This window comes from Triticum urartu, chromosome 5A (genome assembly GCF_056163025.1).
Source record: "Triticum urartu cultivar PI428250 chromosome 5A, HENAU_Tu73, whole genome shotgun sequence".
NCBI classification, from domain to species: Eukaryota; Viridiplantae; Streptophyta; class Magnoliopsida; order Poales; family Poaceae; genus Triticum; species Triticum urartu.
This window is the reverse complement of record NC_141877.1, coordinates 220,714,758-220,786,846: the sequence shown is the minus strand read 5'-3', so window position 1 is coordinate 220,786,846 and position 72,089 is coordinate 220,714,758. Positions and strand designations below refer to the sequence as shown.

At 45.5% G+C, this 72,089-nt stretch overlaps 1 pseudogene; it reads left to right on the top strand.

Annotated features, from left to right (window-relative positions):
- Nucleotides 1-30,441: 30,441 nt before the first annotated feature.
- LOC125506868 (zinc finger protein 36 pseudogene) lies at nt 30,442-62,055 on the top strand (annotated as a pseudogene).
- Nucleotides 62,056-72,089: the final 10,034 nt, after the last annotated feature.

Here is a 72,089-nt window from a genome sequence, read left to right as displayed (position 1 = left end):
CAGTGAAGACATGAAGGCCGAAGACTGTACCTGTGTCCGGATTGGACTCTCCATGGCGTGGAAGGCAAGCTTGGCAACCGACTATGAAGATTCCTTGTTATGTAACCGACTCTATGTAACCCTAGATTCCCCATTTCTAGGGTTTAGCCAATACGATCTCGTGGTAGATCAACACTTGTAACACCCATATTCATCAAGATCAATCAAGCAGGACATAGGATATTACCTCCATAGAGAGGGCCCGAACCTGGGTAAACATCGTGTCCCCCGTCTCTTGTTACCATCAATCCTAGACGCACAGTTCGGGACCCCCTACCCGAGATCCGCCGGTTTTGACACCGACAGAGGCCCAAGCCCAGAGGCGGCTTAAGGACCGTAAGTATAAACCGCCATGTATGAATAGACTTATAATGTAAGGCATGTAAGATTCGTCACCGAGCCGGACACGTTGTATGAGCTGAGCGGGACTATATAGGCCGCAGGGTGTCAACCCGTGTATATAAGGGGACGACCCGGCAGCGGCTTAGGGAAAGAAACAACAGATCGAGAACCAGGTTAAGCATATTCGCTCCCTGGTCATCGATACCCTAGCAATATCACCTCAAACTGGATTAGGCCTTTACCTTCACCGCAAGGGGCTGAACCAGTATAAACTCCTTGCGTCCTTTGTCCCGTTTAACCCCTTTAAGGTTCCTAGTTGCGATGGCTCCACGATTAAGTCCTTTCACTAGGACATCTGCCGTGACAATTCCACGACAGTTGGCGCCCACCGTGGGCCCTGCGCATGGTGGATTTGAGTTCTTGAAGGGCAACTTCAAAGGGCTCAAGGGATACGTTGTGGGCCGGATGTCAGGACCCTGATTCCAAGTCACATCGATCTAGCCGGTAACACCTCATATCACTTTGCGGCCTCACGCACGGTATTCCACGGGTGTCGCCTTACCATGGCTCGGGACCGTTTGCGCCTTTTGGCTCACGTATATGATAGTGTCGCTAGCATCCATATGACAGAGAACCCGGGCCGACATGGCTAGTCGTGAACCCAAAGCGGCACTAACCTATGGGGACAGGCATACATGAATCACATCGAGCATGTCGGTCAGCAGCGTGTGAATCCGGGCTGTAGCACTGGGCTAACAGGACTCCGGGAACCCGGGCTGTAGCAGGCTAGGCAGGACTCCGGATGTCACTGCGTGACATTTCCCCGAAGGGACAGACACAGGAACGAAGTGAAACACATGCCGGCCAGTCAAGTGTCCTGAGCAGTAGTGCTGGGCTAACAGGACTCCGGTGAACCGGGCTGTAGCGGACTACTATGGATCATGGAAGCACTAGACTACATTTCCCCATAAGAGAGGCTGCCAAGGATAAACAACTAGATTGTCAGATCCCACACATACCAAGCATTTCAATCATACACACAATATGCAAGATATGTGTAAATACAACATGCCATCACAACATAACTCTACGACTCAAGTATTTATTCATTAGGCTCTGAGGAGCGAGGTATTACACACATGGGTCTCATGACCCATCATTTAGAGCATACAATCAAAGCACATGCGGAAGCTTAACATGTCTGAGTACAGACATCTACAAATAAAAAAGGCTAAGAAGCCTGACTATCTACCAGATCATGCCGAGGGCACAAGATCGTAGCTGAGGTATCAAGAAAAACGTCGAAGTCCACACGGAACTACTAGCGAGACTGACGTCTCTCTGCAAAACATAAAATAGGCAAACGTGAGTACAAATGTACCCAACAAGACTTACATCAGAACTATCTACATATGCATCGGTATCAATAAAGGGGGTGGTGGAGTTTAACTGCAGCAAGCCAGCTTTGACTCAGTGGCTAACCTGAACTACGACTGCAAGCAACTCTTTTGAGGTGGCGCACACGAGTCCACATATTCACCATTCAATACACCACTATGGATCCGCTCCCGTCTCCCTACGAGAAGGCCATCCATAGCACTCACACTTATCTTGCGAGTTTTAGAGTATCCACTTTCACTTGTCTATGAACTATGCAAGGGGTCCAAGTTTCCATATCCGAGGAATCCGGCTATTCGAATAGATAATGATAACCCTGCAGGGGTGTAATTCTTCACACACGCTCCCACCACTTACCATCGTTTACACGACATGTACTTGGCAACCTTGAAGCGGAAGCCCAACGAGGGTGTCGGCCACGGCCTACCTAAACACTCAAGTCTCTAGTCCAGGTTTATCGCCTGTCTAGGTTCCATCCGCAGGGAGTCCGGCCGAGGTTTCCACATACGGCCCCGAACGATGTGAACAGGGTTCTCGAGACACCAAACGGGCGCCCGGTACACCGTGCCATGGTGTATCTACCGCATCATAGCCCACCCCTAGGGTCAGCGCTACGCACGGCCGCCAACACATAACCTACAAACACCAGAAACTAGTTGCAACTCCTTGACAGAGTACTAGGGTGATTAAGAAGCCGAGAGGGTCAATTAAGGATCCCAATGAGTGGTAGTAGTTGTTCATGGATCACAGACACATAACTCAGTTCCTAAGAACGGTTTCAATGAGACAACCCACCATGTACTCCTACATGGCCTCTCACCGCTACCTTTACCAAATCGTGTTCACACACTTAGCTCACACATAGTAGGACATGTTCATCACCATTCCAATTCATTCCCGATGAATCAGACCCGACACAACTCTATGCAATAGCAGGCATGACAAACAAGCGTGAATGAGTAGGCACATCAGGGCTCAAACAACTCCTACTCATGCTAGTGGGTTTCATCTATTTACTGTGGCAATGACAAGTCATGCAGAGGAAAGGGGTTCAACTACTGCAGCATGTAATAGTTGAATCGTTGTTGTCCTAATGCAGTAAAAGAGAGTAGGAGCGGGAGAGTGGGATTGTATCGGAATGAACAAGGGGGTTTTGCTTGCCTGGCACTTCCGAAGATAGTATATCTCTTCGTCAGTGTCATCGAACTCATCATCGGAACCACGTCCATCAAGAGGGGACAAATACCGGTAACAGAGAAGGAAAACACAATCAATGCAATGCACAATATGATGCATGATCATGGCATGTCAATAAGCTATGTTTTGAGCTAATGCAACTAGCAACATGTTAAATGGAGTTGGTTTGAACCTTAGGTTCAAATTCAAACTCCATATGTGAGGGTTTAAATGCCATTTATATGATTTGGCCTAAACAGCAGCCATAAGTTGTTCTAACATGCATGAAAATGGTAGAGATGGATAGATTGGATTTTTCTGATAATTTTTCATATATAATTTATTTCATTCTGAGTTATAGATTATTTTCTATGATTTTTCAATGTTTTGGATATTTTCTAGAATTTACTGATTATTAATAAATCCAGAAAATGTATTACTGCGTCAGCATTGGGTCATGCTGACGTCAGCAGGTCAATAGGAGCCGTCCAGGTCAAACCTGACTAGTGGGGCCCACTGGTCAGTGACCCAGTGCTGCCTAGGTCACAGACAAGTGGGGTCGGGTCAACGGCCACGTCAGCAAGTCAACACTGACGTGTGGGGCCACTATTGTTAGTTTAAGCTAAACAGAGAAATAAACTACGGTTAACTAAAACGTGGGGCCCAGGTGTCAGTGACTCAGGGGGCGTTAATCAGCAGGGTCATTAATAGCTAATGACGGGCCACGTCTTCTCACCGGAGTTCAACGCCGACGAGCACACAGACGCGGCGGCGACGATCGGAATGGCTGCTCCGGCGACCAAAACGATGGCCGAGCCCACCTACGAGGAGCTGGGGCTCGTGCGCATCCAACTGTGGCAGGGGGAGGGCGCAAGGTGACCGGAGTTGGGCACGGCGTCAACCTCGGCGGCGGCCGGAGCTACGGCATCGAGCGGAACAGGGCTGCGGAGCACGACAGGAGGAGTTGGGTGATGTGTTTGGCTCCTGGGAGCTCGGTGAGCACGACGACACGCTCAGGCGCGAGCTATGTCATCAGTAGCCGCGGTGGCGACGAAGCGCAAGGGCGGCGAGCTTCGGTGACGGTGGGGAATGGCTCTACGTCATGCAAACGAGACGGAGAAGAGGGGGGTTCGGGGAAGGAGCTCACGGTGGTTGCAGTACGCGTCTCAGCGGGCTCGGGGAAGGGTTGGTGACGGCGTGCGGTTGTCGGCGATCTCGGCGGCCGAGAGGTTGAAGACGACGCCATGGTCGTGGTGCGGTGCATCTGGCATCCTGCGGGTCGTCCAGGAGGCGTAGGCGACGGTGGCGGAGCTTCCACGCAACACGGGAAGGCGAGAGGGGGTCGGGGAGCGCGGTGGTTCGCGGCGGTGCTTCCATGCCCGCGTCGGCCGTCATGGGGGAGAGCGAGGGAGAGGAGGGGATGGACGCGAGAGAGAGGGAGGGGCCCGGGGAAGTGCGTGGCGTCTCCTGGGCGTTGAGGAGGAGCTAGGCAGGCTGGGAGGGAGAGGTGGCCGGGGCGCGTGCCCACGCGCGGCGACCACACGCCCTCCTGCCTATTGGCAGGAGGTTGAAGACGGTGGGGGCGCCTGCTGGGCTGGGCCAACAGTGCGGGGCCGCAGCTGGGCCGCCAGGTAGGTTAGGTAGGTGGCCTAGTGGCCTTCTCTCCCTCTCTTTTATTATTTGTTTCAGTTTTTCTAATTTCTGCTACTGTTTTGCAAATAAAATACTAACCAAAACACTTTGGTTAATTCTGTAAATTTTTGTGAGGAATATTTGAATTATTTCCAAACCACACAACAAATTTCAGAATATTTGGAGCAACCAATATTTAATGGTAAATTTTAAACTCCAACTCAAATACCATAATGATTTAATTCAATGACCAAAATGTCCTGGAAAAATATGCATCATCTCTGGTAGAGGCTTTCACCTTTTTCCATAAATCATGAACATTTTAAAAGGATATTTTTGAGGTCATTGAAAATATTTTGGTTGAACCTATTTCAATTGCATTTGTGCTAGGGTTTATCAATCCCTAATTCAAATTTCTGAAATTTAAACATGATGACATGAATGCTTTCATGCAACTAGTTACAAGCAAATCTAGGGCCGTGACACCAGATGACCAAGAGTCATCGCGGCAAGCTCTACATCGACGATGCTGGCTGGGGCCCCGACGCCGGCTCAATTGAGTATGGGTACCGGGTCCCCTTCAGCGGAATACACGTCTTCATCGGCCAGATCAGTGAGCCGGGCCCTGAGCCGGACATCTGCACCGACATCATCAAAATGGCTCTGCGCGCGAGACCCGCCCGGACTCAGCCCACCATGAAGCGTGCCTTCGTGGGATGCATCCATGGAGGAGAATTTTCTGAAGGATCTGTGTCTGGCAGTGAGACGGCCATATGCTCTGACGGTGGATCGTCCACAGGTGAGACGGTTTCATTATTTCAATTGCAAGACTGTGGCCTTGGGGGCTGTTCCGATGGCAGCAGTATTCTGGACCCCTTTGAGCCGCCAAGCAGGCAGGGATCTTCATGACTGGCACGCAGTGATAACCCACAAGTATAGGGGATCACAACCGTTTTTGAGGGTAAAGTATTCAACCCAAATTTATTGATTCGACACAAGGGGAGCCAAAGAATACTCTCAAGTATTAGCAACTGAGTTGTCAATTCAACCACACCTGAAAACTTAATATCTGCAGCAAAGTATTTAGTAGCAAAGTAATATGATAGTAGTGGTAACGGTAGCAAAAGGTAACAGTAGTAAAAGTGATGTTTTTGGTATTTTGTAGTGATGATAGCAATAGCAACAGGAAAATAAATAAGCAAAGAACAATATGAGGAAAGCTCGTAGGCAATGGATCGGTGATGGAGAATTATGCCGGATGCGGTTCATCATGTAACAGTCATAACCTAGGGTGACACGGAACTAGCTCCAGTTCATCAATGTAATGTAGGCATGTATTTTGAATATAGTCATACGTGCTTATGGAGCATGACATCTTTTGTCCTACCCTCCCGTGGCAGCGGGGTCCTTATGGAAACAAAGGGATATTAAGGCCTCCTTTTAATAGAGCACCAGAACAAAGCATTAGCACATAGTGAATACATGAACTCCTCAAACTACGGTCATCACCGGTAAGTATCCCGATTATTGTCACTTCGGGGTTAACGGATCATAACACATAATAGGTGACTATAGACTTGCAAGATAGGATCAAGAACACTCATATATTGATGAAAACATAATAGGTTCAGATCTGAAATCATGGCACTCGGGCCCTAGTGACAAGCATTAAGCATAGCAAAGTCATAGCAACATCAATCTCAGAACATAGTGGATACTAGGGATCAAACCCTAACAAAACTAACTCGATTACATGATAGATCCCATCCAACCCATCACCGTCCAGCAAGCCTACAATGGAATTACTCACGCACGGCGGTGAGCATCATGAAATTGGTGATGGAGGATGGTTGATGATGACGATGGTGACGGATTCCCCTCTCCGGAGCCCCGAACGGACTCCAGATCAGCCCTCCCGAGAGGTTTTAGGGCTTGGCGGCGGCTCCATATCGTAAAACGCGATGAATTCTTCTCTCTGATTTTTTCTCTCCCCGAAACACAATATATAGAGTTGGAGTTGGAGTCGGAGGAGCTCCAGGGGGCCCATGGGGTAGGGGGCGCCCTAGGGGGGCAGGCGCGCCCCCACCCTCGTGGACAGGTGGTGGGCCCCCTGGCCTTCATCTTTTGCAGGTATTTTTTATATTTTCCAAAAAGTTGCTCCGTGAAGTTTCAGGTCATTCCGAGAACGTTTGTTTCTGCACATAAATAACACCATGGTAATTCTACTGAAAACAGCGTCAGTCCGGGTTAGTTCCATTCAAATCATGCAAGTTAGAGTCCAAAACAAGGGAAAAAGTGTTTGTAAAAGTAGATATGACGGACACGTATCAACTCCCCCAAGATTAAACCTTTGCTTGTCCTCAAGCAATTCAGTTGACAAACTGAAAGTGATAAAGAAAAACTTTTACAAACTCTGTTTGCTCTTGTTGTTGTAAATATGTAAAGCGAGCATTCAAGTTTTTAGCAAAGATTATAACTACCACATTCGCAATAACTCTTAGGTCTCAAGTTTACTCATATCAATAGCATAATCAACTAGCAAGCAATAATAATAAATCTCGGATGATAGCAGTTTCTCAAAACAATCGTAATATGATATAACAAGATTATATCTCGCTACGCCTTTCTGAGACCGCAAAACATAAATGCAGAGCACCTTTAAAGACCAAGGACTGACTAGACATTGTAATTCATGGTAAAAGAGATCCAGTCAAGTCATACCCAATGTAACTAAATATAATGAATGCAAATGATAGCAGTGCTCTCCAACTGGTGCTTTTTAATAAGAGGATGATGACTCAGCATAAAAGTAAATAGACATGCCATTCGCAGAGGGAAGCAGGGATTTGTAGAGGTGCCAGAGCTTGGTTTTGAAACAGAGGTGAATAATATTTTGAGCGGTATACTTTCATTGTCAACATAATAACCAAGAGATGGCGATATCTTCCATGCTACACACATTATAGGCGGTTCCCAAACAGAATGGTAAAGTTTATACTCCCCCTTCCACCAACAAGCATCAATCCATGGCTTGCTCGAAACAACGAGTGCCTCCAACTAACAAGAGTGCTAGGGGTAGTTTTGTTTGCAATTATTTTGATTTAGTTTGCTTAAAGCATGGGACTGGGCATCCCGGTGACTAGCCACTTTCTCGTGAGTGAGGAGCGGACTCCACTCCTCTTGAGAATAACCCGCCTAACATGGAAGATATAGACAGCCCTAGTTGATACATGAGCTATTCGAGCATACAAAACATGATATTTATTTGAAGGTTTAGAGTTTGGCACATACAAATTTACTTGGAACGGCAGGTAGATACCATATATAGGTAGGTATAGTGGACTCATGTGGAATAACTTTGGGGTTTAAAGGGATTGGATGCACAAGCAGTATTCACACTTAGTACAGGTGAAGGCTAACAAAAGACTGGGAAGCGACTAGCTAGAGAGCGACAACAATCATGAACATGCATTAAAATTAATCAACACCGAATGCAAGCATGAGTAGGATATAATCCACCATGAACATAAATATCATGAAGGATATGTTGATTTTGTTTCAACTACATGCGTGAACATGCGCCAAGTCAAGTCACTTAAATCATTCAGAGGAGGATACCACCCTATAATACCACATCACAACCATTTTAATAGCATGTTGGCACGCAAGGTAAACCATTATAACCCATAGCTAATCAAGCATGGCACAAGAAACTATGATCTCTAGTTGTCATTGCAAACATGTTTATTCATAATAGGATGAATCAGGAACGATGAACTAATCATATTTACAAAAACAAAAGAGGTCGAGTTCATACCAGATTTTCTCATCTCAGCCAGTCCATCATATATCATCATAATTGCCTTTCACTTGCACGACTGAACGATGTGAATATTAATAATAGTGCATGTGCATTGGACTAAGCTGGAATCTACAAGCATTCAATAAAGAGGAGAAGACAAGGCAATATGGGCTCTTTTGTCAGATCAACAATTATGCATACAAGAGCCACTTCAACAATTTAATTAAGGTCTTCTCCTATCGACCCCCAAGGAAAAGAAAAGAAATAAAACTATTTACATGGGAGAGCTCCCACAAGTAAAAGAAGAACAGGAAATATTTTTGGATTTTCTTTTTAATTACTACTACAAGCATGGAAAGTAAACTAATTAAAAGCTACAACTAATTTTTTTGGGTTTTTCTTAAGGTTTATTAAACACACAAGAAGAAAGCATAAAAAGGGAAATAAACTAGCATGGATGATACAATGAAAAACTATGAGCACCAACATCTGGCAATGAGTGTGTGAACATGAATATAATGTGGGTGAGAAATACGTACTCCCCCAAGCTTAGGCTTTTGGCCTAAGTTGGTCTATGGCCACGGCTGGCCTGGCGGATATCCATAATAATAGTTGGGGTCGTACTGAGATGCAGCGGCTATCGCCTCCTGAGCTGCAGCGTCGCGACGAGCGGCCTCCGCCCTCCTCTCGTACTCATCTACCTCCTCTCTGGTAATAACATATCCTCCTTTTGCGTGAATATGAAAATTCAAACCTCCTCACAAAGGAACTAGTGAGCTGGTGATACTGGATGCACTTCTCTTCCTCGAAGCTCACAAGATCAGTGTTATGCAAATATGCGTTAAATTCTTCCTTAATTCCCGCTCGATCCATAAAGTTCTCAGAAGGCCATTCACAAGGATGCACTGGAGCGTCTCTTGGTGGCTCATCATCAGCATCACACATTGCAAGCATGGGTCCTTGCTTCCTTGAAGAACCACCTTGGAACATTTTCCTAAGCATATTTCTTCCTCTGAAAAATTCTGAAATTTTTTAGTAACTTCAAAATAAAGGTAAACCAAACTCAATAATATTGATAGCAACTACTCCTACAAGTGCCTAGGGCCTATATCATGCATTAAAACTACTTTTGACCATATAAATTTGACATGCAAGCTCAAGAACAGGGTCACCTAAGCAGCAAAAATTTGCAATGAATAAAGCACTATAACAAAAACTAATTGGACCAATGGAGGAGTCACATACCAAGGAACAATCTCCCCAAGCAGTTTTGTGAGAGGTGCTTTGAGCAAGGAGATCGAAAATGGCAGCAAAACGAGCTTGGACTCGGGTTTGAGCTGGTTATTCGTGTTTGGGGGAGGAAGAAGGAATGTGTGGGTGAAAGGATAAGTGGAGGAGGGCCACCATGGGCCCACGAGGCAGGGGGCGTGCCCAAGGGGGTAGGGTGAGCCCTCCACCCTCGTGGGCAGGTGGGTGACCCCCCTGCTGTGTTCTCAGTGCCAAATATTCTCAAATATTCTAGAAAAAATCATATTTAAATTTCAGGGCATTTGGAGAACTTTTATTTTCAGGGTATTTTTATATTGCATGGATAATTAGATAACAGACAGAAAATACTATTTTTATTTTATTTAAAATAAATAACAGAAAGTAAAAGTGGGATACAGAAGGTTGTGCCTTCTAGTTTCATCCATCTCATTCTCATCAAAAGGAATCCACTAACAAGGTTGATCAGGTCTTGTTAACAAACTCATTCCGAATAACATGGAACCGGAGAAATTTCGAATAACACTATGTTACCTCAACAGGGATATGCACATCCCGTATAATAAGAATATCATATTTCTTCTTGACAGTAGGAAGAGGAAATTCAAACCAAATATAATTGATGGAATTTTTCCAATAGAATTGATACTGTGGACTTGGGATTGTTTCCTCGGAAAGTGTACCGACATGAAAAGTGACATTTCCTTTAGTGCAATCAATAACAGCCCCTGCAGTGTTCAAAAAAGGTCTTCCAAGAATAATAGACATACTATCGTCCTCGGGAATATCAAGAATAACAAAGTCTATTAAAATAGTAACGTTTGCAACTACAACAGGCACATCTTCACAAATGCCGACAGGTATAGCAGTTGATTTATCAGCCATTTGCAAAGATATTTCAGTAGGTGTCAACTTATTCAAATCAAGTGTACGATATAAAGAGAGAGGCATAACACTAACACTGGCTCCAAGATCACATAAAGCAGTTTTAACATAGTTTCTTTTAATGGAGCATGGTATAGTTGCTACACCGGGATCTCCAAGTTTCTCTGGTATTCCACCCTTAAAAGTATAATTAGCAAGCATGGTGGAAATTTTAGCTTCCGGTATCTTTCTTTATTTGTAACAATTTCTTTCATATACTTAGCATAAGGATTCATTTTGAGCATATCAGTTAATCGCATACGCAAAAAGATAGGTCTAATCATTTCAGCAAAGCGCTCAAAATCCTCATCATCCTTTTTCTTAGATGGTTTGGGAGGAAAAGGCATGGGTTTCTGAACCCAAGGCTCTCTTTCTTTACCATGTTTCCTAGCAACAAAGTCTTTCTAATCATAACGTTGATTCTTTGATTGTGGGTTGTCAAGATCAACAGCAGGTTCAATTTCTACATCATTATCATTACTAGGTTGAGCATCATCACGAACATTATCATTAACATTATCAATAGTTTCAGGTTCATTAGCAGATTGTGTTTCAGCATCAGAGATAGAAATATCATTTAGATTCTCAGGTGTTTCAGTAATAGTTTTACTAGAAGCATGCAAAGTCCTATCACTTTTCATTTTCTTCCTTTTAGAAGGACTAGGTGCATCTACATTATTTCTCTGAGAATCTTGCTCAATTCTCTTAGGGTGGCCTTCAGGATACAAAGGTTCCTGAGTCATTTTACCAGTTCTAGTAGCCACTCTAACAGCATTATCATTATTCTTACTATTAAATTCATTGAGCAAATCATTTTGAGCTTTAAGTACTTGTTCTACTTGAGTGGTAACCATAGAAGCATGTTTACTAATAAGTTTAAGTTCACGTTTGACATTAGCCATATAATCACCCAAGTGTTCAAGCATATTTGAATTGTATTTTAATTGTCTACCAAAATAAGCATTAAAGTGTTCTTGCTTAGCCATAAATTTATCAAACTCATCTAAGCATGGGCTAGCAAACTTAGTAAATGGGATTTCAGCTTTATCATATCTATAGAGAGAATTTACCTTTACTACCTGTGTCGGGTTATCAAGACCATGAGTTTCTTCAATAGGTAATGGATTAAGATCATATGTTTCTTCAGCATGCGGTAAATTAAGACCATGTATTTCTTCAATAGGAGGTAAATTCTTAACATCTTCAGCTTTAATACCTTTTTCTTTCATAGATTTTTTGCCTCTTGCATATCTTCAGGACTGAGAAATAGAATACCGTTCTTCTTCGGAGTTGGTTTAGGAATAGGCTCAGGAATTGGCTCCGGAGGTGACCAATTATTTTCATTTGTCAACATATTATTCAATAGAATTTCAGCTTCATCTGGTGTTCTTTCCGTGAAAACAGAACCAGCACAACTATCCAGGTAACCTCTGAAGGCATCGGTTAGTCCATTATAAAAGATATCAAGTATTTCATTTTTCTTAAGAGGATGATCAGGCAAAGCATTAAGTAATTGGAGATGCCTCCCCCAAGCTTGTGGGAGACTCTCTTCTTCAATTTGCACAAAATTGTATATATCCCTTAAAGCAGCTTGTTGTAACGCCCGGATAATCAAGCTACAGTAACCTCTGCTAATGATGCCTCGTCACCACTCTTACTGTTGTAAACCTCGCGATGATTCAATCCCATTCGAATTCAAATTTCAAAATCAAAGCAAACAATAAAAGTTTTTCAAAATTTAAAACAAAAGTGTTCGGGAGATGACATATTTTACATAGGTCAATATGGTGTAATAAACACAATTTTATAAACTGCCTAAGTATTTTAAAATAAATAAAGACAGAAAAGGAAAATAAATAAAAGAAAGAAACTAACAAAAAAAAGAGAAGAAAGAGGGAACCCCCTCCCACGGCCTACTGGCCCAGTTGGCCGGCCCCTTCGGGCGCAGGCCCAACCGGCCCCCCCTCCCCTTATCCATTCCCCCCCCCCAAACCCTAACCCACCGTCCACCACTCCCGTCCCCGATCCCCCCTCACTCCCCCTCGCCCCCTGGATCTGGGCGGCGCCCATCCCGTCGCCTCGCACGACCCCCCCCCTCCTCCCACGATCCCCCCCACGCCTCTCACTTCTCCTCCTCCCCGATCCAGATCGGGATCGGGGGAACGCACCCACGGCCGCGACGAGCCCGACGCGCCCCCGCCGCTCAGCGCCGATGCCGGTGCTGTCCCTCGCCGCAGCTGCTCGTCACCCCGTCGCCCGGCCGTCCTCGCCCCTCCTCTCCGTCGCCTAACCGCCTCCCCAGCGCCACGGTGCCGCCCCCGTCGTCCTCGTCTCCTTGTCTCCAACGCCGTCGACGCACGCCGCCGCCTCGGCCTCGTCTCCTCCCCGTCGACGCCGTCCCCGTCCCCCTCCACCACGGTCCTCCCCGACCTCCATCGAGCACGCTGCCCGTTCCCTACGCACCCCGGTGAGGACCCCGGTCCTCCTGCACCCCGTCCCCTCTCGCCGGTGCTTGGCCCCGCCTCCTTGGCCGCACCCCGCGGGCGCTCGCGCCGCACGCCCCCTTTCCCCATACGCCCCGCGCCCGAGCTCCGGACGGGCTCGCGTCTGCCGCGCCCGTCGCCGTGAGCCCCGCCTCTCGCCCACGGCCTCTACTCCGCCGCTCGCCTGCACCGCGCCTCGTGCCCCCCCTGCTGCAGCCCTGCCGCGCGCTCATGCGCGCCCGCCCACACGGGGCCGTGCTCGCCGCCGCTCGCTCACCGGCCGGCCCGTGCTGGCCTCGCCGACGCCGGCCTGGCGACCTGCCAGGTCCGCCGCCCACGCCCGCATGCCCCTGGGCATGCGCCCGAACGGGGCGCGCCCGTTAACCGTCGCCCGCGCCCTGTATGGCCTCTGTGCCACAGACAAATGGGGCCCACCCCCTGTGAACGAAAACAAAATAATAATATTAATAATAATACTAATTAAATTAATTAAAAAAAAGGAATTAATAAATAATAATTAAAATGGATTAAAATGATAATTAATTAATTAATTAATTAACTAAAGAATTAATTAAATTAATTAATCTTGATTAGATTAATCTAATTACTAGTTAACTTAGTTAACCCCTGATTAGCCTAATCAGTCAATGACCAGTGGGACCCACACGTCAGTTGACCAGTCAACACCTCTGTTGACTGCTGACGTCATGCTGACGTCATGATGACGTCAGCAAGCAATGTTCTGGATAATGTTGTATTAAAATAATTAAATAAATCCTGAAAATGATTTAAATCTTTTAAAATCAATATAAAATAAACCGTAGCCCGGATGGAAAAACTTTATACATGAAAGTTGCTCAGAACGACGAGACGAATTCGGATACGCAGCCCGTTCGTCCGCCACGTGTCCCTAGCATAGTGAACCTGCAACATTTCACCTCCGGTTCATCTATCCGAAAACGCGAAACACCAGGGGTATTTTCCCGGATGTTATCCCCCTTCACCGGTATCACCTACTACCGCGTTAGGGCACCTCTAACGCCGTAACTTGTCATGTCATGCATCACTATGCATATGCTCGCATTATATTTATTGTTTCTTCTCCCTCTTCTCTCTCTAGACACCGAGACCGACGCCGCTGCTACCTAGTACGACTGCGGAGTTGACGACCCCTCTCTCTTGCCAGATCAACCAGGCAAGCCCCCCCCCCTTTGATCACCAGATATCGCCTACTCTTCTCTATACTGCTTGCATTAGAGTAGTGTAGCATCTTACTGCTTCCCGTTAATCCTATACTGATGCATAGCCTGTCCTTGCTACTACTGTTGATACCTTTACCTCCAATCCTACTTGCTTAGTATAGGATGCTAGTATTTCCATCTGTGTCCCTACATTCTTGTCCGTCTGCTGTGCTATACTATTGGGCCGTGATCACTCGGGAGTTGATCACGGGTATATACTATATACTTTATACATGATACATGTGGTGCCTAAAGACGGGTCGGCTTGAGGAGCACCCGCGAGTGGATCTTTGAGGTGGAGCGATAGGGCAGGTTCCAACAACCTAGGAGAGAGGTGGGCCTGGCCCTGGTCGGCGTTCGCGGATACTTAACACGCTTAACGAGATCTGGGTATTTGATCTGAGTCTGGCCATTTGGTCTATACGCACTAACCATCTACGCGGGAGTAGTTATGGGTATCCCGGCGTCGTGGTATCAGCCGAAGCCTTCGTGACGTCAGCGACCGAGTGGCGCGCGCCGGATTGGACTGGAAGGCCACTAGGCTAGGTCTGCTTTCGGCCGCGTTCGCAACGTGCAGGTGTGCTAAGGGCGATGGGCCCAGACCCCTGGGCGCTTAGGTTTAGACCGGCGTGCTGACCTCTCTGTTGGTCTAGGTGGGGCTGCGACGTGTTGATCTTCCGAGGCCGGGCATGACCCAGGAAAGTGTGTCCGGCCAAATGGGATCGAGCGTGTTGGGGTATGTGGTGCACCCCTGCAGGGAAGTTAATCTATTCGAATAGCCGTGATCTTCGGTAACAGGACGATTTGGAGTTGTACCTTGACCTTATGACAACTAGAACCGGATACTTAATAAAACACACCCTTCCAAGTGCCAGATACAACCGGTGGTCGCTCTCTCACAGGGTGACGAGGGGAGGATCATCGGTTAGGATTATGCTATACGATGCTACTTGGAGGACTTCAGTCTACTCTCTTCTACATGCTGCAAGACGGAGGCTGCCAGAAGCGTAATCTTCGAAAGGATTAGTTATCCCCCTCTTATTCTGGCATTCTGCAGTTCAGTCCACCTATGATAGCCTTATTCCAGTTGATACCAATGCATACATATGTAGTGTAGCTCCTTGCTTGCGAGTACTTTGGATGAGTACTCACGGTTGCTTTCTCCCTCCTTTCCCCCTTTTCCTTCTTCCTGGTTGTCGCAACCAGATGTTGGAGCCCAGGATCCAGACGCCACCGTCGATGACAACTCCTACTACACCGGAGGTGCCTACTACTACGTGATGCCCGCTGACGACGACCAGGAGTAGTTAGGAGGATCCCAGGCAGGAGGCCTGCGCCTCTTTCGATCTGTATCCCAGTTTGTGCTAGCCTTCTTAAGGCAAACTTGTTTAACTTATGTCTGTACTCAGATATTGTTGCTTCCGCTGACTCGTCTATGATCGAGCTCTTGTATTCGAGCCCTCGAGGCCCCTGGATTGTAATATGATGCTTGTATGACTTATTTTAATTGTAGAGTTGTGTTGTGATATCTTCCCGTGAGTCCTTGATCTTGATCGTACACATTTGCGTGCATGATTAGTGTACGGTCAAATCGGGGGCGTCACAAGTTGGTATCAGAGCCGACTGCCTGTAGGAATCCCCCTTCCACACTCTTTGGCCGAAGTCGACTCTAGACATTGAAAACTGTTTTACTAACATGGCTGTGCGGCCCATGGGCCCACGTCGCCATTTGGGTGGTATTAGGATCTTTTACTCCTCGTCTATACTCTGGGACTCTGAGCTCTCTTCTATTCGGGTTAAATTATTTTGCTAAAAACAAAACTAACTTTAGGTTCTCGATAATACTTTCTCCCGGAGAGCCCCTCACTTCAGATGATCGCCTGATGCACTAGAAGATTCCGAAGTTACTCTACGATGTTCTCTCGAGTCTTTGTGACATCGCATTTGCGATTTCCTTCCACCGTCAACCCCTATGAAAACTGCATACACTTGCCATTCATACAATCATTCCCCGTTGATCTTGTTATTACAAGATATCTCAAAATACTCTCTGTTGTTCCGAGAATCCTTTGAGCTTAGTGCCTTGCCGTACTTTGGCACATGAATACCCCTACGGATAATTCTCGCACTTACCGAGTATCCGCTCATCCCCAGTTGATTCAGGTATTTCACAAAAGTCTTCAAAATACTATTCGATCTTCCGAAAAATCCTCTGGAGCCTTTGGCTGTTGAAATTCTTGCTTTCTTGCATTATGGTTAATCCCATAAGTCTCGTAGTCTTATTGACATTCCTTGTCATTATCATATTGAGTCTATTGACTCAATATGTTTGCGAATACACGCAATCATCATTGATCCTTATAAATTACCTTTCCGGCTGAGCTGCCATTCTTTAACTGGAATTGGTTCTCGACCAATCCAATTGTCGTTGATTGTACCCTAAGGCTATTCAACTTATCCATCCCTAATCAGAGCATTGCTTCTGATCCCTTGATTTGGAAATCATAATTCCTTTGCATTTGACAATTGACTTAGTCAGTTGTTTCTATAATCTGATCTCCTTGCATTCTTCTTCCTCTAGTTGAGTACCGATGCTCACTCAGATCCCTTGTGGACCACCAGAACCTTTATTGGATTTTATCCGACGAGGTCCTTCATATTCAATAACTTTGTGAGTCTTTTCTCGGATACATAATGCCTTGGGTAAATTGTATCCTCTGCTTTGTCAACCATGCTCTGCTATCGAGCTTGTGTTATTTACTCCTGAAGTTTGCGGTATATATTCCTAAGGGGCCCTGATGGGTTGGACATATGCCTTCTCTAATCTATGTGAACCCGGAAACTACTATGGGTCATACTCTACTAGTGTTATGTCAGATAAAATTTCAACACACAGCTTCGTTGAAGGCGAGAGGTGAATGGAAGGTTATACATTGAAGAAGTGGGAGTCGACCTTGAACTTTGTGATCATGCCCATGGACACGATGTAGATCCTACCACAGAAGCTTCTTGCGATACTAACTATTTCATTGGTACAATATCATCTGGTATCTGTGAATTTATCCTATGCAATCGTGGTTCCGACCATATTTTCTCTTTGATCCCATTTCTCGGGCAAGTTTAATCACTTGTCTTGTGTGGACCAATACACCAGTCCAACCTTTACTTGATCTACCGTCGAGTATTACACCCTGGTATCTCGGGAATATCATGGGACATCATAACTTCTTATGGGTTCTTCATAAACCATTATCACTCGCCGGATCCAATTGTTCCTAGGTTCTGGGTTGTCGTCAACCGAGAACATCGAATAGTGAATCGAGTCCGCACTCTGATTCAATAACTCTTAAGTAAATGTTGTTGCTTACGAGTTAATATTCATTTAAGTCATTCCTAGCCTGATCGGCTATATCATCATTGTGCTAAATTTTAACTGTGCTACCTGGTCCTTCACGGAGCACAATTCTCGACGATGAGCTAAGCTTACGTCGATTTTCCTCATCATATCATTTCTCCCTGAACAGCAAACTTGATTTCGAGTTTGTGTCATACCCATAGTTCCAATAACCATTCGCTTCATCATTCCTTTCACTTGATGTCATCGCCGATCGATTACATCTTCGTGGAGCCTCTCGACTAAATTTGTCGTGGTCATCAAACAACATTTTGATTCCTTCTAGAATATCAACCAAATGTATGATGACATGTAACCATCCTTGTCCCTCGATGATTTGTGTTATCACGACAACATTATTGCTTTCCCTCCAACACAAACTTGTTCGTGTTTTGTGTTATACCTGGAGACCCGTGCTATCCAGCAATTATTCTTCGATACCTTGGAGTATTACCATCTTTTATGTCAAGAATGTCGTGAGAATTTCACCACCTCCTAAGAATTCTTGATACAGGTAATACTTATCACCATCACCATTCTTTCTTGGTCCCCGTGTTGGATCTAACCGGGATACCAACAGGTGAACGGTGCTGTTTGGATTCTGCCCTTCTAGCAACCCTATTGCCTTGAAGTTAATGGTCGGCCGTTCGTTCTTAGACTATTGATTATTGAATCACCATTCTGACATTGGTCGTGCAACCCAACCCATATTTTGGGCGCACCTTTCAACCAATGTTTAATTGTGTATGTTTTCCGTGAGCATACTTCCTTATATCATTTGATCTGACAAATGTTATCTCCTTGTTCACTTAATTGTGAAAATCCATCTTTTGTTAATCTCGATGAATTGTCGCTGATTCCATCAGCCACCTCCTCATTCTATCCTTGATTTAATAATGAACTCATGATTCGGAACTTGCTTCCACAGTTCAATTCCCGAGAATCTTACAATGTCGTATCGTCAATTTGTCTTGCACCTTTTCTTCTCAGGCATCTTGAGTCTGAGGTTTCCTAACACCGATCAGATCTGAATCTCGGTCAGATATGATGGTTGTAATATTTTTCCAAGAGTCATAACGTTGGTCCTTATATGGCCCGGTAAGGTGATGTCATGCCTAGCACACCTGGCCGGAGAACCAATTGTTATAGTTTCCTATTTAGCAAGGTTAACCATTCTTCCATGAGGAAATCGTAAGACTTATTCTATATGTTGTTCCAGATGAATCCTTTGAGTATCCAAGCTCGACCTTTGCTTGAAGACCATGTCAATGCTATCTCGAAGCATGTCTGTGGTACTCCGAATTTCAACAAGAACATTTGAAGCCAATGCTAAATGTTTCTTAATTAATTATCCAAACACCGTTGTATGGGTAATGTCATGATATTCTCTCCCCTTACCTCAAGAGTTTTCGACATAATATCCTTTCATGGATATCGTGCTCTGCTTGTCCTTGGGAAGGATATACCCCTGAAATATGTGTTTAAACACATTTTCCTTTCCCTTGTTCTGTTTAATTTGATAATCATATTTTCCTTTCCATTGTTGGGTTAACCTTTATTGTGATTTATATGATCTAAGAAGTAAAGATTCGCTGCTTATATAAACACCTCGGTTGTACGACTCTGTCAATAAGACCCTGTTACTATTGTTGATGACATTCTGGTAGCCACCGATGGATGAGAACCTTGCCTATTGGTCCACCTCGTTCGACGAGCAGGAAAATGGTTCTCTTCGTCCCTCGCCCTTGGTACCGTCGTTGTTGCCGACATAAATGACAGGCAATCCGCTGACATGCCTTGCTTACATGATCGTGCAAGATGTCACCGCCCTTCCTACTTTTAACCCACATGTGGGCCCATAACCCACAGGTCCTGGGATCGAAACCTGACTCTCCTGTACACCCCCTGTTCCTAAAGTTATTCCTCGTGCGTGGCCATGTATGTAATTCACGGACCACCGTCCTAGTGATCTATTCTGGTAATAGACGCAATACTCAATCTCGTTGCTCTGGACCCCTTTCGCGTGTTGTTTCAGACATCGAACGATTGCCTATCCATTTGAAAATTCTCATGGTACCTTCGTACCTTACTCTTGATGTATTTTATATGTTCAACTCGGGAAATAATCTTATGTTCATTCATGGGTTATCCCCAGATTGTTTCCCTCCTAAGCATTCTGTCGTAGCCAAGCTGCCCCTTACCTATTCGTAATTACGTTGGAGTTCCTAAAGAAAAGCATGACTTCACCATGATGAACTGAAGCGGAGAAATGAAAACATCAACGTAATGGATCGACCATTTCGAGAAGGGCAAGCAAGACCGAGATGACTCGTTAGAAATTCGTAACCAGATCTTTCCCCCTTACTCCCCTCTTAAATCTCGGGACGAGATTTCTTGTAGTGGAGGAGATTTGTAACGCCAGGATAATCAAGCTACAGTAACCTCTGCTAATGATGCCTCGTCACCACTCTTACTGTTGTAAACCTCGCGATGATTCAATCCCATTCGAATTCAAATTTCAAAATCAAAGCAAACAATAAAAGTTTTTCAAAATTTAAAACAAAAGTGTTCGGGAGATGACATATTTTACATAGGTCAATATGGTGTAATAAACACAATTTTATAAACTGCCTAAGTATTTTAAAATAAATAAAGACAGAAAAGGAAAATAAATAAAAGAAAGAAACTAACAAAAAAAAGAGAAGAAAGAGGGAACCCCCTCCCACGGCCTACTGGCCCAGTTGGCCGGCCCCTTCGGGCGCAGGCCCAACCGGCCCCCCCCTCCCCTTATCCATTCCCCCCCCCAAACCCTAACCCACCGTCCACCACTCCCGTCCCCGATCCCCCCTCACTCCCCCTCGCCCCCTGGATCTGGGCGGCGCCCATCCCGTCGCCTCGCACGACCCCCCCCCCCCTCCTCCCACGATCCCCCCCACGCCTCTCGCTTCTCCTCCTCCCCGATCCAGATCGGGATCGGGGGAACGCACCCACGGCCGCGACGAGCCCGACGCGCCCCCGCCGCTCAGCGCCGATGCCGGTGCTGTCCCTCGCCGCAGCCGCTCGTCACCCCGTCGCCCGGCCGTCCTCGCCCCTCCTCTCCGTCGCCTAACCGCCTCCCCAGCGCCACGGTGCCGCCCCCGTCGTCCTCGTCTCCTTGTCTCCAACGCCGTCGACGCACGCCGCCGCCTCGGCCTCGTCTCCTCCCCGTCGACGCCGTCCCCGTCCCCCTCCACCACGGTCCTCCCCGACCTCCATCGAGCACGCTGCCCGTTCCCTACGCACCCCGGTGAGGACCCCGGTCCTCCTGCACCACATCCCCTCTCGTCGGTGCTTGGCCCCGCCTCCTTGGCCGCACCCCGCGGGCGCTCGCGCCGCGCGCCCCCTTTCCCCATACGCCCCGCGCCCGAGCTCCGGACGGGCTCGCGTCTGCCGCGCCCGTCGCCGTGAGCCCCGCCTCTCGCCCACGGCCTCTACTCCGCCGCTCGCCTGCACCGCGCCTCGTGCCCCCCCTGCTGTAGCCCTGCCGCGCGCTCATGCGCGCCCGCCCACACGGGGCCGTGCTCGCCGCCGCTCGCTCACCGGCCGGCCCGTGCTGGCCTCGCCCACGCCGGCGTGGCGACCTGCCAGGTCCGCCGCCCACGCCCGCATGCCCCTGGGCATGCGCCCGAACGGGGCGCGCCCGTTAACCGTCGCCCGCGCCCTGTATGGCCTCTGTGCCACAGACAAACGGGGCCCACCCCCTGTGAACGAAAACAAAATAATAATATTAATAATAATACTAATTAAATTAATTAAAAAAAGGAATTAATAAATAATAATTAAAATTGATTAAAATGATAATTAATTAATTAATTAATTAATGAACTAAAGAATTAATTAAATTAATTAATCCTGATTAGATTAATCTAATTACTAGTTAACTTAGTTAACCCCTGATTAGCCTAATCAGTCAATGACCAGTGGGACCCACACGTCAGTTGACCAGTCAACACCTCTGTTGACTGCTGACGTCATGCTGACGTCATGATGACGTCAGCAAGCACTGTTCTGGATAATGTTGTATTAAAATAATTAAATAAATCCTGAAAATGATTTAAATCTTTTAAAATCAATATAAAATAAACCGTTGCCCGGATGGAAAAACTTTATACATGAAAGTTGCTCAGAACGACGAGACGAATTCGGATACGCAGCCCGTTCGTCCGCCACGTGTCCCTAGCATAGTGAACCTGCAACATTTCACCTCCGGTTCATCTGTCCGAAAACGCGAAACACCGGGGGTATTTTCCCAGATGTTATCCCCCTTCACCGGTATCACCTACTACCACGTTAGGGCACCTCTAACGCCGTAACTTGTCATGTCATGCATCACTATGCATATGCTCGCATTATATTTATTGTTTCTTCCCCCTCTTCTCTCTCTAGACACCGAGACCGACGCCGCTGCTACCCAGTACGACTGCGGAGTTGACGACCCCTCTCTCTTGCCGGAGCAACCAGGCAAGCCCCCCCCCTTTGATCACCAGATATCGCCTACTCTTCTCTATACTGCTTGCATTAGAGTAGTGTAGCATGTTACTGCTTCCCGTTAATCCTATACTGATGCATAGCCTGTCCTTGCTACTACTGTTGATACCTTTACCTGCAATCCTACTTGCTTAGTATAGGATGCTAGTATTTCCATCTGTGTCCCTACATTCTTGTCCGTCTGCTGTGCTATACTATCGGGCCGTGATCACTCGGGAGTTGATCACGGGTATATACTATATACTTTATACATGATACATGTGGTGCCTAAAGACGGGTCGACTTGAGGAGCACCCGCGAGTGGATCTTTGAGGTGGAGCGACAGGGCAGGTTCCGACAACCTAGGAGAGAGGTGGGCCTGGCCCTGGTCGGCGTTCGCGGATACTTAACACGCTTAACGAGATCTGGGTATTTGATCTGAGTCTGGCCATTTGGTCTATACGCACTAACCATCTACGCGGGAATAGTTATGGGTATCCCGGTGTCGTGGTATCAGCCGAAGCCTTCGTGACGTCAGCGACTGAGTGGCGCGCGCCGGATTGGACTGGAAGGCCACTAGGCTAGGTCTGCTTTCGGCCGCGTTCGCAACGTGCATGTGTGCTAAGGGCGATGGTCCCAGACCCCTAGGCGCTTAGGTTTAGACCGGCGTGCTGACCTCTCTGTTGGTCTAGGTGGGGCTGCGACGTGTTGATCTTCCGAGGCCGGGCATGACCCAGGAAAGTGTGTCCGGCCAAATGGGATCGAGCGTGTTGGGGTATGTGGTGCACCCCTGCAGGGAAGTTAATCTATTCGAATAGCCGTGATCTTCGGTAACAGGACGATTTGGAGTTGTACCTTGACCTTATGACAACTAGAACCGGATACTTAATAAAACACACCCTTCCAAGTGCCAGATACAACCGGTGATCGCTCTCTCACAAGGCGATGAGGGGAGGATCATCGGTTAGGATTATGCTATACGATGCTACTTGGAGGACTTCAGTCTACTCTCTTCTACATGCTGCAAGACGGAGGCTGCCAGAAGCGTAGTCTTCGAAAGGATTAGTTATCCCCCTCTTATTCTGGCATTCTGCAGTTCAGTCCACCTATGATAGCCTTATTCCAGTTGATACCAATGCATACATATGTAGTGTAGCTCCTTGCTTGCGAGTACTTTGGATGAGTACTCACAGTTGCTTTCTCCCTCCTTTCCCCCTTTTCCTTCTTCCTGGTTGTCGCAACCAGATGTTGGAGCCCAGGATCCAGACGCGACCGTCGACGACGACTCCTACTACACCGGAGGTGCCTACTACTACGTGATGCCCGCTGACGACGACCAGGAGTAGTTAGGAGGATCCCAGGCAGGAGGCCTGCGCCTCTTTCGATCTGTATCCCAGTTTGTGCTAGCCTTCTTATGGCAAACTTGTTTAACTTATGTCTGTAATCAGATATTGTTGCTTCTGCTGACTCGTCTATGATCGAGCTCTTGTATTCGAGCCCTCGAGGCCCCTGGCTTGTAATATGATGCTTGTATGACTTATTTTAATTGTAGAGTTGTGTTGTGATATCTTCCCGTGAGTCCTTGATCTTGATCGTACACATTTGCGTGCATGATTAGTGTACGGTCAAATCGGGGGCGTCACACTTGTTTCTTATGAGCAGGGAAATATTTAGCAGAGAAGTAATAAATCATATCCTGGGGACTACGCACACAACCAGGAACAAGAGAATTAAACCATATCTTAGCATCACCCTTTAATGAGACCGGAAATATTTTAAGGATATAAAAGTAACGAGTTCTCTCATCAGTAGTGAATAGGGTGGATATATCATTTAGTTTAGTAAGATGTGCCACAACAGTTTCAGATTCATAACCATGAAAAGAATCAGATTCAACCAAAGTAATTATATCAGGATCAACAGAGAATTCATAATCCTCATCAGTAACACAGATAGGTGAAGTAGAAAAAGCAGGGTCAGGTTTCATCCTAGCATTTAGAGATTGCTTATTCCATTTAGCTAATAACCTCTTGAGTTTGTATCTATCTTTGCAAGCTAAAATAGCTAAAGAAGCTTCTTTATCAAAAACATAACCCTCAGGAATAACAGGCAAGTCTTCATCATCAATTTCATCAGTATTATCAGATTCAATATTTTCAATCTCTCTAGCCCTAGCAAGTTGTTCATCAAGAAATTCGCCAAGTGGCACATTAGTATCAAGCATAGAAGTAGTTTCATCATAAGTATCATGTATAGCAGAAGTGGCATCATCAATAACATGCGACATATCAGAACGAATAGCAGAAGCAGGTTTAGGTGTCGCAAGCTTACTCAAAATAGAAGGTGAATCAAGTGCAAAGCTAGATGGTAGTTCTTTACCTTCCCTCGTAGTTGAGGGATAAACCCTGGTTTTTGGATCTCTCAAGTTCTTCATAATGATAAGCAGATATAAATCCCAAGTGACTCAAAGAATAGAGCTATGCTCCCCGGCAACGGCACCAGAAAATAGTCTAGATAACCCACAAGTATAGGGGATCACAACAGTTTTCGAGGGTAAAGTATTCAACCCAAATTTATTGATTCGACACAAGGGGAGCCAAAGAATACTCTCAAGTATTAGCAGCTGAGTTGTCAATTCAACCACACCTGGAAACTTAATATCTGCAGCAAAGTATTTAGTAGCAAAGTAATATGATAGTAGTGGTAACGGTAGCAAAAGGTAACAGTAGTAAAAGTGATGTTTTTGGTATTTTGTAGTGATGATAGCAACAGAAACGGGAAAATAAATAAGCGAAGAACAATATGCGGAAAGCTCGTAGGCAATGGATCAGTGATGGAGAATTATGCCAGATGCGGTTCATCATGTAACAGTCATAACCTAGGGTGACACAGAACTAGCTCCAGTTCATCAATGTAATGTAGGCATGTATTCCGAATATAGTCATACGTGCTTATGGAAAAGAACTTGCATGACATCTTTTGTCCTACCCTCCCGTAGCAGCGGGGTCCTTATGGAAACTAAGGGATATTAAGGCCTCCTTTTAATAGAGTACCGGAACAAAGCATTCACACATAGTGAATACATGAACTCCTCAAACTACGGTCATCGCCGGTAAGTATCCCGATTATTGTCACTTCGGGGTTAACGGATCATAACACATAATAGGTGACTATAGACTTGCAAGATAGGATCAAGAACACTCATATATTGACGAAAACATAATAGGTTCAGATCTGAAATCATGGCACTCGGGCCCTAGTGACAAGCATTAAGCATAGCAAAGTCATAGCAACATCAATCTCAGAACATAGTGGATACTAGGGATCAAACCCTAACAAAACTAACTCGATTACATGATAGATCCCACCCAACCCATCACCGTCCATCAAGCCTACGATGGAATTACTCACGCACGGCGGTGAGCATCATGAAATTGGTGATGGAGGATGGTTGATGATGACGATGGCGACGGATTCCCCTCTCCGGAGCCCCGAACGGACTCCAGATCAGCCTCTCGAGAGGTTTTAGGGCTTGGCGGTGGCTCCATATCGTAAAACGCGATGAATTCTTCTCTCTGATTTTTTTTCTCCCCGAAACACAATATATAGAGTTGGAGTTGGAGTCGGAGGAGCTCTAGTGGGCCCACGAGTTAGGGGGCGCGCCCAATGGGGGCAGGCGTGCCCCCACCCTCGTGGACACGTGGTGGGCCCCCTGGCCTACATCTTTTGCAGGTATTTTTTATATTTTCCAAAAAGTTGCTCCGTGAAGTTTCAGGTTATTCCGAGAACGTTTGTTTCTGCACATAAATAACACCATGGTAATTCTGCTGAAAACAGCGCCAGTTCGGGTTAGTTCCATTCAAATCATGCAAGTTAGAGTCCAAAACAAGGGCAAAAGTGTTTGGGAAAGTAGATACGACGGAGATGTATCGCGCAGCCCGTTCAAAACTCTACGGCTGCGGCAGCGATAACCTCCGGGTCAGCGGCGGCCGAGGCAGGAGGCCCTGCGCGCCCGCCGGCTCAAGTACTGATGGATCTCATGGATAGGATGACAGCCCTGTTAACTGCCGTGGTTAACCCGACGGATCAGGCTCAGCACAATGCAGAAGTGGCACGGTTACGTGAGGAGGTAGCACAAGCCAAGGAAAACCTAGCAGCGGAGGATGTCAGGATGGCCGCGGAGCGGGCGGCTTTGGACGCTCGAGCTCAACAGATTCAATCAAAGGCTTTCCAGCTTACGATGGATCTGAACGCATCAAATGAGGTCATGAGGAGAAGACACTAGAAGGCTTAGTCCCGTCCGCCTCTGACTTATGATCCTAGAAACCTCTTCCGCACACCCGGTGCAGGCCCCAGTAACCTGCCGGAGGTAAACCGGGTGGCAACGCCCAGGGCTGGGGCGCCGGTTCAGCCATGGGTGATGGAACGTCCTCGCATGAATAGTGCTCCACCTACTTATGTACCAACACCACCGGGTCACTATTCTAACCCTTTGGAGAACATGATCGCTGCGGCAACGCGATTGGCGGCTCTCCCAGCGGAGGGTGACTCTCCGACGGCGATTGAAATCCGAAGGGTCGGAGAACTTCTTCAGATGGCTCTGGCGCAGCAGGAGGCATATTCTTATACTCGAGACAAGATTCATTCGACCCCTCACCCAAGCCAGAGCCCGAGTTATAGCAGGCACATAGATTCAGCAGCCGTTTCAAGCAACGCCCGGCGCCGCGACCAGCCGTGCGGGCATGACCCGACACGTGATGGAGCTCCTAACTTGGTTGACCAGGACAGGATCCGCCAAGAGGTTGAGCGGGCGGCTCAACAAGTAGCTGAGCAGGCGGCTCAGTGGGCGGCTCATCAGTCTTTTCCGGTTCATCCGACAACCTCTATTGAGGCAGGCGTGGCCACAAGGACTAGAGGTGTCCCTTGCTTGGTACCGGCTCTGCGTAATGAGCGTTTGCCCAAGGATTTCAAGGGGCCTCGAAAGGTGCCTAACTACACGGCCGATTTACAGCCAGAGGCATGGATTGAAAGCTATGAGATGGCCATGGAGCTACTGGAGGTCAGTGAAGCGGCAATGGCTAAGTACTTCACCATGATATTGGATGGAACGGCTCGCACTTGGTTTAAGGGGCTGCCACCCAATTCCATCGGTTCATGGGCAAAATTAAAAGCGCGGTTTATTAAGAATTTCAAAGACACATGCAAGCAGCCCATGTCAATTGTGGATTTGACTAATTGTAAACAAGAGGAGGGTGAGTCCACGACCCATTGGGTGCGCCGGGTCAAAGCCATAATACATTCATCTTATAAGATGGATGCCGGCTCTGCATTCTTAATGTTGGAGAAAAATTGCCATTTTACACCTCTGAAACAAGAGCTAGGACGGCTCAAGCGCGATTGTAATGACATGGGCCAGCTAATGGCGGCTCTAGTCAAGTAGGCCGATTCTGATAGTACCCAGGATCCCGAGTCTGACGATGAGAAGACAGGGAAAGGGAAGAAGAACGGCAATGCCAAGGGTCATCAGCATAACCTGGCGAATCAAGGAGGCAATAATAAGCGTAAGGTTGATGGCAGCTCGGAGTTTGTGGCTAACACCAATGCACAGGGCAACAATCAGCGACGTAAGGGGAGGCCACCTCCTCGGTCCGGCGGGTCAGGTCCCACTCTTGAGCAGCTGTTAAACGAGCCCTGTTGATATGGGACACCTCGGAAATGATTTTTCACGGTGCCAAAGAACTCACAAGGAGCAGCAACAAACTCACTCGAAACTTGTTTCAACAAACTTTGTTTCTCTCAAGTGGCAAGAATAAGAGGAAACACTCTGAGATAAATTGCAGCGGATAACTAGCTTGGTTTACAAGGATGCAACCCAAACCATGAAGCTTGTGAACCTATGAAGAATCACAAGAGGGAACCACAAGGATCCTATATGAATTGAGGACAGGCCCTCCTATCCACACACACGAGCTAACACTCAACAATACTAGTGCTCACAGCACAACACAACCTCACCGACTGTCTACAAACATAAACTCAGAAATCTCATCCCCCCTTCACATGGAACAGCTGGGGAGTATTTATACTAGAAGCACCCACTAGTTAGGTGTGAAAACAACACAAAATGAAGTGCAAATTCGTGAGCCCCAAGCTATAGCAGGAGCAAACTTGTTGAGCCTCGCGCTGTAATAAATTCCTGGACAGCTTGCATGGAAACTTGCACAACTATTGACTTAAGACCTCAAATGATGCACCGTTTTTTTGAATGAAATCTGACTTCAAAGACCATCTTTTCTGGCCTCTATAAAGTGCTAGAGACTTCCAGAATTAATTAGGTTTAGGTGGGAAGTTGCAACTGGAAACCTGATGTGTCATTTCTCCAAAAATAGGCATCGGAAGCTTCCCAACTAAGATAATGGTTTTGCCCTTGTCTTCCTTTGGATGCTCTAATGGTTCAGCATTTGTGCTAGCATTAACCTCACTCTTGGATGCCTTGGTCATGATCTGGTCCACATCATCCTCCCTTCCTTCAAACAAAACCGTCCTCGGTTTTGAGGTATTCTTTTTGGGCTTCTTCACTTGTGGGAATCGCTCAACCTTGAGTACTTGATCCACCATAGGTTCCAAGACATGGTTCACTCCTTGATGCATGAAAGAATACTTGTTAGACCTCCCATGGTGAGTAGCATCATGATCAAACTGCCACGGTCTTCCCAAAAGAAGATGACAAGCTTGCATTGGCACCACATCACATACCGCTTTGTCCACATAACTTCCCACTGAAAATTGCACCCTAGCACGATGCGTAATCTTCAGCTTACCAACACCATTCAGCCACTTCACATAATATGGCTGGGGCTTCCTCCATGTTGATATCCCAAGAGCATGCACAAGATCACTACTAATGATGTTGTTGTAGCTGCCTCCATCGATGACCACCTTGCAGTTTTTGTCCTTGATCTTGCAAATGGATTGGAACACATTTTGTCGCTGGACCTTCTCAACAATAGGAGCATCATCATGAGCCACTTTGTGAACCATGATATTAACACCATCTCCTCCATCTGAACTCAGAGGTGCTCCGGTCTCAAAAGTACAACAATTTGCATCTTTCTTCTCAGATTCAGATTTGTCACTTGAGTCATCGGTGACATATCCATCATTTGTGAGTAAAACCTTCTTCAGATTAGGACAATCCTTCTTGAAGTGACCTCTACCCTTGCATGTATGGCACTGAATATTACTAATGCGAGTGGCAGGAGTATTGGAAGATTCAACCTTTGATGCATTAGCTTCTTTTGTAGTCATCTTGTTGTGTGAGCGAAAATCTACAGCAACACTTCCGTCTACTTCTCGCTGAACTGAACCTCCCCAAGTGCTTGATGTATAGGTTTGGCTGCGATTTTGGCGACGCTTCAGCTGCTATTCTACACGAATAGCTTGATGCACAAGTTCTTGCAAATCTTGATATGTAACCATCTCTATCCTTTCTTGCACATCTTCATTCAGTCCATGAAAGAATCTTGACATTGTGGCCTCCTCTGGCTCATTCACCGCTGTCCTAAACATCAAAATCTCCATCTCTTTATAGTACTCATCAACACTAGAATTACCTTGGCACAACCGTTGGAGTCGATTGTACAAGGTTCTTGTGAAATGTTCAGGAACAAACTGTCTCCGCAATAGATTTTTCATTTGCACCCATGTCTCCGGACGACCTCCAGCACAACACAATTGGTTCCACCAAATCAAAGCATATCCAGTAAACTCAATGGATGCATATCTTACCTTCTTCTCCTCCGTATAGCGATGGCTGTCAAAAATCTGACCCACACACATCTCCCACTCTAAATAATCATCGGGCTCTGTTTTCCCATTGAACGATGGTATGGTAAGTTTGAATTTACCAATCCCATCATCTTCATGGTCACGATGAGCACCCCCATGACCTCTTCCTCCCATGGCAAAGCCTTCTTGGCCTTCTCCGTGACCATCATGATGAACATGTCGTGGTCGAGGCTCGTAGTAGTTTTGAGCATCATCGGAGTGGTCGCTCCAATGCTCTCCATGGTGGTCCTGCTGTATGGGGAGTTGTCGATGTCGACCCCGTGCAGCAAGCCCACCTCGTGGTGGCGACGGTGGCGCCCAAATAGCACCTCACTGGTCGTAGCGAGCACGCCGAGGTGGTGCGGCGTAGTAGCTATGAGCATCACCTGAGTAGACGTAGTTGTGCTCTCCATGCCCCTCCTCAAGGTGGCGTTGGCCCTGCTATTCGGGGATTTGTCGATGTCGACCCTGTGCAGCAAGCCTATCTCGACGGAGTTCCTCGGTGAGGGAGTCGATTCTCCGGCCAAGGTTGGTCTCCACAACCGATATGCGCCTCTCCACCTTGTTCAACACATACTGTCGTGTATCCTCCAATGCCAACACATAGGCAGGTTGCAAGCTTGGATCGTACACGGGAAGTGGCAGCTCCTCCTCCACGAGGTTCCTACCTCCATGCACACCATCAACACTGTTGGATCTCCTCGAACCCATGGAAGCTTCTCAAGAACAAAATTAGCAAGAGAGAAAATAGCACCGCGAACAACCAAAAGCTCTGATGCCAAGATGATACGAGACGCCTCGGAAATGATCTTTCACGATGCCAAAGAACTCACAAGGAGCAGCAACAAACTCACTCGAAACTTGTTTCAACAAACTTTGTTTCTCTCAAGTGGCAAGAACAAGAGGAAACACTCTTAGATAAATTGCAGGAGATAACTAGCTTGGTTTACAAGGATGCAACCCAAACCATGAAGCTTGTGAACCTATGAAGAATCACAAGAGGGAACCACAAGGATCCTATATGAATTGAGGACAGGCCCTCCTATCCACACACACGAGCTAACACTCAACGATACTAGTGCTCACAGCACAACACAACCTCACCGGCTGTCTACAAACATAAACTCAGAAATCTCATCCCCCCTTCACATGGAACAGCTGCGGAGTATTTATACTAGAAGCACACACTAGTTAGGTGTGAAAACAACTCAAAATGAAGGGTAAATTCGTGAGCCCCAAGCTGTAGCAGGAGCAAACTTGTTGAGCCTCGCGCTGTAATAAATTCCTGGACAACTTGCATGGAAACTTGCACAACTTTTGAGTCAAGACCTCAAATGATGCACCGTTTTTTTGAATGAAAGATGACTTCAAAGACCATATTTTCTGGCCTCTATAAAGTGCTAGAGACTTCCAGAATTAATTAGGCTTAGGTGGGAGGTTGCAGCTGGAAATCTGATGTGTCATTTCTCCCAAAATAGGCATCGGAAGCTTCCCAACTAAGATAATGGTTTTGCCCTTGTCTTCCTTTGGATGCTCTAATGGTTCAGCATTTGTGATAGCATTAACGTCACTCTTGGATGCCTTGGTCATGATCTGGTCCACATCACCTGTCCAAGGCACGGTACTCAGCAGAAACCGGCCACTCACCTACGGAAGGACTATACGATCATGAAGGATTTCAAGAACTCTAACATGTTCAATACCAATCATGGGCCAGGCAGCAGCTCAGGTGGTGGCGGTTTTCATGGCCCGGGCAGCGGTTCAAATTCCAATTTTCAAGGCTCTCAAGGAAACCAAGGTAGCTATAATTAGCAATCTGGCTAGGGAGGTCAGCAACAGTAGCAATTTGGATATCAGAGCAATCCAAAGCAATTGAATAGTGGGCAGTATCATGTGTTCACCACCAGTTTGTGCAGACGGGACCAGAAGCTTCATAAGAGGGATGTGAACGCTGTTGAGTCGGCAGTCCCCCGTTATTTGCGATGGTCTGAGCATCCTATTCTATGGAGTAGGGAAGACCACCCTCCCCGGGTTGACAATCCGGGTCACCTGGCTTTGGTGGTGGCACCTCAGGTTGGTGGATATAAATTCACTAAAGCACTCATGGACGGAAGCAGTACCATCAATATCCTCTATTATGAGACTTTCCGTCGCATGGGGTTAACTTACAAAAATCTTAAGACATCCAACACTGTTTTCCATGGAGTGGTGCATGGTAAGTCGGCGTACTAAGTGGGTAAGATTGAACTAGAAGTAGCCTTTGGAGATGAGCATGATTCTAGGACCGAGAAGTTAACTTTTGAGGTGGTCAAAATCAAGATCCCGTATCACGCCCTATTTGGACGACCGGCTTATGCCAAGTTCATAGCATGGCCATGTTATGTTTATTTGCATCTTAAAATTCCGGGTCATAAGGGCACCATCATAGTGCATGGGAGCCGGAAGATAGCCTTGGAATGTGAGGAAGGCGATGCTGCTTACGCTAAATCTGTTTGTGCAACAGAGGAGTTGAAGTTCTACAAGGACAATGTTGACTCGGCGGACATGACATCTTTGAAAAAGCCAACTACATAACATGAAACGGTGCTGAAGTTTAAGTCGGCTGATGACACCAAGCTTGTCGATTTTGTTCCAGGTGACTCATCTAAGCAGTTTAGTATCGGTGCTAATCTAGATCCCAAATAGGAAAGCGCGCTCGTCGAGTTCATCCGTGAGAACCGGGACATCTTTGCATGGAAACCTTCTGACATGCCGGGTGTACCGAGAGAACTCGCTGAGCACACTCTCAATATTGATCCAAAATTTAAGCCAGTCAAATAGTTTCTTCGGCGGTTCAATGAGGAGAGGCGCAAGGCCATTGGTGAAGAAGTGGCCCGGCTCTTGGCGGCCGGGTTCATTATTGAAGTTTTTCATCCAGAGTGGTTGGCTAACCCGGTGCTCGTGCTTAAAAAGAACGGCACCTGGCGTATGTGTGTGGATTACACGGACTTAAACAAGGCTTGTCCGGCTGATCCTTTTGCTCTTCCTCATATTGATCAAATCATTAATGCTACGGCGGGTTTTGAGCGTTTGAGCTTTTTGGATGCTTATTCTGGTTATCATCAGATCAATATGGCCGTTAAGGACCAGGAGAAGACGGCTTTTATTACTCCGTTTGGAGCCTTCTACTATGTGTCTATGCCTTTGGGGCTTAAGAGTGCCCAGGCGACTTATCAACGATGCGTGCAGAACTGTCTTCACAATCAGATTGGGCGCAATGTTCATGCTTATGTGGACGATATTGTGGTGAAGTCTAGAGAGAAGGAGACATTGATAGATGATCTGAAGGAAACCTTTGATAACCTCCGGGTCTACAAGATGATGCTTAACCCAGCCAAGTGCATTTTTGGAGTACCAGCAGGCAAGCTTTTGGGTTTTCTGGTTTCTAACATAGGCATCGAGGCTAACCCGGAGAAGATCAAAGCAATCACTTCTTTGGCTAAGCCAGCGTGCATCAATGATGTTCAGCGTTTGGCGGGTCGTATTGCTGCTTTAAGCTGGTTCATAAGCCGGTTAGGTGAGAAGGCCATACCGCTGTATCAAATGATGAAGAATACAGACGATTTTGTCTGGAATGATGCTGCTAACGCCACCTTTGAAGAACTGAAGAGATATCTCGCTGAGCCGCTGGTCCTTGCCGCTCCTTTTGATAAGGAGCCATTATTGTTATATGTGGCTGCTAACACAAGTGATGTCAGTGTGGCCATTGTAGTAGAGCAAAAAGAGGCTGGCAAGGAATATCCGGTTCAACGGCCGGTTTACTACGTCAGTGAGGTGCTTATTGAGTCCAAGCAGAGATATCCACATTGGCAGAAACTAGTTTATGGGGTGTTCATGGCGAGCCGGAAGCTTAAGCAATATTTTCAGGGTCATCTCATCACTGTGGTTAGTTCTGCTCCTTTAGGAGATATCATTCAAAATAGAGAAGCCACAGGAAGAGTCGCCAAGTTGGCCATTGAGCTTGGGCCTCATGACTTAGTATGTGCCATGCACTACTATCAAATCTCAAGCACTAGTGTATTTCATCAATGATTGGACAGAGCTGCAGATGCCTGAAGAGAAGCCGGACAACACATATTGGACTATTCATTTTGATGGGTCCAGGCAATTAGTGGGCTCGGGGGCTGGAGTTGTATTAGCTTCCCCTCGAGGTCACAAATTTTGTTATGTGCTACGGTTGATGTTTCCCTGTACTAACAATGCAGCTGAGTATGAGGCCTGGCTCCTTGGTCTTCGGATGGCTAAGGAGATGAGCTTCAGCCAGGTAAGGTGATTTGGCGACTCGGATTTGGTGGCTCAACAAGTATCAGGCAAGTGGGATTCCAAAGATCCTCTCATGGCGGCTTATCGCCGTGAAGTTGATGCCATTGCTGGACACTTCAAGGGTTACCAAGTGGAACACATTGATCGCAGAAAGAATGAAGCGGCTGATGCTTTAAGCCGACTGGGGTCTCAGCATAAGACGGTTCCACTTAACACTTTCTTAGATGTTCTGCATAACCCTTCTATCAAGTTGCCTACGGAGGAAGAATTGGCTGTTCCAGACCCGGAAGCACAATTGGTGGCGGCTCTTCACGTCATCCCAGATTGGACAGTGCCATATTTGGCTTATATGACCCAGGGCGAGTTGCCTAAGGATGAAACCTTGGCTATACAGATAACCCGGCGGTCTAAATCAATGAAAATTTCCAATGGTGAGTTGCATCATCGTAGTGTCATAGGGGCGTTTCAACGTTGTGTCTCTCCTGAGGAAGGTCAAGAAATTCTTCGTGAAATCCATGAAGGAGATTGTGGGCATCATGCCGGTTCAAAGTCTCTTTTAGCCAAAGCCTTCCGTCATGGTTTTTACTGGCTGACGGCTCACGCTGATGCGGAGGATCTGGTCAGTAGGTGTGATGGTTGTCAGAAATTCTCACGACGGGCACACGTGCCGGCTCAAGAATTGCGGATGATTCCAATTACTTGGCCGTTTGCAGTCTGAGGGCTCGACATGGTTGGACCTTTCAAAAGATCCAAAGATAAAAGACACACCTTTTGGTGGCAGTTGACAAATTCACAAAGTGGGTTGAGGCAGAGCTGGTTAGTAAGTGTGATGCAGCCACGACGGTTCAATTCATGAAAAAGGTGATCTTTCATTTTGGCTTTCCACACAGCATTATAACTGACAATGGTACTAATATGTCCAAGGGTGCTACGGAGGAATTCTGCCAACGTGAGCATATCCGGCTTGATATTTCATCAGTAGCTCACCCCCAATCCAATGGTCAAGCTCAACGAGACAATCAGGAAATCTTGAAAGGTCTCAAGCCCCGGCTTATGGTTCCTTTACAACGGGCGCTGTGTTATTGGGTGGAGGAGTTGCCCTCTGTGATATGGAGCATCAATACTACCCCTAACAGGTCTATGGGTTATACGCCTTTCTTCATGGTTTACGGAGCAGAGGTAGTCTCACCTAGTGACATCCGTCATGACTCGCCCCGCATGCCGGCTTATGTTGAAGCTGATAACGAACAAGCCCGTCAGGATGCACATGACCTGTTAGATGAAAATCATGACTTAGCAGCAGCCTGTTCGGCGATTTACCAATAGGACCTAGAACCTTTCAAGAAGGTGACTTGGAGCTCCGGCTCATCCAGGATCAAACTGATGCACACAAGTTATCCCCACCTTGGGAAGGACCTTTTCTGGTCAGTAGGAATTTGAACAACGAGTCATACTACCACTACAAAAAAAATTCACTTCCGTGATGATATTTGTTTGTCACAGTAGGTCACGTTTTCTATCATGCATGTACATCCATGACAATTTTATGACAGAATTAAGATAGTCATACATGTGCTGTCGTAGAAGTGTTCCATGACATTACAAAAATTATCATCACGGAAGTGTCCACTTCCATGACGATAAATCGCACGTCATAGAAGTGCTTTCGTCAAGGGTGACCGACACGTGGCATCCACCGTAACGGAACGTCGTTAAGCTATCGAGTCCAGTTTTGGATCCGATAACCCATTAACAGCCCCGACCAATGGGGCTTTTCCACGTGTAAAATCATCATTTGCTGGAGGAAACACGTGTCGGCTCGCCGTTGGGATAGATGTCATCCACTCATTGGACCCAAAGCGCCTATGATACGTCGACACGTGGCACGGCCCAACAGAGGCCCATTCCTGTGAAAAGGCCGGCCCATTTGACTTGGTCAAAAGGTGGCGGGCCAGCCCATGGCAAGCCTGTTAACGGCCTGTTCGCATATAGCCCATTTACAGCCCGCTAACCCAAGGCCCGTTTACGGCCTATCCGAATTAGGCCCAGTAGCATCATCTAGGCCGTCCAATATAATTCCAGCCTGTTTTAACTTCCGGCCCATGTATGGCCCATGATGTCTTTCGGCCCATATGAGGCCCTTAGTAACCCTCGGCCCATTAACGGCACGTGGTAAAACTGGCCCGTAATGAACAGTGTACACTTCATACCCATTAACAGCCCATTATTCCGTTGGGCCGTTTCCAGCCCATGTTATCTTTCAGCCTTCTCAGGGCCCATTTACTCTTGGGCTCATTTCCAACATTTGTTTACTTTCGGCCCATTACTGTCATTTTTTGCTTGTGGGCCAATTTAGCCCATGGTTATAGTCGGCCCGTTTGTGGCCCGTTAATACGTTGGGCCGTTTTCATAGTGTCATCTAATACGGCCGATTAATGACGACCCGTTATGCTTGGCCCATGAACGAACGATTCCAACTCTAGCCCGTTTACGACCCCTTATACGGCCCGTACAAGGCCCATAGATGAGACGACCCATAGACGGCCCATGGATCCTACGGGACATAGAAGGCCCATTGACCCGACGGCCCATAGAAGGCCCATTGATCCGACGGCCCATAGAAGGCCCATGGATCCGACAGCCCATAGAAGGCCCATAGATCCGACAGCCCATAGAAGGCCATGGATCGTCCGTCACGTAGGTGGCCCATGGATCATACGGCCTGTGGACGGCCATGGTCACTACAACGTTTGGGCGAGTTGGCCCCCGTTTGAACGACATAGCATATTCAAAGAATTATCCTACTCTATACTATCACCTCTAAGAAACATACACTATACAATAAAGAGACTAAGGCAGAGAAACGTAGAATAATCCTACACTATACAATAAAGAAATTATAGCCGGTTATACCCACTAGGCATTATGGTTCGGCACCAGTGATAATAAAGCATACACAAACATCAAATTACATACACTAGGCAAATACATCTCATACATCATGGACGTGACATAACTTACCATTTGAACTACAATCTCTTCAGAAAATAGGATTGGCCGGATTTAGATAGCACAAATTTCAGTCTGCAAAATCTCCAATTCATTCGTTGTTACCTCAGTGTCTTGTTTCATTTTTTTGACTCCTGCATCTAATACATGCATGTCCAGTCTCAACTTGTTGATTGTACGTTCAAAATCATGTACACGTTGTCTTGCCACCTCTAGTTGATGCTCGAGAACATCAGCACATTACAATTCCAATCCACAATCATTCGGTAATGGCCATGCCGCACTGCTCGCAGATCTTTGTGTTGATGTCACTTCATCCTGAAATGTTTCTGTAAGTACACATGACTAGGGCAAAAATATAGTTACAACAGTGAAGCGTGTAAGACAGACTATTTTGTACATGGAAAAACAGGACTAACAATAATGTTACATGTCATGAAGCATAAGCAGGTGATATTTTAAAAATTATAAAAAAGATAGTTTGTGTAGCCTTGATACAGAAATCTCTCTTAGCTCACCAGAGGAGCATGATGTTGAGGCCCAATCCAAAACACAGACAAGTTACAAATTTAGACAACACGTTGCGTAGAAGTAAGCAAGCAGTTGGCCATTATGTAGCTCAATTAATGTCTTAGGAAGCATAATGAACAGCAGAGGGTTCCATACAAACATACTACAGCAAGCAAAACTATGCAATCATTAGCCTAGTATAAACTAGATTGTGAGCCACATTCAATGATAGTTGGTTAATAGACTTCAAAGCTTCAGGCACACTTCGGCAGAGTAATTAAATGGTAAGGCCTTTAATTATGTCAACTAATAGTTATACAAGTACCCAACATCAGGCATCATTCTTTGGGCATCTCATTACTGAGGACAAATAAAGCAATTAAAAAGAGCAAATTAATTATGCCTGAAACAAACAATGAATTGAACTGTTGAGTTGGATACAGTGACTTACCTTAACAGGTTGAAGAGGCTCAGCACAGCTCCTACTTCTCTTGTAGGGCTCCTTCCTAACATCTTGTACTTGTAAATCCTCAATCTTATCTTCATTGCACCTCCTCCGCAAGGTGACACAAACTAGTTACTTGTCTCCTTGGAAGATAAATATGCATACTTTCCAGTCTGTGAACACAAAAGGATGAGATTATAACAAAACAACACTACATAATGAAACATGCCGCATCTCTTGCACTTTCACACAATGAAACGAGCATTTACTATGTCTACACTATGTAAAAACTAGGCATACCTTCGAACTGGATCTCCAGGTACTCTTGGTGAGCCTACTTTAGTGTACAGCCAAACCTTTATGCCACCTATGAGTTAGAAAAGGCTCCACTACAGCAGCCCTTAGTTTTTAAATCGTTGACAAGCTCTGTTAGAGTGTTAGGTCAAGAACAGCAAGTAATCAAAGCAAACAGTCCTAGTATGGCTGGCTGATGCAAACAAGCAATTGAACAAATGTGTGAGCAAATCTTACATATCAAGAAAAGAAGCAAAGAATGAGGCTTAAAGACCATCACGCGACTGACCATATTTAAGGGGAATTTAAACATCATGTGCAACGTATGAACTAATTTAAACATTGCATATTCCAGATTCTACAATGGAATGCACATGTATTAGGTTATGCCATGTATGATGATGCCTAAATGTACACTATAGCAGGCAGGAGTGATTCATCATTCCACGCACAATTGAATTGCAGGTCAAGGGCCAGTTCTATTCCGCCTTTTCAGGGCTTATTGTCAAAATAAGCCATAAAAGATGTAAAGAAGTCATTTTTGAGTTATGGGCTTGGGCTTAACTAATTTCGCTTTGGAGGGGGGTGTTTCGGGTAGAACCTCACTAAAAATTGAAGGGAAGGGGAATAGTGAAATGACTATGTTGTCTGCCTATATTACACTCAAAATGCAACTGGTGACACCCGCGTCACACCTCACCCTCAAGTAAAAACAAACACGCAAGCATTCATTGCCCTGCCCGCTTGCATCTCCTCTCCCCTTTCCCTCTACCTCGATACCCTGCCTGCAGCACTAGGGTTCCTCCAGCAAGCCATCGCCACTGGTCCCATGTGGCCTGGTCCTCGATGATGCTCTGTCCAGCTAGGCTACATGGCCGGCAGGTAGGGGCAAATCTCCCTGGCTGCTCCTCCCTCTGGTGCCGCCCCTCATTCTCATGGTCTCCAGCAGCTGCTCCACTGTGGTTCGTCCAACGCACTACTCCGGCAGGCGCTGCACAACTACGGCTGATGCCACACTATGACAGAAGGCACCTTATTCACCCTCCCCACCTCCCAGGACGTGGCCTTGAGGTGTTGTTGAAGGATGAGCTCATCCAACAAGGTGAGGATCTCCTCTGATTTTTTGCCAAATTTTCATTCTGATCCACTATACGATGAATTGCTATGAGTTGCTTATGCTGCTGCTATATGATGCATTGCTATGAGCTGCTCCTGCTGTTGCTATATGATGAATTGCAATGAGTTGCTGCTGCTATATGATGAATTGCTATGAGCTGCTGCTGCTATATGATGAATTGCTATGAGCTGTTGCTGCTATGTGATGAGTTGCTATAAGCTGCTCCTGCTGCTGCTGTATGATGAATTGCTATGAGCTGCTCCTGCTGATGATATATGATGAATTGCTATGAGCTTCCCCTGTTGCTGCTATATGATGAATTGCTATGAGCTGCTCTTGCTGCTGCTATATGATGAATTGCTATGAGCTGCTCCTGCTGCTGCTATATGATGAATTGCTATGAGCTACTGCTGGTATATGATGAATTGCACACTGCTGTTGCTGTTGTATGATGAGTTGCTATGAGCTGCTGCTGCTATATGATGCTTTCAGGTGGTGCTGCTATATGATAATAACCAACCACTTGGACCATCGAATTTCAATAAATTATTGTTCTTCATTTAAATGTGGTCCATGCGTTTTTCGTTTAAATTAGGCAATGGGATCTCTATGGAAAACATTGACCAAAGTAGATTGTGCCAAGTAGATGGTATCTTTGTATTTGCATTTTGAGCAAATAGTGAAGGTATGTTTTCCTATCATATTAATTACTGTACTGGGTTCAATTTGTGATGTTTGCAAGTCAAATTAATTTTCATATGGGCAGCAGAATGAAAAATATAATGCAATCTAGACTTTTCACTGATCATACCAAAGATAAGCTGAAAACACAATGAAAAGAACTGGTTGGCTTATTACATGGAGCTTATATTCACAGGTGCTTATTTTCTTAGGATAACACGTAATAACTGTCCCTAAGAAACTTGGCCAATAGAACTGACATACAAATAACATGTCACGATGATTGCAATGTAGGAGTGGCGTACCATAGAACACTGTATAGGCTCATCACTGGCTCTCCTTTTTTTGCGATGTTCCATGAAATTGCCACATGCATCTTGTACTTTTTCATTGTGTAACCCTATCCGCAAGTTGACACGGTTAATTTCAGATATCTCTACATGATAATACATTGCATATCCCTTGCGCATATTTAAACCACCAATTAATGATTGTGTGTGTAGCATAAACTAGCCATGACTCTGTGTGCTGGACTAGCAATCACTCTAAGGGAGCCTAATGTAGTGTACTAGAATTCCTACATGCCACCTACGATTTTGTGTAATGTACTGCCTCTGTTCCTAAATATATGTCTATGTAGAGATTCCAGTATGGACCACATACAGATGTATATAGATGCATTTTCGAGTGTAGATTCACTCATTTTGCTCCGTATGTAGCCTATAGTGGAATCTCTAGAAAGTCTTATATTTAGGAACGGAGGTACGAGGTAGTATCATGTATGGCATCTACATATCTAATTTAGCAGCCAGTAGTAGAAATCATTGTCTGCACAAAGGGATTACTGGTCGAAAATCCTAGCAAAGCACGCTGGCAGGCACAGAACAATACAAGAGAGAGAGAGAGAGACACGCTTACTAGATCATAGCAATGCCTCGGTCCAAGATCTTGGTTGGCCAAGCTGTTAGATCCAGAAGAAACATCGTCCTTGTAGTTTTTGCCAGCTGCATAACAGGTAACAGCGACCTATTAGTATATTTGAAGTACATCGGGCAGGTGATGTTGGACGAGTTTAAAGGTGACAAGTACCTAGGCCGTGGCGGGTGCTTGGCATCTTGCCAGACAGTGGGAATCAGGTTAGAAACGTCAAGGGTGATGACTCTGCGCTGGCTGTCGGGGTCCGGTAAGGAGATCTAGAACTGTGGAGTAGGGCGTAGGTGAAGCTGCTCCGATAGGGTGGACTACGGTGTGGGCGAAGCGGATCTGTGGCCGTGGACGAGGGCGTAGGTGAAGCTGCTCCGGTGGTTGCGTTAAGGATGGTGTCGACGATGCGGATCTGCGGCCGTGGACGGGGCGTCAGAAGCTGCTCCGGTAGGTTGGATGAGGGTGCGAGGAAGCGGATTTGAGGCCGTGGACTTGTGAGTTGGCAAAGCGGCCCCGGTAGGGTTGAAAATGGTATAGGCGAAGCTACTCCAGATGGTGTCGGCGAAGCGGCTCCGGTAGGGTTGAGGAAGGTGTCGGCGAAGAGGATCAGAGGCCATCGACGGGGGCATCGGTGGGGCGGCTCCGGGGGGTGGACGAAGCGTCTCCGGTGGGGAGTATGAATGAGCCGCTGCTGATGCACTGCGGTTGACGAGAGTACCGACGAAGCAGATCTGGCACCATGGACAAGGTCGACACGGACTGGGTTGTGGTACAGTGGTGGATGAGCAGTCTACTTGTTTCTAGGGGAGGTGGGAGGGTTAGATGCGGCCGTAGAAGCAGATCCGGCGAGGTGGACACCGCTGGCAGTGGATGGGCTCTGGTACGCCGGTAGATGAGCAGTCTAGGGTTTCGAGAGGGGAGGGGAGAAAGGTTAATGAAGTACGGACGGCGTGATGTGAGATGCTCTGGTGCTGTGGAGTTAGTCATTTTTGCGGGAGGGGAGAGGAAATGGGGGTGCCGTGTAGTGGGGGGAACCGGAAGTTACCAAATCAGCCCCGACCTATTATGTAGATGACGGCGGTATTGTAACTATTGGTTTCCGTGCACCAAGGAGAAAAGGGGAATTTCGCATGCTAAAGACTAAGGTGGCGGAAACTTTAGAAGGAGGCGGGAGATTTTGCCGCCCGCGGGATCGTTCGTATCCAGTTTCAACTAATTTTGGACCGTGCTAGCGGGAAGGTCATGCGAGACTATGTACACGGGACACGCGTCAGCAGTTAATAAATGGTGTGAAGTCCACCCCAGAAAAAAGACAATAACTCGGGATGATGCACAAATAACTTGGACGTTCACACGGGCGCGGCCAATTGTACGGGTGTAGTGGCACGTTCACAAAAAAAGCGATCAAACGCTCATCCTATGTAGTTCTCGTGTAAATAGATAATTTAGTGCAATTGGTTATTTACTTTAAACATAATGCATTGACGTCTAAGTGTAGAGGCGCACAAAAAGAAATGGATATTGTAGTCCGCTACTTAAAAGTGTTACCTCATATGATTACATAGCCTCCATTTCATAAATTGTGTACCCGTTGAATTCATATATGAATATTACATATATTACTTCATAATAGAACCTTAAATCATCCAAGACTAATGATTTTGAATGCAAGAGTAACAATGGTGCATGTACATGATAGCTACATTGGTTGTTTGAAGAAACATCACTGTAACTTTGGCATGCACAACTGAAAAGGTTTATTTAAATAGAAAAAATGTGATACGTGAGTGTCCAATCTTTATAGCGTTGAATCGATATTGTACCTTTGGCCACGATACGAAGTAGATATTGATTTATGTTCAAGCGATGCACGTCCACGATCGTAGATAGTGATACGTGAATGAATTGTGCAATCTCTCTCACACGCATACATATCTCATTTCCCTGTGGGCATCGGAATCACACACGTGTCCGTCAAGGTTACAATTCGTCTTTCTACCGCGTCCTACAAGTCTCCCACACAGAAACACGCACGCTCTCTCTGTTGAACACGCCTACCCCTTTAATTCCGCCCACCCATAGCCACTAATGTCTCAAAGTATAATAATGTCTCTCACACATATGCCTAAGGTTAACTCGAGTTCCGAAACCATATGAATACATACAATGGGATTCCAACAGAGCACCTTTTGTTTTGAGATTTCGCTCTCTCTCTCTCCCTCTCTCTCTCACACACACACGCACGCGCATGCACACACACATTGTTTCTCGCTTCATTTTTTCCTGCACTTGCATGCACACAATTTTGTTTATCTTCGTGATGCTTTAAGTATGCTTCGCACAAATGCTATCTACCTATGCCTTAATATAGCCAGATATGTGTCACACAAACTCCTTCTCCATACTAGCAAGATGCCCATGCGTTGCACTGAACATCAAGATGCATTTGTATGAGTAGTTTATCTTGTGGGAGAAAAGGATGAATGAGGGAATGCCTTATTTGAAAATGTGGAGAGGGGTGTGGGTATATTTTTGCAAAATTGCCACAGTTTCCTTCATATCCGTCGGGTATAATTCGGATGGCCTATATTGCAGGATTGAAGGAACACCATCATCACCAACTCTGTTTTTTATCAGAGTAGGGATATGTGAGTGTCACTGCCCCCCCCCCCCCCCGACACACACACCCACACCCACACAATCACACACACACACACACTTCCCAACATCGAAGGAGTAGGGTGACACCTCGATCTTGATACTAATCTATCGAATGGCTTCTCACACGCACACACACACACACACTACCCGACACCGAAGGAGTAGGGCGGCACCTCGATCTTGATAGTAATCTATCTACTCCTCTTTCAAACACACACACACACACATACACACACTTGCTAGTTGTGCCTTTGTGCCTACCGGGCACACTCTCGATACGTCTTTCTCTCCATCCCCCTCCCCCCACCCCAACAATGATAGCAGAAGGGTGACAACTCGATCTAATCGTAGTCTGTCAATTGGTTTCTCTCTCGAACATTGTGTCTCTGTGCCTCGCTCAGTAGCCCCCTCGATATGTAGACTTCTCGCGCGCACACAGCTGTAGTAACGATGACGCTGAACCCAGTGTGCCTCATTTTTACCGGCCTCATGTGATAGTTTTCACCCTATTTTCTGTTAATTAACAAGGTAACCTTTTCTTTGTTACTACTAGTGAATCTAAAATCATTCGGGGCAGACATAAAATATATCAGTTCAACCCAATTATCGCAGTAACTATTTTAAAAGAAACTAGCTAGATGCCCGTGCATTGCACGGAACATCAAGATGCATTTCTATGAGTAGTTTATCTTGTGAGAGAAAAGAATGAACGAGGGAAGGCCGTATTTGCGAACGTGGAGAGGGGTGTGGGTATATTTTTGCAAAATTGCCATAGTTTTCTTCCTATCCGTTAGATATGAATCCGACGGCCTATATTGCAGGATGGCACGCACACCATCATCACCAACTCTGTTTTCTACTCCCTCCGTTCCTAAATATTTGTCTTTTTAGAGATTTCAACAAGTGACTACATATGGAGCAAAATGAGTGAATCTACACTCTAAAATATGTCTACATACACATCCATATGTGGTAGTCCATTTGAAATCTGAAAAAGATAAATATTTAGGAACGGATGGAGTATAAGAGTAGACATGGAGATATATCTCCAGCATGGTCTACAACAAAAATGTGCTGGACCGGTTAGCGTCGGATGCTCGCGACATGATGACATGAGTTCGAATTCTGTCTTTAACTTTAGATTTTTATATTATATGTTACTTATTTAATATATACTTCTTTCGCTACTGTACTGACAGTGGAACCCACAAAGTACTTAGAATACAAGATTAAGGATGGACTTGTTTCTTTTTAACTTTCTGTACGAAGATGTAGCCACCCTGCAAGTCACGTGTACACTGTACATGCAATTAACTTTTTATAGAGGGACAATCATACACGCAATTAACTCAAATGGATTGGATGTCACTCTATTATTTCCAGCATAAGAGCATCTCCAACGGCAGCCGGCAAATTTCCTCCCGCTTCCTTCCGCGGAGGACGACATCAAATGCCAACAGCATACATTTTCACAACTCTAACCAACCAGATGAAATTCATGCAAACACGGACTGATTTCATATAAGCATGAAGGATTTCGTATAAAAAAGCCGGATCTTCATATACACATGATGGATTTCATTACATTTACATGAACTAAGCGGTGCCAATCTGGCTCTCTTGGTATAATTAATACTCCCTTCGTCCGGAAATACTTGTCCTAGAAATGGATGTTTCTAGACTTATTTTAGTTATAGATACATACAATTTATCAATTCTTAGAACAAAAATTTCCCGCCAGCTGGAGAGGGAGTACATAATCTAAATGGCCACCCGCGGATCCCTTTGTCTTCCTCATGTCCGGCAGACACTTTGCGGGGTCGACGAAGGTCCTCGGAAGAGACGAAGAAGCAAAGAAATCACCTGAATGCGCAGTCGTCGCCTCGGCGGTGGCCTTCATGGGACCCAAGTGGCGGCAGCCTCCCGTGTTCTACTTCTCCTCGATAATAGAAACGGACACAGCGAAGCTGGCCACTGACTCGTCGCTCTCCACGCACTCAGCTTCTATCTCTGCCTGCATGGCGTGCCGCAGGCATGCGAGGCGCGCTAGGACACGGCAGCGACGACGCCCGTACCAGTGTGCTCGCCGCTGTGCCGGCATGGAGCAACTCGCCACTCCTCATCGAGCTGAACTGGAGCGGCGAGTTGCTGAACCACGCGCTGCTACCTCTTGAGCACTGCGTTGGTTTTCCCTTGAAGAGGAAAGGGTGATGCACCAAAGTAGCGTAAGTATTTTCCTCAGTTTTTGAGAACCAAGGTATCAATCCAGTAGGAGGCCACACATGAGTCCCTCACACCTACACAAACAAATAAAATCCTCGCAAGCAACGCAATAAAGGGGTTGTCAATCCCTTCACGGTCACTTACGAAAGTGAGATCTAATAGATATGATAATATAATATTTTTGGTATTTTTATGATAAAGATGCAAAGTAAAGAAAGCAAAATAAATAGAAAATGAAATAGCTTGTTGACAGAAGATTAATATGATGGAAAATAGACCCGGGGCCATAGGTTTCACTAGTGGCTTCTCTCGAGAGCATAAGTATTACGGTGGGTAAACAAATTACTGTGGAGCAATTGACAGAAATGAGCATAGTTATGAGAATATCTAGGTATGATCATGTATATAGACATCACGTCCGAGACAAGTAGACCAACTCCTGCCTGCATCTACTACTATTAATCCACACATCGACCGCTATCCAACATGCATCTAGAGTATTAAGTTCAAAACAACAGAGTGACGCTTTAAGCAAGATGACATGATGTAGAGGGATAAACTCATGCAAGATGAAATAAAACCCATCTAGTTATCCTCGATGGCAACAATACAATACGTGCCTTGCTGCCCCTACTCTCACTTGGAAAGGACACCGCAAGATTGAACCCAATGCTAAGCACTTCTCCCATTGCAAGAAAGATCAATCTAGTAGGCCAAACCAAACTGATAATTCGAAGAGACTTGCAAAGATAACCAATCATACATAAAAGAATTCAGAGAACATTCAAATATTGTTCATAGATAAACTTGATCATAAACCCACAATTCATCGGTCTCAACAAACACACCGCAAAAGAAGATTACATCGAATAGATCTCCACAAGAGAGGGGGAGAACTTTGTATTGAGATCCAAAAAGAGAGAAGAAGCCATCTAGCTAATAACTATGGACCCGAAGGTATGAAGTAAACTACTCACACTTCAGCGAAGAGGCTATGGTGTTGATGTATAAGCCCTCCATGATCGATGCCCCCTCCGGCGGAGCTCCGAAAAAGGCCCCAAGATGGGATCTCATGGATACATAAAGTTATGGTGGTGGAATTAGGGTTTTGGCTCCCTATGTGGTAGTTTGGGGGTACATAGGTATATATAGGAGGAAGAAGTACGTCGGTGGGTCAACGTGGGCCCCACGAGGGTGGAGGGCACGCCTAGGTGGGGGGTAGGCGCGCCCCCCTACCTCGTGCCCTCCTAGTTGCTTTCTTGACGTAGGGTCCAAGTCCTCTGGATCATGTTCATTCCAAAAATCATGTTCCCAAAGGTTTCATTCCGTTTGGACTCCGTTTGATATTCTTTTTCTGCGGAACTCTGAAATAGGCAAAAAACAACAATTCTGGGCTGGGCCTCCGGTTAATAGGTTAGTCCCAAAAATAATATAAAAGTGTATAATAAAGCCCAATAATGTCCAAAACAGGATATAAGATAGCATGGAACAATCAAAAATTATAGATACGTTGGAGACGTATCAAGCATCCCCAAGCTTAATTCCTGCTCATCCTCGAGTAGGTAAATGATAAAAACATAATTTTTGATGTGGAATGCTACTTGGCATAATTTCCATGTAATTCTCTTAATTGTGGTATGAATATTCAGATCCGAAAGATTCAAGACAAAAGTTCAATATTGACATAGACATAATAATACTTCAAGCATACTAACTAAGCAATTATGTCTCTTCAAAATAACATGTCTAAAGAAAGTTATCCCGACAAAATCATATAGTTTGGCTATGCTCCATCTTCACCACACAAAGTATTTAAATCATGAACAACCCCGATAACAAGCCAAGCAATTGTTTCATACTTTTGGTGTTCTCAAACTTTTTCAATCTTTACGCAATACATGAGCGTGAGCCATGGACATAGCACTATAGGTGGAATAGAATGGTGGTTGTGGAGAAGACAAAAGGGGAGAAGATAGTCTCACATCAACTAGGCGTATCAACGGGCTATGGAGATGCCCATTAATAGATATCAATGTGAGTGAGTAGGGATTGCCATGCAACGGATGCACCAGAGCTATAAGTATATGAAAGCTCAACAAAAAGAACTAAGTGGGTGTGCATCCAACTCGCTTGCTCATGAAGACCTATGGCATTTTGAAGAAGCCCATTATTGGAATATACAAGCCAAGTTCTATAATGGAAAATTCCCACTAGTATATGAAAGTGATAACATAGGAGACTCTCTATCATGAAGATCATGGTGCTACTTTGAAGAAAAAGTGTGGAAAAAGGATAGTAGTATTGTCCCTTTCTATATATATGTATCTGGGCTACTTTGTTACTATTATTCTGTTACCCTTCTTGAACTAATGAATTCGAGGGGTTGAACTGTGAAAGTGCATTATATCGACTAGAGGGGGGTGAATAGGCGATTTTTATGAAATTCTTCACTGAGGAATTTGCTGGTGAGGAAATTCCTTAGCGAAGAACTACTAGCAGAGGAATAAGTACTCAAGAGTAAACATGACAGAATACAAGCATGGTCATCATGATGAAATGAAGACAGGCATAGAGTATAGGAAGCGTAAGCATAGGATAACACAGGATGAAGACAAACAAACTGAAGAAATTGACTGAGGAAATTGAGAAAGTCTTCAGTCAAAGTCTTCAAGCACAGATATGAACAAGCACACAACACAGTTATGAGGAAATGAACGAGTGGAGGAAATAGAACCAGTAAGCTTGATGAAGACAATGATTTGGTAGACCAGTTCCAACTGTTGTCTTAGTTGTACGTCTGGTTGGAGCGGCTGAGTATTTAAACTCGAGGACACACAGTCCCGGACACCCAGTCCAGAACATGCAGCTCAGGACACCCAGTCCTCACCGTATTCTCCTTGAACTAAGGACACATAGACCTCGTCCAATCACTCGTGGTAAGTCTTCAGGTGACTTCCGAACCTTCACAAACTTGGTCACTCGACGATCCACAATTCCTCTTGGATGCTCTAGACCATGACGCCTAACCGTCTGGAAGAAGCACAGTCTTAAAAGGTAACAAGCGTCGAATCCACGCAGGATCAATCTCTTCAGTGATGCTCAATCACTTGGGGTTTGTAGGTGTTTGGGTTTGGGTTTTTCCTCTTTTGATGATTTTCTCTCAAAGTCCTGTGAGGATGGGTTGCTCTCAAATGACAAGTGTTAGTTTCTCTCGGAGCAGCCAACCAGCTAGTGGTTGTAGGGGGCGGCTATTTATAGCCTAGGGAGCAGCCCGACATGATAAGACATAAATGCCCTTAAATGATATGACCGTTAGGTGGATAGATATTTTGGGACAGCTGGCTCATAGCACAGCAACGGTCGGAATTTTGAGTAGCAAAATCCTCAGGCCTATCATGTTCCTCACTGTGTAGGCAATCCGCACTGGCGAATTCCTAACTCCTCAGTCAGGACAAATTCCTCAGAGACCAGAAGAACTTCGTCTCTGTCACTGAAGAAATTGACTGAACTGTATGAGATTTCCAATGGCTTCACTCGAAGGGATTGGTAGGTGTAGGATTTTGAGTTGAGCATCACATGGAAAAATTTCCTTAGTATTTTCTCGACCCCCTTTAACAGTACGGTGTTTCCTATGACTCAAGAAAGAGAAAATGAAACTACGAAAACAAAAGTCTCCACGCTTCATGTTCCTCGAAAGAATACCAAGTCTTCAAGGTGACACCAATTTCTTCACTTTCAAAGTCTTCAGAAAGTCTTCAGAATACCAAAGTCTTCAGTCGAAGAACTTCATTTTTAGGGGTCGACTTTCTCTGTAAATATCAAACTCCTCATGGACTTATAGACCTGTGTACACTCACAAACGCATTAGTCCCTTAACCTATAAGTCTTCAATACACCAAAACCACTAAGGGGCACTAGATGCACTTACAATCTCCCCCTTTTTGGTGATTGATGACAATATAGGTTAAGTTTTCAACGGGGATAAACATATGAAGTGTTAGTACTATTACTGAGGAATTTGATTGCAAGATATAGAAGAACTCCCCCTAAATATGTGCATAGTGAGGAATTTGCTTTTGAAGCAATACACACTTGAAGAGTTGAATCATGGAGATCTCCCCCTATATCTTGTAATTCATACACGCATTTGACATATCACAATGAAGAATTTGAAATGCATGATGAAATATGGTGACTGATGTAATTCAGCATGCGTGCATTAGCATATATGAGGAATAAGCATGCAGAAAAACATATCAAAAGTATCAGAGCACCATCGGGTTTAAGTTTACAACTCGATCCAATAAAGTCTCAGAAGAACGAGAGGTGTAACATAACAAAAACACGCCCATATAGAAAGACCCGCTTGAAGACTAACTCAAAATTCTCCCCTTTGTCATCAAATGACCAAAAGGATCGAATATGAGGACTAACGCCCCTGAAGAATATGAAGTTGATGAAGGAGCGCCAGCGTTGTTGGGGTCGTTTGTTGTAGTAGGGCCTGCCGCAGTGTCGTCCAAGTCTTCATGTTCATCAGTGTCGCGCGATGAAGAATATGAGCTGGCCACCAGAGAAGGAACCTTGACCTTCTTGAATTTCTTCGGTGGAGGTGCAGACCAGTCAAAATCTTCTTTGAGACCCATTTGCTTCAGATCGTCTTCACCATACAGATGTGACAGGATTGCCCAGGTGCGACCGAAGACTTGATGGAGGTAGTAATGGTTTTTCTTCACTTCATTGTGTGTGGCAGTCATGTTGTGAAGAAGTGAACCAAACTGACGCTTAACCCATTTGTGATTTCGATCCACCTTCTGGTGAAGGCTAAGCAGAAGTTCACGGTCAGTCATCACGCGCGGAGCAGTGGCTTGAGGAGTGGACTTCGGTGCATTGGCAGAGTCATCATTGGTGGAATAAAAGCAGCTTTGCGAAATTGACCATCCAATGGACGAATGCCTTCATCTATTATAGCTGGTGCCTTGCCCTTTCCATCAACTGAGGAATATGTCTGCTTGAGGACTTCAATTGGAGGCAAGTAGCTGATGTGATTCTGGAAATCAGCTTTGTAGTTGAGTGAAGACCTTGTCCTGAGGAATCTCATAATCCAAGGTGCATAAGGCTTCAGCTCAAACGGAGACAGTGCAACATTTGCCATAGTCCTCATGAAGAAATCGTGATAATTGACAGGAATGCCATGAACGATGTTGAATACCAGATTCTTCATGATGCCAACAATTTCCTCATCAGATGAGTCGTGGCCTTTGATAGGACTGATTGTCCTCGTAAGAATACGATAGACAGTTCTTGGCACATAAAGCAATTCCTTCACGAGGAATTTGGTTCTTGGTGCTTGAACTGACTTCAAAGGTTTCATCAGCACCTGCATGTAATGATGTGTGAGCTCAGGTTCACTGTAGATGCAGTGAGCTTCTTCAAGGGGAGGACTGAGTGGTAGAGAAGGAAGCAATTCAGAGGCTGGTGCAGTGTAGTGAGTGTTTTCAGGCATCCAGTCCAGCACCCATGAATTCACATCTTCAGCATCGCCTGTGATGTGCGGCGTTGCATAGAATTGAAGAATCAGTTCTTCATTCCAATCGCAGATGTCAGAGCAAAAGTTTAGTAGTCCAGCGTCGTGAAGAACATTGAGGACTGGTGCGAAGCACGGCAGAGATTCCATATCCACATGAGGAATGTGCTCATGGTAGAAGATTTTCTCTTTGTTGAAAAGCACTGAGGAATATAAATTGGCTTGACTAGCAGTCCAGAAATGCCTCTTCCTAATGCGAGCAGAGTTATATGGGTTGTAATCTTCGAAGAATACGTGCTCGCCGAAGAAATCATCAGCCTTGAACTTCTGCTTGCGTGAGAATGGATCCTTTGGCTTCGGCAGAGGAGTGTCAGTGAGTTGCATCACGACCTCAGGAACCTCAATTGCAGGTTCTTCAGGCTGAGGAATTTCTGGTTCCTTCTCAGTGGCAGTCTGCGTCTTTAGTTGTTCAACAGCTGCATTTTCTTTAGCGCTAGTGGCTGGAATTTCCTCATGTACAGATGCAGTGGGGTGAGTTTCTTCAGAGCCCATTTGAACAGTTGGTGCAGGCGACTGAGGTATTTGCTGCAGCGGTGTGAAGATTGGAGAGTTTGGATGCTGACTTTCCCAGAATTCATCACTCATTACTGGTGTGGAGCAGCCAACATCCACATCTTCATCTTCCATTTCTTCAACGCCAGCCTCTTCAACTGTGAACTGAGGCATGGGCGAGGAGATGACAGGTGTTGAAGGGATCGCATCCACTTCAATATCTTCATCAATCTGCTCTGATGAAGCAGCAGAAGGAGTTTCTTCATCAGATCCGCTGGGGATCACATATTCTTCATCAAAAGGAACAAGGTCATTTGATGGCCTGGTGGAGATGGGAACAGCATCAATGGGATTTGCAAATGAACTTGTCATAGGCTTCATCTTCTTCGCAGCTGAAGAATCTGAAGTAGCTAATGCTTTCCTTTTCTTCACTGCAGCACGCTCTGCAGCCTTGGTCTTCTTCACATCTGATGTAGATGGAAGGATTGGAGTTGAAGTTGGCGCAGGAGCAGCTGAGGAATCTGGTTGATTTTATTCAGGCACAACTGATGCAGTTGCCCTGATTTCTTCATTTTCTTTAGGCGCACCACTAGTGGGTGCCCTGGCAATTTCTTTAGCGGCTGGAATGCAGTCATCAGCCCTGGAACTCACATTTTCTTCAGCAGCCTGATTTTCATCAGCGGTGCTGGCATGTTCTTCAGTCGGCTGAGCAGATGCTTCAGCCTGAGGAATTTCCTGTTGCGTTGGGGCTGCAACATTTGTGGTGATCTGTTCTGTTATCTTCACAAATCTGACTTTGGCTCCCAGCTAGTCAGCATAATAGCGATCAAATTCATCACTCAGTTTCTTGATTTCTGATTGGAGAGTGACAAGTTCTTTAGGTGAAAGCTTCAGAACGTTTTGCTTCAGAAAACGCTCTTTCTTGTACTGCGCTTTCTTCACTCTCCTCCCCTGTTCAAATTTCCATTTCTCTTCTTGTATGAAATGCGTCAGCATGTGACTTTGACCAGGAGTTAGTTTGAAATCAGGCATGGGAGTGTTGGGGTCCTTGTGCCATACATCAATGTACTCGAGGATCAACTTGGGATCCAAAAGCAGTGACACATTTGTTCCCTTGGCTCTAGCGGCCCTGACTTGCCTGTCTCTGATGATTTCTGCAAGTTCATCATCAGCAGCTTCGTCTTCATCAGATGGCATTTGGAAAGCGACTTGCTTCTTTTGAGGACTTGGGCGAGGACCTCGTCCAGCAGTGGCCTTCGTCTTCAGTAGTGAGGGGCCAGCTGAGGAACTTGGTGCAGCTGAGGAAATAGCTGAGACACCTGAAGCAATGGAGATACCTGCAGTCCTTTGGCACGAGGCGAGATGCACAGGTGCTGAGGATTTAGTCGGAGCTACCGAGGACTTTGGCGGAGGAGCTGAGGACTTTTGAGGAATAGGAGCAGCATGAGGAATTTGCCGTGAGGGCTTTGAGGATTCTGGCTGTCAGGGCATTGGTGAGGAACTTGGCATTGAGGGCACTGTTGGTGAAGCACTTGGCTTGCGTGCAGGCTTCTTTGACATAGCCTTCTTCGGCTTGACAGTAGAGGCCTCAGCAGAGGCAGCAGCAGCAGAGTCTTCATTGAATTTCCTCACTGCTTCTCTGGCTTGCTTAGCCAACTTGGCTTGGCGCTTGGCCCATTCATCAGGATAGTCCTCACCGCGCTTGAGGCTGGTGGGATCTGCTATTTGGCCAGGTGCCAATGGAGCTCTTGGGCATGGAGGATTGAGTGCGAATTTCTTCATGTACTTTGGAGTTACATATCTGTACTCCCTCCATTCTCTTGCCCATCTCCTTTCTATCCTCTGTATGCGCACCTTGCGCTGATTTTTGTCCTCTTTTCCAAACTTGGCCTCATCAGGAGTGCAGTAGTCTTTGTATATGTCCACAGGGATTTCAAAGGCAGTCATGACCTCAGGCTTCTTTCCTCCTTTCTATGGCCTTTTACCATCAGCCATTTTCTTCAGTTGATGAATTTGAACAATCGAATTCTCTGAAGAAGAATGCAACTTTTCTTTGAGGAACGCTGCAAATGAGTTAAGTTGATGAGAACCTAGTGATTCAGCAGCTGACATGAGTACCTGTGAACAGAGTATAGTTGCGAGGAATTTGGAGAGGTCATATGCGTTCTCAGAAGGTTTTGTAAAAAGAACAAGTTTGAGGAATTTGACCAGATGAGTCTTGAAGAATTTCACTAAGCATTCTTTGTCTTAGGTTCCAGAGATGTGTAGATTAAAAATCCACACATTTGAGGAATCTTGAAGAAAAACATGTCTTAGAGAAACGAATCAAGAACGGATAATATGTGAGGTGTTTCAGTGTGTGTAGATATGAAGAAAAACAACTTTGAAGATTTTGTAGATAATCATTTGAATCAACGAGGGAAGTAAAAGTAACTTTTAATTACCCTGCACGAAGAACACGACGAACTGGAGTGAGGAGATGTGAAGTTCGTCTGTGCAGATCTTCCATGCCCTAACTTGGCGGAGGAAGACGGCTACGGCGGCGGCAAAGTGAAGATTTCCGCGGTCGGCGCGAGTACGTCGGCGATGAGGTCGAGGCAGTGAAGCTCTTCCTCACCAGCGGTGATGAAGTAGCAGCGGCGCTAGGGTTTGAGAAGCTCGAGCTGGAGAGAGATTGAGCAGAGTAAAGGAAGTCAGGAAGGGAAGGAGGGGTATTTATAGCCACGGTGAAAAACTGCTCGCCCGAAGAAATTGGACGAACGTGCCCCTGACCCTTCTCATTCGCATGACATGTGTCACCCACGTAGTGAGAGGTGAAGATCGTGTTAGATCGTGGGTGAGTGGATAAGTATATCGTGGGATGCGGAACGGTTTGAGCGGCGAAGCCGAAAATTTAGATAAGATAGTTTTTAAAGTTTCGTTCGCAATTTCTTCAGCTGTCAAGGACACAGTGAAGATTTTGAACGAGTTTCAAATAGAACGTACGTGAAGAATTTGTGAACATATTGGGTTGAGTATAGCATAGAGGGGAAGGGTCCGATCACATTCACTTAGAAGAAAAACCAACTTGAAGAATTAGCAATAAGTGAATGTTGTAGAGGACATAAACTCATATATATATATAGTCAATGAACAAAGACGTCGAAAACAGTGAAGACAATGCAAAGTTGAAGAATATGAACAATTGAGGAATTTCAACTTTTGGTGGTGGCGTGACCCACCATATAAGAATGATTTTCTCAGACACCGCGTACAATTATCGTAGGGTTCTGAGAATCAAATTCTTCATTAATTTCTTCACACTAAGAGTGTTATTCTTCATTGACTGAAGAAAAACGTTTCTTCATGTGTTGCACATCTAAGTCATCAATTTTGCATAAGTGTTAGGATGAGTGTCCTTTTCAAAGAACATTCGAAGATTCTAGGATATTTAGCTCACACCGCAAATTGCTAAATCTCTTCTCATCCAAGGGCTTTGTGAAGATATCGGCTAGCTGTTCTCCAGTCTTCACATGCTCAATAGAAATGTCGCCCTCCAACACATGATCACGAAGAAAATGATGACGAATCTGAATGTGCTTTGTCTTCGAGTGTTGAACTGGGTTGTGAGCAATCTTGATGGCACTCTCATTGTCACAGCAGAGAGGCACATTCTTCATGTTGACGTCGTAGTCCTTGAGAGTTTGCTTCATCCATAGCAATTGAGCACAGCAAGAACCAGCGGTAATATACTCAGCTTCAGCGATAGATAGTGATACGCAGTTCTATTTCTTCGAGGACCAACAGACCAAAGATCGTCCGAGGAAATGACATGTACCAGATGTTGACTTGCGGTCCACACGATCACCAGCATAGTCAGAGTCAGAATATCCAATGAGATCAAAAGCCGAGCCCTTGGGGTACCATAATCCAAGTGTTTGTGTATGAGCTAGATATCGAAGAATATGCTTCACAGCCTTATGGTGTGATTCCTTCGGTGCAGCTTGAAATCGGGCACACATGCAAACACTAAGCATTATATCTGGCCTAGATGCAGATAAGCACAATAAAGAGCCAATCATGGAGCGGTATACCTTATGATCAAAGTCGATACCATTTTCATCAGTGCACAGATGGCCATTTGTGGGCATAGGAATTTTGACGCCTTTGCAATCTTGCATGCCAAATTTCCTCAGTACATCCTTGAGGTATTTCTCCTGAGATATGAATATGCCATTGCGTTGTTGACGACTTTGAAGACCTAAGAAGAATTTCAGCTCTCCCATCATAGACATTTGATATTCTTCACTCATCATATAGGCAAATTCATCACTATAACGTTGGTCAGTACAGCCAAAGATAATATCATCAACATATATTTGGCACACAAACATTCACCATCATAAGATTTAGTGAAAAGAGTAGGGTCGAGTGAACCGGGTTTGAAGCCTTTCGTCAAGAGGCCATAGAGGGCCTTGTTGAGTCTGAAGACTTTGTCAGGATTCTTTGGATCTTCAAAACCTGGGGGTTGAGCAACATATACTTCTTCCTTAAGCTTACCATTGAGGAATGCACTTTTCACATCCATTTGATATAAAGTGATATCATGATGGTTAGCATAAGCAAGTAATATGCGAATAGCCTCAAGTCTAGCAACAGGTGCAAAAGTTTCATCGAAATCAATTCCTTCAACCTGTGTGTAGCCTTGAGCTACGAGCCGTGCCTTATTCCTCACCACAAGGCCGTTTTCATCTTGCTTGTTGCGGTAGATCCACTTTGTGCCAATGATATTGTGCTTGCGAGGATCTGGACGTTTGACCAGTTCCCAGACATTGTTGAGCTCGAACTGATGTAATTCTTCTTGCATGGCCTGAATCCACTCAGGCTCCAGAAATGCTTCATCTACCTTAGTGGGCTCTGTAATAGAGACAAAAGCATAGTGCCCACAAAAGTTAGATAAATGTGAAGCTTTTGAGCGTGTGAGAGGACCTGGCGCTTTGATGTCATTGGTGATCTTTTCAACTTGCACTTCTTTTGCAATACGAGGATGAGTTGGTTGCCGTTGAAGAATTTGATCAGCGTTTTCTTCAGCACCATTTTCTTCAGCATTTTCTTCAGGTGCATTAGCTCGACATTCTTCATGTTCTGTAATGAATTCTTCAGCGGATTCTTCAGTAGGAATGACATCCTCAGTAGCCTTGAACTTGATTGTTTCCTCAGGTGCTAGTTCATCTATCACAGTAGGTAGGTGCTCTCTTTGCGAGCCATTAGTTTCGTCGAACCGCACATCTACAGTTCCAACAACCTTGTGAAGAACGTTGTTGAAGACTCTGTAGGTGTGCGAGTCCTTTCCGTAACCAAGCATAAAACCTTCATGTGCTTTCGGTGCAAATTTTGAGTTGTGATGAGGATCTCTAATCCAACATTTAGCACCGAAGACTTTGAAATAACTTACATTCGGTTTCTTATCAGTGAGGAGTTCATAGGCTGTCTTCTTGAAGAATTTGTGAAGATATACTCAATTTCATCTGATAATAGAACAGATAAAGCAGTATGAGGATGTGAGAAATGAAAATTCATTTCTTCATGAATAGCTTGCGTCCTTTCAAGCATACTCAGGTCTCCAACAAATTCTTCAGACGATTACATACGTCTGGAGACCCGACCCTGTAGAAGAGATTAGTTCCTTTTCTTCACCACCCACATCTGAAGGGGTGGCAAAGAGTTCATCATTCTGCGAGCTCCATACGAGAAGGATGGCATAGAAGCCAGTCCATTTCGTTTCACATAAGATGGGTTAGAGTAAGCATAAGAGTAAGAAGAGAAATTCTTCGAGGACTTATGGACATAATGATTTGAAGAATAATGCACATATCCATAATCCTTAGATCTTCCCTGCGAAACATACAGGTTAGCATGATGATGTTCATATGAGGACTTTGATCCATATGAGGAATATGATCCATGTGAGGAGTTTGGTCCGTATGAGGACTTGGATCCGTATGAAGAATTTGATCTAGGGTTCCTATTCTTCACAGGTGGCGTCATGATGACATTCACCTGAAGATTTTCAAGGCATCTTTTGGGAACCCAGATTTTCTTCATAGGGGAGCCATTCCTGCAATTAGTGCCAACATATCTAGCAAATACTTCACCATTCTGATTTTTGAACAGTTTATAGTTGGAGTCAAATGACTCATCATCAGAATGAGGAGATTCACATGCAAATCCAGATAAGTTAGATGGATCAACTGGAAGTCCCTTTGTAGCAACCCATGTAGTTTTGGGGTACTGCTCAGGCTTCCAATATGTACCATCAGCATTGAGTTTCCTCTCAAAGGCAATACCCTCTTTCCTAGGGTTCCTATTGAGGATCTGCTTTTTAAGCACATCACAAAGAGTCTGATGCCCTTTGAGGCTTTTGTACATGCCTGTCATGTACAATTCCTTCAGCCCTGCATCATTAGTGATACTAGCAATGTCCTCAGATGAGGAATTAGTGATAGCAGAGGCATGTGAAGAATTTGAAACATTAGCAGCATTTGAACATTCAGGTGAAGAATTAGCAGATTCATGTTCAATGCACTTCAAGCATGGAGGAACAAATTCTTCCTGAGAAGTGCTGATTTGTTGAGCAAGTAATGAATCGCGCTCCTTCTAAAAATCTTCATAACTCACTCTTACCTTCTCAAGGTCTTGCTTTCTTTGAAGAAATTCATAAGAAAGCTTCTCATGATCCGATAAGAGAGTGTTATGATGACTTTGAAGTTTGTCAAGCTTGGACTGAAGTCTCTAAAGATTTTCAGTTAAAGTTTCAGTGCGATCCATTTCTTCACCCAACATATCATCACTTTTGTCTAGCATGTTTTGAACCTTTTCTAAGGTCTTTTGTTGTTTAGTGGCAATATAAACAAGCTTTATATAGCTAGGTTCAAAATCATCATCAGATTCATCATCACTAGACTCGGATGAGGAACATTCGGTTACTTTGGCACCTTTTGACATGAGGCATGGTGCAGAAGATGATGGTTCGGGTTCAAAAGTCATCATTTTGAGCGATTCCTTGAAATCCTCAAACCAGGGATCATGACAAGTTCGATGACCTTCATAGACGTCAGAGATTCGGTCCCAGATAAGCTTCGCATTGCAAAGATGCATAATGCGCGACAATTCATCTCTGGATAGGCAGGAACAGATGATATCCTTCGCCATGATGTCAAGTCGAGTGTACTTGTGAATATCATCAGTGTCCGCCATCTTGCATAGATCGGTCAGACCACTCTCAGTGACGGTCCACAGCTCGATGTTCATCGCCATGAGGCGCTTCTTCATCATGGCCTTCCACTTGGGATACTCGTGACCGTCAAATATGGGGCATGTCACTTTGTTCATACCTGCGGTCGACATAACTAAAACTCCAGGCGGTTAAACCAAAATCACACAGAACAAGGGAGTACCTTGCTCTAATACCAATTGAAAGTGCGTTATATCGACTAGAGGGGGGTGAATAGGCGATTTTTATGAAATTCTTCACTGAGGAATTTGCCGGTGTGGAAATTCCTTAGCGAAGAACTACTAGCAGCGGAATAAGTACTCAAGAGTAAACACGACAGAATACAAGCATGGTCATCATGATGAAATGAAGACAGGCACAAAGTATAGGAAGTGTAAGCACATGATAACACAGGATGAAGACAAACAGACTGAAGAAATTGAACTGAGGAAATTGAGAAAGTCTTTAGTCAAAGTCTTCAAGCATAGATATGAACAAGCACACAACACAGTTATGAGGAAATGAAAGAGTTGAGGAAATAGAACCAGTAAGCTAGATGAAGACAATGATTTGGTAGACCAGTTCCAACTGCTCTCTCAGTTGTACGTCTGGTTGGAGCGGCTGAGTATTTAAACTCGAGGACACACAGTCCCGGACACCCAGTCCTGAACACGCAGCTCACGACACCCAGTCCTCACCATATTCTCCTTGAACTAAGGTCACACAGACCTCGTCCAATCACTCGTGGTAAGTCTTCATGTGACTTCCGAACCTTCACAAACTTGGTCACTCGGCGATCCACAATTCCTCTTGGATGCTCTAGACCATGATGCCTAACCGTCTGGAAGAAGCACAGTCTTCAAAGGTAACAAGCGTCGGATCCACGTAGGATCAATCTCTTCAGTGATGCTCAATCACTTGGGGTTTGTAGGTGTTTGGGTTTGGGTTTTTCCTCACTTGATGATTTTCTCTCAAAGTCCTCGGAGGATGGGTTGCTCTCAAATGACAAGTGTCAGTTTCTCTCGGAGCAGCCAACCAGCTAGTGGTTGTAGGGGGCGGCTATTTATAGCCTAGGGAGCAGCCCAACATGATAAGACATAAATGCCCTTCAATTATATGACCATTAGGTGGATAGATATTTTGGGACAGCTGGTGCATAGCACAGCAACGGTCGGAATTTTGAGTACCAAAATCCTCAGGGCTATCATGTTCCTCACTGTGTAGGTAATCCGCACTGGCGAATTCCTAACTCCTCAGTCAGGACAAATTCCTCAGAGACCAGAAGAACTTCGTCTCTGTCACTGAAGAAATTGATTGAACTGTATGAGATTTCCAATGGCTTCACTCGAAGGGATTGGTAGGTGTAGGATTTTGAGTTGAGCATCACATGGAAATTTTTCCTTAGTATTTCCTCGACCCCCTTTAACAGTATGGTGTTTCCTATGACTCAAGAAAGAGAAAATGAAACTACGAAAACAAAAGTCTTCACGCTTCATGTTCCTCGAAAGAATACCAAGTCTTCAAGGTCACACCAATTTCTTCACTTTCAAAGTCTTCAGAAAGTCTTCAGAATACCAAAGCCTTCAGTCAAAGAACTTCATTTGTAGGGGTCGACTTTCTCTGTAAATATCAAACTCCTCATGGACTTATAGACCTGTGTACACTCACAAACGCATTAGTCCCTTAACCTATAAGTCTACAATACACCAAAATCACTAAGGGGCACTAGATGCACTTACAAACTGATGCTCTCATTTTTGTCGAACTGATCGTCTTCTTTATGAACTGATGCACTCGGTTTGGACCTATGTTACCGGACTCATGGCATTTTCATCCCCGCAATGCAGTCGCCACAGTTGCCGCCGCCATCGAGGAGCTCTAGCTGCTCGCCCTGAGGGCTTTCACGGGCGCCGACTCCATGTCCGGCACGGCGGCCTCGCGGGCGGCAGAGCGCATGCCGCCGTGTCACGAGCAGGTGACGGTCCGCGGGATGGTGGCGGACTAGACCGACCTCTCCCTCTCCCTTTCCCTGGTTCCCACCGCCACGACGGCGCTCAACAAGGACAACTACCTCGCCATCTGCCTCACCGCGCTCGCCGCCACCAGCAAGGAGCAGCAGGCGAGCGCGTGGAACCCGTCCCCTACCCGGGCTTAGGAGCTGCGGTTCAGCTGCGCAGTCTGCGGGAAGGAGTTTGCATCGTACCAGGCGATCGACGGGCACAAGTCCAGCCACCACAAGCCGGTGCCCACTAGAGAGTGCTGCATTGCCGCGCAGGCGTCCACGGGCGATGGGTCAGAGCAGGGGCTTCACGACCGAGCAGGCGCTCAGAGGGCACAAGCACTGCCACTACTGGGATGGCACCTCCATTTCCATGTCCGTGTCCGTCTCCGTGTCGGCATCCTCTGCCGTGCTGAGGAACTTCGACCTAAACCTGCTGTCGATGCCGAAGAACGTAGGGGTGAAGAGGTGGGACGAGGACGAGGAGGTGCAGAGCCCTCTCCCCACCAAGAAGCTGAGTCTTTTGCTATAAAAGAAGGAGAGATGGCCAATGGTCAACCACCCCTTGATTAATTTGTTCATTTGTTGAATTCGATTAGGTATCACCATGATTTGTTGATTTGTTGTATTTATAAGGACACAAAGAAATTAAAACTATGGGCTTAATTCCATTTCCATGCTCCAACGCCCTTCTCTGATCTCTCTGTGTCCATGTTGAGCCGCGCTTCCCGATTTTCCTGGGTCGCTGCTGTACTATCAGAATAACTGAAACTTTGGCATTGCTCGCAAGACCGTAGCACCAGGGTTGCGGTCACTGACTGAACCTAGCTAGTCTGCATTTTTTTTGTTCTTGATGAGAAAGATATTTACAATTGATTTCGTAGTCGCAATCGGTCTTCAATTTAATTGACGATTTGGTGGTGAAACTAAACACTTTTAGGTGCTGATGATCAACTACAAGCTAATCTATCCAAGTGGGACTGCCACTGCCATCCTCATAAATGGTTCCACACACCTCAAGGAGATAAGAATGCAAGGTCCGACCCTTTTTATTTTTCATTTCCTTTGCATGAAAAGGACATCTTCTTATTCCCAGCTACGATGAATCAAATCGTGTTTTAACTCTGTAAAAATGCTTTAGAAACGGATGGCCCGGACTGATTTAGAATTTCTTTCAACCTTTACCGCAACAGGCAGCAGGTCCGTGGGATTCCTCAAGTACTTTGGGATCAGCTTCTTCTGGAGCTTCTTCTAGTAGTTCTACACCGACGGCGGCGTCTGAGGCTTCCTCCATTTTCCCACCTTCGGGCTAAAAGCCTGGAAGTAAACGTGACGCCTATATGACTTCTTTTTTTTCTCTCGCTAAACAATTTTTAAGTTTCGGTGGTTGAAAAATGAAAATGCATGAGAGAGTTCACCATTTTAAATCCTCAATGATTCTGTCGCCAAATTTTTCTTCGACTTCAGCCTGACGTATGTTGGCACCGGGATGATCTGCTCGCACCTCGTCAACCTCTCCCTCCTCTTCGGCGTCGTCCTCTCTTGGGGTGTAATGTGGCCGCTCATGAGCAAGTAGGAGGGGAAGTGGTACTCAGCCAAGGCGTCTGCCAGTAGCATGACAGGCCTTTCAACGGTTTACGATATCATCGTCCCCGAACTTGCATCATTTGTATCGTTAAACTGATGACATTTTTTATAAAAGAAAATTGTTTTGTTTCTTTTTAACTCACATTTCTTGCAATGATGTTCTGGACTTCTTTTGTTTTGCCACTTGAACTTTTACCAACTTGAATTACCGCGTATGGATGAGCACTTGAACTTATAGAAGTGAAAGTTTTTGGTTTTAAATTCATATTTGTTTCCTTTTCCGAACTTATGGTATCATCATTATCGAACCTGCATGGTTTGTGTAGCTGAACTAAAATAATTTTTTACCCAAATAAATGTGTTGTGTTTTTTGTTTGAGCATAATTTCCTCGGTTCCATTGACGGACTTCCTCAAATTTCATAGACAAACTGACTGTGTTTTATTTTTTGAACTTACATGCTAGTAATAATTAAACATTCCCATACGATTTTTTCACTATTCATGGCATCAACCGAAATAGGCAGGAGAGAGCACTATCGAACTGATCATTGTTTTTTATTCATACTGATCAATGTTTTTAATTCATACAAATTTTCCTTTCTTGCAGAAACATCTAACTGTTATGTACACTTTCTTTAAGAAGTAGCAATCAAATCATCTGACAAAAAATCTGAATTTGCAATTAGTGCTATGTGTACAGATTTCATTTTTCGATCTTTCTCATTGTCTACGTCATGTACTTCATCCTCAACCTGTTGGTGTCCTTCGTTCTAGTGATCGGCGGCGTCATAGTGTGCTAGTGATCAGCGTCCGTCCAAACCTCTCTTGTGCTACAGTACAAAGAGAAACAAAATAGTGAGAGAAAAGAGCTGTAGATTGAAACAAATTAGAGGTGAGCTACAAAAACATTAAATTATTCTAATAAATTCCTATGGTCAGTAATATCCATAGTGAAGCTTGGTTCTATATAGTACTGATCAGTACTAGTATTTTTGTAAGTCCTAATGATCAGTACTGCTACTTTTGTCTTACTAATGAGCACTCGTACTGATCTAGCTAACACAGCGAATTTTTCATCTAGTGGACTTTTTAACATTATATTAGAAAACGTGAGATACAAAATAAACAACTAGATTAGAATAGAAGCATTGGCTTATATTAGAAACGATGAGCTCGAAAATAAACAACCAGATGCGAATTTGCTTCAAGTCAGGTTTACTGTTTGTGAATTTGATGCATGTTGCACTATAGGACTGCTACGGGTTTGCAAGTTGGACATGAGTACTTTTAAATTGTTTGCATTGTTTAGTGCCAAAATCCTCACCACAAAAGAACACATCTGCATTACACATATAGCAAAACTGAACTTTCTACGTCTACTATTGTTTTTATAGAGTGGACTTATGTTTTGTTATGTACTTGAACTATTAAAGTTTTTGAAAATTGCCACTATCACACTTGTTATACTTGAAAACTCTAGCCAGACTAGGAAGCCCCCAAATCCCACACAACAAGGCATGTTATATGTATTTTTTCACGAGCTGATGATTGTTCATGTACTGAAACTGAGAGCACCTAGTTTGTGTTTCAGGAATTAAAATAGACGTCCTGAGCACCCCATTTCAGCAAATGTTTGTGCTATAATTCAACAATAGAGAATACATATAAGCAAACACCTATTTTTATGGAGAATATACCATTTTGGCGACCTTCATGTGACTAGCGGTGTCGGAGGTGATCTCGTGTCTCCTGCTGCTGCAGGTTGACGAGGAATAGGCGTGACAATGAAAACAAAACCAGTGAACAGAGTGGGAGTAAGCGCTGGTCGAGCGGCAGATGGAGCCCCACAACTCATGCACCTGTGTCCACTGCCGACCGCCGCCAGCCCAGCCAAACTCCATGAGGTCCACCTGTTCCACATCGCCATCATCGTACCTCATTAGGATCTCCATGTACATTGCATTCCACACCTCAACATGGAAGCCCACCTTCAGCCAGGAACTCGCTTGGGAACCAACTGCTCGACCGTAGACCACACTCGTCCTTGTGGGACTGCCACAAGCGTCAAGGTCGAACTTTTGCACAAAATAAATAAATCAGGAACTCATGGGATGTAGGGTCAAAATGTTGCACAAAAATATATGGTTTCTCTTTTTGCTCAGACATTCCCACAAATGTACCAAGTGCACAGGTTGAACTAATCTCGTGCACGGTACGAACTTGCTCGAGGGTAGGCTGGGAGCTACGAGTGGAGCAGCACATGGAGGTGAACTTCGACTCGGAGGCTACATAAAAAGAGGAAGGGGAAAGGCCAGACCTCACCATTGCATCATTGAACGGCCCCTGTGTCACCAGTGAACGGACTGTGGTGACGGCGGTGAATGGACTGTGGTGATGGAGGTGAACTGCCTGTGGCACAAGGGTGGTTCTTTTCCAAACTGGTCGTGGTTTGTTTTTCGAACTTATCTAGATTTAAGATATGAACTTCCTGGCACTATTCTTTTTCATCCATACAAGTTTACTAACCAAAATGACTGCAATATAGGGAGGAACGAAATTATATACCAGGAGAAGTACATGCTCATGGATCTCCTTTAAATCAGTGGCATAGACAGGGTGTTAGAGGATGGTCGTGAGCCTGCAAATCCAGTGAGGGAACTGAAACCAGCAGTAGAGTACTTTGTCAAACCAGGATTGCGTATACAAGTTTGTTGAAATGGGGCAGTGAAGTCTCACTAGCAGTACTTCTCATGTAGTAATACATGGACTTGCTATTAAATACACATGGACCTGCTATCTTTGCCAATTCTCTTGCGCTTCCTAACCGTCTTTCGCTTCGCCTCCATCGGCCATCAGACCCTAAAGGGAACATGTGATCATGCTTGTCAGATATATGTGCTTCAGGTGTAGAGCCATCCATGCCTCAATACAACTGATGTCTGGAGCTACAAAAAATCAGAATGCGCAAATGGACTTCACTGCCCTATCTAAAATTTTTGTTGCATTATCTCTTCTCCATCTTATTATCAGTTCTACACCTAAAGATAAGTTAGGAAACTCCAAGCTTGCTTTCGCAACATTGGATTAGACACGTATGTTTTACTTCTGATTAATTACCTGATGATTGAGCAGCTGATGGTTGGGGTTGTGCTTTCTTTTTCTTCCATGATAGTGGGTTTGGGCCCTGCAGAAGGACTACCAAAATGTTAATGCTGCCCACTAGATCATAACATGCAAATATAGTCGTGCTCGTGCATATGATGAATATCTGAAAAATAGTAGATGAAGATACAACCTTTCCTCTGTTTGTCAAGCAATTTCAGCTAGTGGTCCGCAAGCAATTTCAGAACACCATGCATTTCCAGCTAGTGAAACATGTGACGAAGAACTTAACTCAAAAAACAGGATTTTTGGAGATGGAAGAAGGCGTCGAACGTCGGGTGAACCTGCTACCCCTACTCCTGCGAACTGACGGCTCCGGTGAAGTGAAGATGATGGAGGCAGGGTTCACGAGCAGCGGCTGGTCACACCGGGATTTGGCTGCTATAGGGGATCCGCTACCCCTATTCCTGTGGACTGACGGCTCTGGTGAAGTGGAGCTGATGGAGGCGGGGTTCACGAGCAGCGGCTGGGCGCACTGGGATTTGGCTCTGTAAAGATGAAGTGCAACGTATATATTTTTTAGTTGAAGAACTAGTAGTCTTGCAGCACAAGAGGCACGGCATGGTGCTATTAACTACTCCCTCCGTCCCATAATGTAAGACGTTTTTTGACTCTAGTGTAGTGTCAAAAAACGTCTTACATTATGGGACAGAGGGAGTAACTTACGGATATCCTTTCTACTTTGTAGTAGTAATCACAAGAGGCGCTGCCACACGATTCAGACTTGTCCCAGCTTCATCTTGCCTAACTTCACAACAGATCGCTTGTAGGCATGAACATAAACACCTATAGGACTGCACAAACCACACAAAAATAAGTTAGTTGTTAACTCGTGAGGTAGCCAGAATCAGCTCGGATGCAATATTTCAAGAAGCCTGGCTCCCACAATTTTTCTCCTCCACTTGCTCTCTCTTCACCCGTCCCTTTTATTCCTATCTTGTTTATCAAATCCAGATGCATTAGCAACAATAGCTTGGCTCCAAGAAGAAAAATGCATAGCATGGGGGCAGCAGCGTGCAACTGGGGGCATGCTCCCCATTTTTTAGGGATGCATGTACATGCTGCAGCCGAAGAAATACCATGGAGCTTTTCTGAAAACAAACTATGAACTTTTGTGGAGCTTTTTGTTGGACTGAAGCATTTAAGCAAACACCTGATGGCATCAAGAAAACAAGTGATTACAACATCTAGCAACAAAAGCGATGGTATAGAAAAATTGAACTAATGTTTTCTGTCATTCCAACAAACCTCCAGCATATATATTTTTGAACTGATTTTTATTCTATCATTGTATGGTCGTCGTGTACGCGGGAATTAGAAAAAGGCTCTATCAATGATGTTTGTGTGTGCGCGCATGTGATTTAATCAATCAATGATGATGGACAACATCCGTATGTACTGTGCCTCCCATTTTGAACATACACATTTTTTTCAGAAACGCATGCCCCTTCACTCATATTTCTGCTAGATTGTCATGGAAAATTCATACACCAACAAAATTAATCCTGCATTTGAGCAATGACACTAAATTTACATGTGCTTCAGACAAACAACAAACACATAGATGAACTGGCCCTCGTATGCACACAACAAGCATCAGATTCCATATACCTGAACTTCTAATTATCAATATACTTGAACTTATTCATTGTCAATGTACATGAAGTTTTAAACTTACCTAGGAGTAATACATGAGCTCCAGCCCCCAATACAAGTATCATGATGGCAATCTATACCAATGACCGACACATGATGAGTAGGCGGCCAAGGTGGAGGATGAGTAGGCGGCCAAGGCTGTAACGCCCTCGATGCGGCTATATCTCCCACGTGTCGAAGCACGACTTAGAGGCATAACCGCATTGAAAGCAATGTCGCAAGTGAGGTAATCTTCAAACAATCCATGTAATATATAAGGGAAAGAGATACATAGTTGGCTTACAATCGCCACTTCACACAATTACATGAATAAAGCATTACATCAACCAGATACAATCAAGGTCCGACTATGGAACCAAAATAAAAGAAGACTAACCCAATGCTACACAGATCCCTGATCGACCCCAACTGGGCTCCACTACTGATCAACTAGAACGAAATAACACAAAGGACAAGATCTGCATTGAGCTCCTCCTTTAGCTTGGTTGCGTCAGCTGCACGGTAACCTCGGCACCTGCAAGCTGGTTTTGGAAGTATCTGTGAGTCACGGGGACTCAGCAATCTCACACCCTCGCGATCAAGACTATTTAAGCTTATGGGTAAGGTGAAGGTATGATGTGAAGCTGCAGCAAGCGACTAGCATATATGGTGGCTAACATACGCAAAAGAGAGCGAGAAGAGAAGGCAAAGCACGATCGTGAAACTATGATCAAGAAGTGATCCTAGAACAACCTACGTCAAGCATAACTCCAACACCGTGTTCACTTCCCGGACCCCGCCGGGAAGAGACAATCACGGTTACAACCGCGGTTGATGTATTTTAATTAAGGTCAACTTGAGGTTTTCTACAACCAGACATTAACAAATTCCCATCTGCCCATAACCGCGGGCACGACTTTTGAAAGTTCAAAACCCTGCAGGGGAGTCCCAACTTAGCCCATAACAAGCTCTCACGGTCAACGAAGGATATTCCTTCTAGCGGGACGACCCGATCAGGCTCGAAATCCCGGTTACAAGACATTTCGACAATGGTAAAACAAGACCAGCAAAGCCACCCAGGTGTGCCGACAAATGCCGATAGGAGCTGCACATATCTCGTTCTCAGGGCACACCGGATGAACCAGACGTCGGGTGGGCCAGCCCAGAGTTGCCCCTGGTAGCTCCGGACATCGCTCAGTTTGGACCAACACTCAGAGGAGCACTGGCCCGGGGGTTTAAAATAAAGATGACCCTTGAGTCTGCAGAACCCAAGGGAAAGAAAAGGCTAGGTGGCGAATGGTAAAACCAATGTTGGGCCATGCTGGAGGAGTTTTATTTAAGGCGAACTATCAAGGGGTTCCCATTATAACCCAACCACCTAAGGAACGCAAAATCCGGGAACATAACACCGATATGATAGAAACTAGGGCGGCAAGAGTGGAACAAAACACTAGGCATAAGGCCGAGCCTTCCACCCTTTACCAAGTATATAGATGCATTAATTAAATAAAAGGTATTTTGATATCCCAACAAGGAACAACATCTCCATGTTCCAACAAGGAACAAACTTCATCTTCACCTGCAACTAACAACGCTATAAGAGGGGCTGAGCAAAGTGGTAACATAGCCAAACAACGGTTTGCTAGGACAAGGTGGGTTAGAGGCTTGGCTTAACAATATGGGAGGCAAGATAAGCAAGTGGTAGGTATCGCAGCATAGGCATAGCAAAAGAGCGAGCAACTAGCAAGCAAATATACAAGTGATTTCGAGGGTATGGTCATCTTGCCTGAGATCCCGCAAGGAAGAAGAACGAGTCCATGAAGAAGACAAACGGACGTAGTCGAACGGTTCCTCACAAACGCGACGTTATCGGAACCAACCCGAAGAAGCAACACCGGAAAGAAGCAAACAACATAGTAAACAACCACTACATAATCATGGCATGATGCACAATCAAGTATGATGCATGTCCGGTTTAAAGAGGCATGGCATGGCATGGCAAAAATGCACAAGCAATCCTACAAATTAAGTGGAGCTCAATATGCAACAGGATGCATATTGACGGAACACCACATTCGAGTTACTTAGTTCGATCTCGTTTTTGTACCCAACAAATTAAATGTTGATAGCATGGCAAGAGGGTGAAGCAAAGTAAAACTACCTATCTAGTCAAGTTTAAATGAGGCCGGAAGCAACGAACAACAATTCCGGTAAATCCCCATATGCATATATTAGGTTTGGTGCTGTTCTGCCCTAAACCATATTTTATAGTTGTTAAACTTGCAAAGAGATGCCACCATGTTAAACTAGGCAAAATTCTACCCCATTTACATATAAAGTTTATTAAATTCCGAGTTACGGTTAAATAGTTATGAAATAAATCATTTTAACAAGTTATTTAAGCAAATTAATGCAAACAGCAGTTTGAACATTTTAAACATAGATGAAAGTGGCAGATTATGAAAGTAGATAAAATTCTGAGCATTTTACATATATAACATGTTTTATTTGGATGCATGGTTCAAAAGTTATTAGTAGTTTAACATAGAGGCAGTTTTGTAAATATGCCGTGCACTGGTTAAATAGAAAAAAAAACGTTCAGCGAAAAAAAAACGTGTCTCGGGCCGAATCTGTCTAGCCCAAACAGCAATAAAAAAAGGAGGCACTGGGGAGGCCTCACCCATGGGCTTTGGCCCGGTTCAGTGGAAGAAGGTTGGCTGGGTGAGGAGGGGTGCGCTGGGCCGGCAAAGAAGCAGGCTGGGCCTGGTGCTTGCCTTGATTGGTCAACGCGAGCTGACCTGCTCGTTGCTGCTACTCGATGCAGCCGGCGGAGACGGTGATGGAAGCAGAGGCACGTTAGAGGGGCTGGGACCAGTGGGCGCGGCGGATTCGGGCAGTACAAGGGTCGGGGCACTGGTTCCCGGCGATGAGAAACTCCGGCGATGGCACTCCTCAAAGAAGAAGGCGATGCCCTGTGCGGCAGCGGTTCCCTGTGGAAGAAAAAAACAAGGAGGAGACATTCAAAGAAGAAGATAGCAGAGAAGGAGAAACAATCCGGGCACGGCCTTGGCGCTGGTATTGGTCGCCGGCGATGGGGTCCTTGCAGGTGCGGGCGGTGGACAGAGAAGCTCCGGCGGTGGCGCTCGCCGGCACGGTGCCGGAGACAACAGGGGAGTGAGGTAGCAGGCCGGCGTGGAGGAACTCCGGCGGCCATGGCGTCCGGACTTGGCGGGGCGACGAAGAGGAGCAGCAATGGACAGGCGCGGCTCCTGCAGAGGGACTTGGCGCGGCGATGGAGCAGCTTCCGATGGAGCCGCGAGGGAATTGGGCGCGAGACAGGCGAAACGGAAGCAGCAGCGGCGGGGCTTGGAGCTTCGAGTGGCTCGGGCGCCCATGGGTCTCCTGTTGACGAACAGAGACAAGGGAGCGATGAAGAGAGAGGGGAAAGCACGGGGAAGGAGGAAGGGGCGCAGGTGAGGGCACAGAGGAGCTCCACTCCTCTGGATCGAAGAGGGAGGAGGAGGCTCTCGATCGAGGTGGCGGGGTTCTCTGGTGGCTTCGAATCGAAGAGCTCGGGATCGAGGCTGCAGCGATTTGGGCGGCGCGCAGAACGAGGGAGGTGGTTGGAGATCTGGTTGGTGGGAGGGGATCCCAAGTAAGACATGAAAGAGGTGGTTGGCTGGCAGCGGCGGGGTGGGAATGTGTGTATTGGACCGGTAGGGGCTAGGGTTTAGACTGATATTTATACCAGATGAATTTTGGTTAGGGGCTAACTCGTCCCTCCGATCAAAATCGGACGATCGCGAATAAAATAGCTAGGGAGTCCAGTTAACAAAACGGAGACATTTTGTAGACGTTTGGGGATGATCCGGATCCAACGGTGACGACTGCCCGGGTCGGGTTCGGGACAACTTTCGGACGCGTGCGAGGGGAGGTCCGCGGGCTGACGAGAGGGGTTAGGTTGGGCCTGGCAGTAGGTAGTGGACTGTGCATAAGGGCTCGAGCTGAGAGAAGAGAAGACAGAGAGGCCCGGCGACTGTTTCTGGAGACCGAAAACGTCCGACGTTAGACCGACTATAATGTCGCTATAGTTATCCGTTGGGCTATCAAACGAACTTCGAATGCGATGAAACTTGACAGGTGGTCTATCTACACTATAATAAGACCACACGCCAACTTTC